The 52,544-nt window shown below is 40.2% G+C and overlaps 3 protein-coding genes and 2 non-coding genes across 11 annotated transcripts in view; 4 read left to right on the top strand and 1 right to left on the bottom strand.

The window, feature by feature from the left end:
* The window catches only part of ZFP69B (ZFP69 zinc finger protein B), a 12,136-nt gene extending 3,409 nt beyond the window's left edge, over window positions 1–8,727 (top strand). Inside the window, exons 2-5 of the mRNA XM_028484447.2 lie at window positions 1,296–1,381; window positions 3,363–3,489; window positions 3,756–3,851; window positions 7,432–8,727. Coding sequence (XP_028340248.1) covers window positions 1,296–1,381; window positions 3,363–3,489; window positions 3,756–3,851; window positions 7,432–8,600 — 1,478 coding nt within the window. The 3' untranslated portion in view covers window positions 8,601–8,727. The remainder of the gene's footprint in view (window positions 1–1,295; window positions 1,382–3,362; window positions 3,490–3,755; window positions 3,852–7,431) is intronic.
* LOC112065372 (small nucleolar RNA SNORA12) lies at window positions 3,019–3,114 on the top strand. Its single transcript, XR_002891999.1, has one exon. It is a non-coding gene; the product is annotated as a small nucleolar RNA SNORA12 (small nucleolar RNA).
* Window positions 8,728–18,733: 10,006 nt separating the features above from the next.
* Window positions 18,734–33,648, top strand: ZFP69 (ZFP69 zinc finger protein). 4 transcript variants are annotated; one of them, XM_055082773.1, is made up of 7 exons: window positions 18,734–19,375; window positions 20,517–20,999; window positions 22,585–22,670; window positions 28,355–28,481; window positions 28,816–28,911; window positions 30,838–30,945; window positions 32,294–33,648. In XM_055082773.1, the coding sequence occupies exons 2-7, from the start codon at window positions 20,873–20,875 to the stop codon at window positions 33,427–33,429; spliced, it is 1,680 nt and encodes a 559-aa protein (XP_054938748.1). In that variant the 5' UTR covers window positions 18,734–19,375; window positions 20,517–20,872; the 3' UTR covers window positions 33,430–33,648. The 4 variants fall into 4 exon arrangements, with proteins under 4 accessions (XP_054938748.1, XP_054938739.1, XP_028341616.1 ...); XM_055082764.1 differs by having other exon boundaries at window positions 28,813–28,911; XM_028485815.2 differs by lacking the exon at window positions 30,838–30,945 and having other exon boundaries at window positions 18,735–19,375.
* TRNAK-UUU (transfer RNA lysine (anticodon UUU)) lies at window positions 31,833–31,905 on the bottom strand. Its single transcript has one exon. It is a non-coding gene; the product is annotated as a tRNA-Lys (tRNA).
* Window positions 33,649–40,128: 6,480 nt separating the features above from the next.
* EXO5 (exonuclease 5) lies at window positions 40,129–47,037 on the top strand. 4 transcript variants are annotated; one of them, XM_028485794.2, is made up of 4 exons: window positions 40,129–40,266; window positions 40,818–40,987; window positions 41,092–41,148; window positions 45,468–47,037. In XM_028485794.2, the coding sequence occupies exon 4, from the start codon at window positions 45,482–45,484 to the stop codon at window positions 46,592–46,594; it is 1,113 nt and encodes a 370-aa protein (XP_028341595.1). In that variant the 5' UTR covers window positions 40,129–40,266; window positions 40,818–40,987; window positions 41,092–41,148; window positions 45,468–45,481; the 3' UTR covers window positions 46,595–47,037. The 4 variants fall into 4 exon arrangements, with proteins under 4 accessions (XP_028341595.1, XP_007119918.2, XP_007119917.2 ...); XM_007119855.4 differs by having other exon boundaries at window positions 40,133–40,266; window positions 45,473–47,036; XM_007119856.4 differs by lacking the exon at window positions 40,818–40,987 and having other exon boundaries at window positions 40,132–40,266; window positions 45,473–47,036.
* The last annotated feature ends 5,507 nt before the right edge of the window (window positions 47,038–52,544 follow it).

Genomic DNA, 52,544 nt, shown 5'->3' with positions numbered 1-52,544 from the left:
GTCCGGAGCCTGTGCTCCGCAACGGGAGAGGCCACAACAGTGAGAGGCCCGCGTACCGCCAAAAAAAAAAAAAAAAAAAAAAAAAAAAAAAGTTAAGGGAAAAATACAAGGACAATAATTCATGTGCCTTAATTGCTAGTTCATATTTTTAATATGTCAAATTACAGCCAATATTTCTTGAATTCTAGCAGCCTGGCATAATTTAGTTGTGCTTAAGTAGCAGATGGGAAAAAATGAACCAGATACAGTTTCTATGCATATACACATATTAATACTCAATTGACAGTGATAAGTATAAAAATAAATATAATAGGAGGCAGCCTGAGATAGATACCAGAGTAGAGATAAAAACCAAGCTTTGGGGCTTCCCTGGTGGCGCAGTGGTTAAGAATCCGCCTGCTAATGCAGGGAACACGGGTTCGAGCCCTGGTCAGGGAACATCCCACATGCCGCGGAGCAACTAAGCCCGTGCGCCGCAACTACTGAGCCTGCGCTCTAGAGCCCACGAGCCACCACTACTGAGCCCGCGTGCTACAGCTACTGAAGGCCGCGTGCCTAGAGCCCGTGCTCGGCAACAAGAGAAGCCATTGCAATGAGAAGCCCACGCACCACAAGGAAGAGTAGCCCCCACTCACCGCAACTGGGGAAAGCCCGCGCGCGGCAATGAAGACCCAATGCAGCCAAAAATAAATAAATAAAATAAATAAATTTAAAAAAATAAAGCGTTGGAGGAATACAGGGGAGAGGAAGCTTTCCTCTCATTAAGGGGCTCTGAGAAAACTTCACTCGAACTGGTCTAGAAGGATACCTCAGTTTTTCACTGAGTAGGACTTGGGGGAAAGTACTGAGGTGGGTGCTATCCAGGTATGTTCAAAGAATGGTGAATAGGATTATGTGGTGGGTGTGTCCAGATGATTAAGGATGGTGTTAGAGACAGGTAGTACTTGAAGAAGCAGTTTTGGACAGGTTGTGGAGGATCTTGAAGTCTATGGTAAAGTGTTTGGATTTTTCTTTCTTGAAAGTGGGGAACCTTTGAGGATTTTTGTACAAAGGAATGGCCTGGTATGTCTGTGCTTTTGGACCAACATTGGCCATTGGGAAACATTAATCCCCCAATCAACGCACTGCAGATCCTCCTCATTAAGGAGGCTCCAGCCTGCTCTTGAGTTGCTCTGAATGTCCCTCATTGTATTGAATGTATTGAGAGAGGGGCCATATTCAGCAGGTCTGCAGGCAGTTTTTCTATTTGGGGGATCTGGGAAGATGCAAACCTCATAGCTCTTTTCCTTTCCCAGTTCTGCTATCTCAGGATGCTGATGAGACCCGGGGAGAAAGTTTTGAGGATGAAGTGACATCTGGGTCCCTGACAGCAGAATCTCAGGTAGGTTGGAGTTTCCTGTCATTTTCTTGAAATTGTTTCTCAGATTTTAAGAGCCCTGGCTTCGATTTTCTTTGACTCAACTTCCTGGATTGGATTTTCTTAGCCTGTTAGAAACCAGGCTGCATGGATTGATTTCACAGGCATTTTCCGCACCTGTAGTAACCTTCCTCAGAAAGCCTCTTGTTTCTGGAAACCTCTAGCCATTTATACAACAAATTTAAAAATCATGTGTGTAAGTGTGTGTGTGTAAGAGAGAGAAAAAGTATATAATATAATTCTTGCCCTTAAGCATCTCAAGATACCATCCAGGGGAAAGACAAACTTTTTGACATATCTAAAGCAACACTTTAAAATGAACAGAGAGGTTCTGATATTCTTGGAGATGTATACACTTCATTAATGACCTTTAAGAAAGGATTTTTGGTCATGTCCTAGAGCAGAATTATAGATGATAGAGAAATGAGTAGAGAAGCTACTGACAGGTCCTAAAGGACACAATCTAAACAGGCTAAGAGGGAAAGGAAGGAGAACTTCCAAGAGCAGTTTAATAGTGTCTGTGTACCATACATGAGCTCATCAGAAAACCAGTGGCACTGGCAGGCAAAGCTCTGCACGGCCAAACCCCAGAAGCATAGGGAAACTCAAGAGAATTAGAGAGTAATCAGAGAAAACCAATATAGAAGGAGATATTATTAGAGAACAGAAGAGTTTTAAAGTGGAGTGATTTTAACTTCCAAAATCACATGGTACAGGGTTTAGTCCCATGTCTTTAACCTTCCTCAAATTCATCACTTAAATATGGAGGCTAGTGTCTAGTAGGCCTGAAATGCATTCCAGAATTATTTACAATACATAAAAAGCATTAAAATAGTCTTAATTACATACTTAAGGAATTTGTTATTATCTCAGCCTTCTGGCTTCTGGGTTCTCTTTGCATTTGGTAATATTTAAAAAAAATAACCCAAATGGTTATTTAACTTGTGTAGATCATTCATAACAGGCTCTTGTACCTCACAATGCAGTGTCTGCTTTGGTCAAGGAATCTTCCTTACTGGGCAGAATTCGTGCTCCCTCTAAAAATGTGCTGTTCTCACATACTTTTTTTACTAACAGAAATACCCAGCTAAGGGTCTTATCCATGCTGAAATGTTCTCATTTTTAAAAAAATATTTATTTATTTGGCTGCGTCGGATCTTAGTTGTGGCACGCGGGATCTTTCCTTGCAGAAAGGGGGCTCTTCATTGTGGCACGCGGGCTGTAGAGCGCGCGGGCTTAGTTGCCCCGCGGCACGTGGGATCTTAGTTCCCTGACCAGGGATCGAGCCTGCGTCCCCTGCATTGGAAGGCAGATTCTTAACCACTGGACCATCGGGGAAGTCCCAAAATGTTCTCATTTTAACCAATTCTTTCAGCCCAACCAGGGTCCCTGTTTTCTCTTGTGGCCTTAGCCCCTTTTGAACCCTTTCCTTTCTCAAAAATTCCTGATTTTTATTGTCCTTAACCTAAATTACTATATACTGTTCTGTGACCTTCTTTAATATAGTTCATGAGTATTTTGCCTTCAACCAAATTGTGAGTTGGAAAAGACAGCTTACACACTCCCTGCATTGTATTGTAACCTCCAGCAGGGACTCAGCCAGTTTTCAAGAGGGTATCCCTAGGAACTGGCAGAGGCTTGATGACAAAGAGATCTCTTTCTAGCCTTTCCTGCATCAGAGATGGGCTCCCACATGTGGCAGGCTACCTCATAAATTTAAGTCCTTACATGCAGACTGACATAGACTAGACCTGTCTAGCCTGAGGAGGATCTCTGCTGAGTGGTGTTTCTCCACCCCTGCGATGGATTTGCTTTAAAAAAAAAAAAAAAAAAAAAAAAAAAAAAGAGTGTATCCAGGAAAACTTGGCTAAAATCTCTTAGCATCTAGACAAGGTTAGAACAACTTCCTAACTCTGCCTGAAAAGGAACATATTTGATGTTCTAGGAACTGTTAACCTTCAAAGATATATCTGTGGACTTCACCCAGGAGGAGTGGGGGCAGCTGGCCCCAGCTCACCGGAATCTGTACCGGGAGGTGATGCTGGAGAACTATGGGAACCTGGTCTCAGTGGGTAAGGATGGGTCCCCCTTGTAACTAAAACCTGCCTATTGGAATAAAAATCTTTGTTTCTAAGATAAGTGATATGCTTGGTCTTTGGGTTCTGTGTTAGAGATTTCTAGTTTCTTCTGAACATCAAGTCAGGATTGCTGTGGTCTTTTCTGCCCTGGTCTTTCTACTCTACCCTTCAGAAGGCCTGAATAACAAAGAACTATCTTTAAATTCTTGGGATGCCTCTTTGACCTCAGCACATGTAGTTTTCTTCTTCTTCACGAGCAGGGTATCAGCTTTCCAAACCTGGTGTGATTTCCCAGTTGGAGAAGGGAGAAGAACCATGGCTGATGGAGAGAGAGATTTCAGGAGGTCCAAGTCCAGGTAAGAGCAAGGCAGATGGAGCCTTTGTCATGTTTGTCAGAGAGTTCGGCTTAAAGGCTTCTTCAGGCCATTGGGGAGGTTGCATCCACCTGGTTGAGACCCACAAGAAACCTGATTACCACTCTGTCCCCCCTTTCCTGCACTTGCCTCTTCTCATTAGTTTCTTTGGAGTCAGAGGAAAAGAGATGCCTTTCTCATCAGGATTAGCTGTCTTCACCATTTTTCCTGACCTGACATTTGTGGTTTTCTTGCTTTCTCCAGCATTCTAAACCTTACCCTGATCATAGTTTCTTTCTCCTGTACATTCAGTTATCCATGGATCTCGCCTCATAAAGACAGTATCCTTCACCAGATCCTTATGTTATTGTATCATGACTTTCACTTTCTCTGATGATTCCATTTAAAATATTTTCCTAAATCTTATTCTATGACCATATCTTGAATTCTGATTCTCTTTTTAACTTGTGTAATTTAACTTTTATTTCAGATAATTTATGACTCTTTGAGAAGTCACTACAGAATTCCTTCTTACCAAATCCAATGGCTTTTAATAGTCTTCTTCAACTTCTAAGAACAGTAATAATGACACTGTTTTCCAAGCTGGCTTCTGCGAGTCCTGTGCCTACTTTAACCCCATCTTACAAATGAGGAAAAGAAGGCTCTTAGGTTAAGAAATCTCTACATGATCGTTTAGCTGCTACTTGGTGGAATCAGTATTTGTTTAATCATTCTGACTCCACAGTTTGTGTTCTTTTTTTTTTTTAATTACAACCCATTTTTATTTTTTAAATTTTTTTTAAAATTTATTTATTTATTTTATTTTTGATTGCATTGGGTCTTCGTTGCTGCACACGGGCTTTCTCTAGTTGCAGCGAGCAGGGGCTACTCTTCGTTGTGGTGCGCGGGCTTCTTATTGCGGTGGCTTCTCTTGTGGAGCACGGGCTCTAGGTGTGTGGGCTTTAGTAGTTGTGACATGGGGGCTTCAGTAGTTGTGACTCATGGGCTCTAGAGCTCAGGCTCAGTAGTTGTGGTGCATGGGCTTAGTTGCTTCGTGGCATGTGGGATCTTCCTGGACCAGGGCTCGAACCCATGTCCCCCGCATGGCAGGCAGATTCTTAAACCGCTGCGCCACCAGGGAAGCTGCCACAGTTTGTGTTCTTATGGTGCTGTCCTGCAGGGCAGCATTAGGTTATATAGACCACACCACCTTCTTGGTAACTTTTCTTCCACCAGCTAATTTAATAATTTTTGTCTCCTCTATCTCTCTTATTGCTTCTTCAATGCTTCTCATCAGTCTCCTTTTTCAATGTAGGTATATAATTGACGCCTTTGTTAGGCTAAGCTAAACTACTATAGTATATAGACTCTAAACTTTGGCTCACACAGAATAGGATTTTCTTGCTCATGTATTGATCTGTTTAGTTCAGTGAACAGTTCTTTTCCCCCTGACAGTTCAGGGACAGAGATTCCTTCCACATGATGGTTTCATCATCCTCGAGGCCCTCCTCATCATCTAAGTTTGGCCAGCAGTAGAAGAAGAGCACAGAGGGGTTCATTTGGATGGTTTTTATGGGCCAGACTGGAATGGCTAACATGACTTTTCACTCTCATTCACTTAATGGGGGAGACCTTTGTCACTTCACTCAATCAAATTCAAGGAAGATTGAGAAATATAGTATAGTTGTGTGTCCAGAAGTAGGGAGAAGAGGTTTCAGAATGGCCAACAGTCTCTGCCACAATCCCTGAGGAGCCTCTGTCTTTTACACTGATGTTCTGTTTCTGCACAAACTCCCACAAATGCATTATGATGGTCTCAACTATCCCTTTGACATCTATATTCCCCATATTTTCATCTTTGTCATATATGTTCATATGAACTCTATTCTCACATATTCCTGGTGTTTGGGACATCTCTATATAGACATGTTGTTGTTACTTCAAGCCCAGCATATCCAAAAACAGAAGCTATCTTCTCTCCCAAACAAAGTTCTCATCCTGACTCCTCCTGTTCTTTTAGCCTCTGAGACTAGAAATCATGGTATCAGCAAGAATGTATCATGCTTTGTACTCTGTTTTTCCCTCATTCTCCGTGGTTTCTTCTTTGATATTACCTGCTAGGTCCACTACTACTCTTCATCTCTGTTGATACTTTGCTAAGCCAGGTTCCCATCATCCCATGCCAATTACTATAATTTCTAGTTGGATTTGTTGATGTCTTCCTTTTCTTTCTGAATCATTTTGAATGTTACTGCCAGATTTGACCACTTGAAATATCACATTTATCTTTTTTTTACCCTAAAAAGAAAAGTTAAATGCCTCCTTATTCCCTGTAGTAAGTAATCCAAACATCTCTACTTGCTTTTCGTGTCCACTCCAAAATTTATTCAGCTATTACCAAGTACTTTGTATGTGCTATTACTAAAATGAGGTTAGACATTCTGGGGACTAAGATTTTGCCGTGAACAGGAAATATTGGTGCTTTAGGATGACAGGGTCCAGAATGGTTGGATTGGAATAGAGAGTAAAAATCCAGGAAACTCCCTCATCCAAAAATGCTGCATCATGTATACTATGGATAAAATACATATTCTCTATCTTTTAAGATTTTACAGTGTAATTAATGTTTTGTCACAAATTAAGAAATCATTTTTCACCTCTTATATAGGCAGAAATTATGAAGATTGATAAAAATCCAGTGAGTTTGCAGGGAAGGGCACCCATATTCACTGTTAGCCTACATACTCATACCCAATACTTTCTTTTTAGTAAATCCTATGAAACATTGACAGGAGTGTACACAAACTTACATATAATGACCAAGTGAAAAATCAGAGACAACCTAAATATTTTTTAGTAAAGTCAAACAAATATGTCTGTAAGTAGAATGTAATACAATTGTTAAAAAGAATGAGATAAATCTAAATGTACAGACATATAATTGAGCTTAAAAAAAAACAGATGCAGAACTATATGTATTCCATAATCCCCTTTTTTGGGTAGAAATGTATATTTATGACCATATATACACAAATGCACACATTCACATGTGTATATTATTGAGAAATGTCTGAACAGATGCATTCCAAAATCCTATTAAAGGAAATGGGGATGAGATTGAGAGAGGCTATCCTTTTTCAGTGAATGCATTTCTATATTATTTGATGTTTTATTTTAACATGCATAGAGTATGAGGTACTTAAATTTTTCTAAGTAAATAAAATTTTGTCATAGAAATATGAGCTCGAGATGATATCGTGTTAGAATTCTTATCTCCTTGTCTTATCTCTTGATATTTGCCCTTCCAGTGATGCTTTCTTCTCAGTCCATTTCCTCTTGCAATTCTCATGGATGAACTCCTCCCAATTTTTAAAGTCACCTTACATACTTTTAACAGCTTCTTTGTGTTTACCACTTTGTTACTTTCACATCAGCTCTCTAGGTGGCAGGATCCTATTTGAAGACAGTCCAACCCTCCTGTACCTAGTATATATTATTTTTTTTCCCTCCTGTTCTCACTGTGGCCATTTATTTTTTAAAGTTCAGTGAATATGAGTTATTTATATTTTTGGATTTCTTTCAGACTTGGAGGATGAAACAGAAACCAAAGAGTCAGTCTTAAAGAGTGACATCTCATGGGAAGAATTACACCATGACCTGATGATGGAAAGGTCCACAAGAGGAAGCACCTTGGTTTCCACATTGGGAAGGGACTCCAAATATCATAAGTTAGAAAACCACCAGGAGAACCAAGGAATGGGTGCAGGGCAAATCGCCTTGATCCACAAGAAAACACTCACGCAGGAGAGAGGCCAAGAATCTAACAGATGTGTGAAAAATATTAATGTGTGCTCAAAGGTTATTCCAGAGCCAATAGATCCTCCAAGAAAAACACACCATAAATATGACATATCTAGAAAGAAAAGTAGATACAATTTAGGTTTGATTAATCACTCAAGGAATTATACAAGAATGAAAACCTTTGAATGTAATATTTGTGAAAAAATCTTCAAACAGCTCATTCATCTTACAGAACACATGAGAATTCATACTGGAGAGAAACCTTTCAGATGTAAAGAATGTGGAAAAGCCTTTAGCCAAAGTTCATCCCTTATTCCACATCAGAGAATCCATACTGGCGAGAAACCCTATGAGTGTAAAGAATGCGGGAAAACCTTCAGACATCCATCATCTCTTACTCAACATGTTAGAATTCATACTGGGGAGAAACCCTATGAATGTGGTGTATGTGAGAAAGCATTCAGCCAGAGCATTGGGCTGATCCAGCATCTGAGAACTCATGTCAGAGAGAAACCTTTTACATGCAAAGACTGTGGAAAAGCATTTTTCCAGATTAGACACCTCAGGCAACATGAGATTATTCATACTGGTGTGAAACCCTATATTTGTAATGTATGCAGTAAAACCTTCAGCCACAGCACATACCTAACTCAACACCAGAGAACTCATACTGGGGAAAGACCATATAAATGTAAGGAATGTGGAAAAGCCTTTAGCCAGAGAATACATCTTTCTATCCATCAAAGAGTCCATACTGGAGTGAAACCTTATGAATGCAGTCATTGTGGGAAAGCCTTCAGGCATGATTCATCCTTTGCTAAACATCAGAGAATTCATACTGGAGAAAAACCATATGATTGTAATGAATGTGGAAAAGCCTTCAGCTGTAGTTCATCACTTATTCGACATTGCAAAACACATTTAAGAAATACCTTCAGCAATGATATGTGAAATATGTTCAATATCAAAGAATCCCCAAATTGGAGCAAAAGCCTCTAAATCTGTGATTTTCTGACTTTTGGATTTCAAGAACCAATAATTTTTTTTAATGGTTTGACCCAATGTTACAATTATTAATTTTGCCATATTAAAAAAAAACTACCTATTTTCTGCATTGTTTCAGAGAAGAAAGGGCATTTTAATATTTTAAAATACAGGAAGGATATATTCATAGAGAACAACCCTTTACATTTGAATTAACTTAGCTTTATGAAAATCTCCCAAATTTGTCTTTATTTTTCTCATTTCACTGTGGGCCAGTGAAATCATCAAAACAGGCCAGTGATCTGTGATTGGCTTTGAGAGTCACTGTTTTAAATATCCCTTTAATGAATCAGAATAAAATATAATCTTTACTATAGCCCTTTATATGGCTAGAAGAGGTATAAATAAAAATGTCAGTTGTCTCATTTCTAGAAGAAATAATGTTAAAGGGAGTTTTCTAGACTTGATAATGTGCTATACATGAGATACTTATATTTTATGGTTTTCCATAGAGAGGAATTGGCAAACTTTTTCTATAAAGCGCCAGATAGTAAATATGTTAGGTGTTGTAGGCCATATGGCCTCTGTCAGAACTACTCAACTCTACCATTTTAGTGCAAAAGCATCCAGAGACAATATATAAATCAAGGTATCTCAATCTTGGCACTGCTGATATTTTGGGGCCAGATACTTTGTTATGGGCAGCCATCCTGTGCATCATAGGGTGTTTAGCAGCATCCCTGGCCACTGGATGCCAGTAGTCCCCTCATCCATTGTGATGACCAAAACTTTCCCCAGACATTGCTAGATGTCCCCTGGAGGGCAAGGTAGTTCCTACTTGAGAACCACTGACAAATGAATAGGTGTAGCTGTGTTCCAATAAACTTTATTTAAAAGACAAGTTTGGGGGCTTCCCTGGTGGAGCAGTGGTTAAGAGTCCACCTGCCTATGCAGGGGATACATGTTCGTGCCCCGGTCCGGGAAGATCCCACATGCCGCGGAGCGGCTAGGCTGGTGAGCCATGGCCGCTGAGCCTGCGCGTCCGGAGCCTGTGCTCTGCAATGGGAGAGACCACAACAGTGAGAGGCCTGCGTACCACAAAAAAATTAAAAAATAAAAAATAAAATGCAAGTTTGAGTTGCATTTAGCCCAAGGGTTGTAGTTTGCCACTCCTGCTATAGAGTATGTAAAATGATTAATACTGACAATGGACTGTCATTTAATGTCAAATTTGTATGTTTGTTTATATCTATGCCAAAAATCTTATTTCCTTACCAATTCCTTTGGTATTTTGTTGCAAAAAAAATTCTTTTAATCACAATTATAATGCTATTGTGGAAACCTAGGAATTGTTTATGGAGATATTTATGCAGACTTTAGTTCATAATGATGCTTTTTTGTTCATCCACAAGTGCTTTGAGATGTATCTCTAAAAGATAACCACCACTCTTTTAAGACTTAACTGCAATGCCATTATTACACGTAAGAAGATTAAGCCATAATTCCGTAATACATATTGATGTTTTTTTGAACATAGATATATTAAGATTGGTGGCTGCCATTTTAATTGTTTTTGACTTTCCATTTGCCAAATGTACAGTATTAGATTCAAAAATGTGCTTTCTGCTGAGTGGGAGGGTCTTTGAGATAGCCCCAGAAAAACACATCTAGAGGCCCACCAAAGAGGACCAGGGAGAAAGTGACCACGGGCCAAACTGAGGCAGGGAAGTATAAGAGAAGAAGTAGAGCAGTTGATTCATAGTACTTCACTGTATTTATAAATACTGCATCCTTCCAAACATAATTGAAGATTGGTCAAGTTCAACTTTTTACTCTTAAATGGAAGAACAAACAATTCAACTGCCTGAGCATTGTGTGAACTATCAAAAGTAAAGCTGTTAATCCAGAATATATACCATTATCTCTAGATATTTTCTATTAGTATATTTACTTAAAAAAAAAACAAGCAACTGGCTTCTAACTCTTAAGTCCTGTATGACTTTGATGGGCAGAGGACAGAGTGAGGATTCTCACTGTTCCTTATATATGTTTGTCCATGTTTCTATGGTCTTAGATTTCCCAAGAATTTGGGTTTCTCTGATGGCTTCTTTTAGTGAAAGGCATGACCATCACTTTTCTCTGCCTCAGTGAGTCCCTGCCTCAGTGATCTCATATAATGTCTTATAGCTTAAAATACTATCTCTGTTTAATTGCCAAATTCATGTCCCCAGCCCAGACCTTTCTTCTGAGCTCCAACCTCTTCCTGCCATTGAGCCTTTGCACTAGCTGTTCCTTCAGACATCCTACCCTTCCCTTCTCATCTTTGCTCATTGTTGCCTTTTCACTGAAGCCTGTTCTGACCATGCTACTTAATACTGCAACCTGTCCCTTACCCCCTAACTTCAACTTTCCCAACCCCCCCTTAATTTGTTCTATTCTTTCTTTGTCCATATCACATATCACCTAACATACTAGATAATTTACATATTTACTATGCTTATTATTTACTATTGTCTCCCCTTACTAGTATGTAAGCTCCATGAGAGCAGGGATCTGTTTTGTTTGCTGGTGTATCATAAGTGCCTAGAATAGTGTCTGGCACACAGTAGGGACTCAAGAAATATTTGTTGAATTGCTTTGATTTGAACTGAATTGAATTACGTATCTATGATGACAGTAGAGAAAGGCAGTTCCTATACTGTCTCACTTAGATTTTATAGGTGAGGAAACCTTTTCATTTCCTTTTTTTTCTTTGCAAATGGATCAGAATTTATAAGCCTCTAAGAACGGTGAATCATAACTGACATACTTTTAAGATAGAAGGGTATTTTTAAGTTAATTTGTTTAAAATGCAGTTAAGTAGGGCTGATTAACTACATGACTTTATCTTTGTTTTGTAAAAGAGTTACCACCTTCCTTCATCCCAAAGTAGACTCGAGTTTATTCTCTGGAAAAGGACAATTTGCTCTGGAATCAGAGACACCGGACACAGAAGAGACAGGGGTAAGAAACAGGGCTGAAATGGAGACTGAATGGTGGCATGCGCAGCCCCTCTCCCGGGGCAAGCCAGGCTCCACCCCTTCAACAGCCCCCCACCCCAGTTTAACTCATCCCTTCATATATAATTTATTTGTATGACTGTTGTTAGTCTTGGTATCACTGAAAAGGTTATTTCCTATATTTTGAGTTTGTGTTTTTACATCTGATGCAGTTGAGGATCTAAACATTTCTGCTTTCCAAATTTCTAGTCAATTATCCAAATACCCCTCATTGTTTTTTATCCCCTTTCAACTGATTGTTTGTGCCAATCACACTCTGTACATCTACAGAGATGACCTTATTTAAATGGCATCATTCCTATGAAATGGATACTATTATTTTCCCCCATTTTATAAATGAAGACACTGAAGATCTGAGGGGATAAATGATATGCCCAAGGTTGCACAGCTAAGCAGTTGAAATGCTGGATGGGTTAAACTGCTGGGACAGGAGCTGGGCTGTGTGTGACATTCACGTGTCTTTTAATTTCTCTGATGAGACATTTTTATGAAAATATATGTAGTTGATTTCAAAACACAGGTAAGTTTCCTCTATTTACCTTTATTTTTCTAAAAGTTTCTTTTCAAAATATGTATGTTGAAGCCCTAACACCCAATGTGATTGTATTTGGAGAAGGGCTTTTGGAAGGTAATTAGGGTAAGATGAGGTCATGAGAGTGACCTTCATGATGGAATTAGTGCCTTTATAAGAAGAGACGCCAGAGAACAAACTCCCTTTCCCTCTCCCTCCTATATGAATCAGCTATACATATACATATATCCCTCCTTACTAACGGTCTGTTACTAACAGACCCTTAGTCTGTTCCGGCTGTTGTAAGAAAAATATCACAGACTGGGTGGCTTATAAATAGCACAAATTTATTGCTCACAGTTTTGGAGGCTGAAAGTCCAAGATCAGGATAGCAGCATGGTCAGGTTCTGGTGAAAGCCCTCTTCTGGGTTGCAGACTGCCGACTTCTCCCTGTGTTCTCACATGGTGGAAGGAGCTAGAGAGCCCAGTGGGCTCTTTTTTAAGGTCACTAATCTCATGAGGGTTCCACCCCCATGACCTAAGTGCCTCCCAATGCCCCACCTCTTAACTACTGTCAATTGGGTATTTTGGATTTCAATGTATGAATTTGGAGGGGACACAAACATTCAGATCTTTGCTCACCCAAATTTATGTTTCTGACCCCAAACAGCACTTCATACTCTTAATTCCAAGTGCATAATTGACTCTTGGATGTGTACTAAGCATCTCAAATTTAACAAGTCCGTTTCCGAACCTGCTCTGTTTCCGGTATTTCCTGTCTCAGTAAATGGGAGCATCCAATTGCCCAGTCAGAATCATCTTGACTCCTCAATCCCTCAGAAGATTCTGTTGGCTTTATCTTCAAAATATATCTTTTCTCATCACCTCCACTGCTGCCACCTAATCCAGTTCACTATTTTCTTTCACAATGGATTATTGCACACTTGCATCACCTACAGTTTATTCTCCAGATAGCACCCATATGGGGAACCCATATGACTTATGTTCTCACTATGATTTGCCTCAAGCAATACAGCATTCCTTGCTGGTCCATGCATATGCCCATCCCTGCTCCCACCTCAGGGCCTTCACCTTCTTTAAGATGCTCTTTCTCCAGATATAAATGTGGCTCATTTCCTGACTTCTTTCAGGTCTCTGGTCAGATAGCATCTCATCAGAGGGATCTCCCTGAATTACCCTTTATAAAATAGCTCCCCACTTATAGCTGTTCTCTTTTGGGTTGATTATATATTATCACTTCTTCTCCCCTCTTTACTAAGTTTGAAGTTAGATATTCTACTTCTGTTCTTTTAGTGGTTACCCTGAATGTTACAACATGCTTTTTTTTAATTTTTAAATTAAGTTTTATTGGAGCATAGTTGCTTTACAATGTTGTGTTAGCTTCTACTGCACAGCAAAATGAATCAGCCATTCATATACATATATCCCCTCCCTTTTGGATTTCTCTCCCATTTAGGACACCACAGTGCATTAAGTAGAGTTCCCTGTGCTATACAGTAGGTTCCCCTCAGTTGTCTATTTTATACATAGTGTCAATAGTGTATATGTGTCAATCCCAATCTCCCAATTCCTCCCACCCCACCCCTTTTCCCCTTGGTATCCATACATTTGTTCTTTACGTCTGTGTCTCTATTTCTGCTTTGCAACATGCATTTTTTAGAAACTTTATTAAATTATGATACTCATACAGAAAAGTGCATATATAGAGATAAATATCTTAATGAGTTTTCAAAATTAAACACATCTGTGTAACTAGCTCATAGGTTAAGAACAGAAATTATAGCCGTCCAGAAGCAATGCTCCCTTCCAGTCACTATCCTCTAAAAGGTAACTTCTAACACCATAGGTTAATTTCACCTGTTTTTGTACTTTATTTAAATAGAATTACATGTATTCTTTTGTATCTGGCTTCTTTTGCTCAATACTATATTTGTGAGATTCATCAATATTTTTGTGTGTAGTTCTAGTCTTTATTTTCATTGCTGTGTGTACTCTATTGTATGATATAGCAATATTTATTTGCTCAGTCCACTGCTGATGGGCATTGGGTGGTTTTCAGTTTGGGATTAATATAAAGAATGTTCGATGAACATTCTAGTATATGTCTTTTGGTAAATATATGTATCCATTTCTGTTGGTTATATAGCAAAGGATAGGGTTGCTGGATCATAATGTTCAGCTTCAGTAAATGCTACTACCAAATGCTTTTCTGAAATAGTTGTACCAATTTATACCCTCACCAAAAATACCTGAAATCTCTGGTCCTTAATTTTAATCTGGGTTAATTTATCAATTTTGTTCTTTATGTTTAGCACTTTTTATTCCATGTAATAAATCTATGCCCATTTCAAGGTTGTAAAAATACTCTCCTACTTTCTTCTAAAAAATTTTGTTTTATCTATCACATTTAGATTTGCAGTCCATCAGGACTGATTTTTGTTTATGTTGTAAAGTAGAGGTCAATATAAAGGTCCAACTGACCCATCACCAACTTATTTAAAAGACCTTCTTTTCCTCTACCCTTGTCCTAAATCAGGTGATGGTCTATATGTAGGTCTGAATTTGGACTCTTGTTCCATTGTCAGTTTATCTATTGCACCAATGCCTACCTCATTGTCTTAATTGCTGATACTATAACTTTATAATAGGTTTTCATATTCAGTAATATAAGTCTACTGGCTAAAAATATACATTTTCTACTTATCAGAATGTAATGTTAATGATTACCTCTACTCTCGTCTACAGTAGTCCTTAGAGCACTTTAACTATGACACTTTAACTTAGAATACTTTAACTCAATTCACCCTCTTCCCAACCTCTATGCCGTTGTTTTTGGATATTAAATCTTTTACTTTTAACATCTTTATTGGAGTATAATTGCTTTACAATGGTGTGTTAGTTTCTGCTTTATAACAAAGTGAATCAGCTATACATATACATATATCCCTGTATCTCCAAATCTATTTTTTTAACCTCACAAATTATTAAGATTTTTACTCTACATCATTAATGCTCCTTTATAGTCACATATTTTTTTTCTTTGTTCTTTGTTCCTTTTTGCATTTTTGTCCTTTTGTCTGGAATCATTTTCTTTCTGCCTAAAGTTCAGCCTTGAAAATTTTCTTTAGTCTGTTGGTGGCAAGCTCTCTCATTTTTTTTGGTCTGAAAATGTCTTTATTTCTCCTTTATTCTTGAAAGATTTTTTTAAAATTCTGAATTGAATTCTGTGTTGTCAATTATTTCCTCACAACACATTGAAGATTTCATTCCACTGTCTTCTGGCTTCCATTATCGCTGATGATAAGTTAGCTGTCACAATGCTGCTTGTGCTAGTTATCAAAATTTGCCACTGTATTAATTAGGAATGTCTGCATAATAAGTAACTCCAAAACTTAATGGCTTAAAAAAATGAACATTTTTTAATCTCACATTTTTTAATGAGTCAGTAATTCAGAGGCTACTTAGTTGCAAGGTTCTGGCTCAGAATTCAGTCAATATGAAGTTGCAGTAAGATGTCAGATGAGATTGGAGTCATCCAAAGGCTTGGTTGGGGCTAAAGGATACACTTCCAAGATGGCTAACTCAAATGGCTGGCAAGTTCCTCAGAGCAAGCAATCAAAGAGTGTGCAAAGCAGAATTGGCAATCTTTTGTGACTTAACTTCTGAAATCACATACTGTCACTTCCACCACATTCCACTCTATTTTTTTTTTTTTTTGCCACTCTGCATGGCATGTGGGATCTTAGTTCTAAGACCAGGGATCTAACCCACGCCCCCTGCAGTGGAAGCATGGAGTCTTAATCACTGGACTGCCAGGGAATCCCACATTTTATTCTTTAGAAGTTAGTCTGACTCACATTCAAGGGGAGAGGGAGGAAGGAATGGGCATATTTTAAAACTACCACAGACACTTTTAAGATTTTCTCTTTGTCTTTAGTTTTTTTCAGTTTCACTATGATGTGTCTAGGTGTAGATTTCTTTTTATTTAACTCATTAGAGAGTTATTTGGCTTCTTAAATCTGTGATCTGTTTGCTTTCACAGGTATTGAAAAATAGCCATTATCTCTTCAAATACTGTCTCTGTCTCTCCTCTTAAACTTACGCTAGATCTTTTCACTGTAACACCTATGTCTCTTATTCTCTCTTCTATATATTTCATTCTTTTGTTTCTTAATGCTTCATTCTAGATAATCTCTCCTGACCTACCTTCCATTTCATTTATTCTCTATTCATCTGTGTCTAATCTGCCATTATATGCATTCAATGAATTATTAATTTTGTTACTGTATTTCTTTGTCATAGAGTTCCTATTTAGTTTTTTAAAAATATATGTTATATCACTTTTTATAGTTTCCAGGTATCTGCCAAAACTGTCTGAGTTATCTTTTATTTCTTTAAACAAAGAAAACATAAATTTTTTATACTTTGCATCTGGTAATTCCAAAAGCAGTTGTCTTTGTAGATCTATTTCTGTTGTTTGTGTTTCTGCTGAAACACTCACTAGGAGTCTAGTTTCCCTGCCTACCGGCTTATCTTTAACTCTGTACTCACCATTTCTATGAAAACTTACACGTAGGAACAATCTAAGGCCTATAATTATAATGCTTTCCTCCAGAGAGGATTTGTATTTGTTTTTGCCAGGCATCTGATAGCATCTCAGTCAGAGCCCACCTTAAACCAAAATCAAGACTTGGACAGGCAATTTGACCCTAGCCTGTAAATTCCCCTGAAGCTGTTCCACTTCCAATTCATTCTTCTCCTGAGTGTATAGCCCTTTTATTATACAGAGGGTCCCAGTTATTATACAGAGGGTCTTCTGTTTCACTCCCCACACACTGTATTTTATTTTTTCTTCTCTGAAGTGAAAAATTATAATTTTCCAGTTAGGTAAATACCCTCAGCAAAGGCATCTTCCAAGTCATATCATGTCACTGGATCTTGGCTTTCCAGCTTTTGGCCTGGCAATTTCCTAATATCATGCCATCTCTTAGCTTGCTATGGGCTGAATAGCATCCCCCTAAAATTCAGATGTTGGAATCCTAACCCCCAGTACTTCAGAATGTGACTGTATTTAATCACATATTCAAGTGATTAAGCTTGGTCACTTTAAAGAGGTGATTAATTTAGAATGAGGCATTGGGGTATACGCTAATCCAATCCAATCTTCGTATGAGAAGATTTTAAGAAGTGTCCTTACAAGAAGAAGAAGAAAATTGGACACATAGAGAGACACTAGGGGCATGAAAGCACACAGAGGAAAGACCATGTGAGGTCATAGGGAGAAGGGAGCCATTTGTAAGCCAAGGAGAACGGCCTCAGGAGAAACCAATCCGGCTGAGACCTGGATCCTGGGCTTTTAGCCTCCAAAACTGTGAGAAAATAAATTTCTGTTATTTAAGCCACCTAGTCTGTGGTATTTTGTTGTAGCAGCCCTAGCAAATTAATACATTCCTTTAAGAACTTCACATACTCTGCATGTATTCCAGAGTTTTATTTTTTAATTTGATGGTCGTTTCCTGAGGTGGGTTGAAATAAAGATGCTAGACCACTGTTACCAGAAAGAGGAACTCCAGTCATTGCCTACCCCCTCTTCACACGCTACCTCCTTTTTCTTCATAGCCCTTATCATCACTTGGGGGATTATCTCTTTATTTTTCTGTTTATCGTGGGCTGAAGAAAAGTGCACAACCTAAAAGTTTCATGTTAAGTTTCATTTGGGGAACTTGCTGAGGACTATAGCCTGGGAGACAGCCTCTCAGATAGCTCTGAGGAACTGCTTTGAAGAGGTAAGGGAGGAGCCAGGATACATAGTATTTTTTGCTGAAGAAAGACATGTAGTCAAACATAAAAAGATTACTGTTAATCTACGGACATCTCAAAAAATCTTAATGATTTTAGTGCTTTCCTATCTATGGGAAAATGCAAGAGTCTGGGCTCATTGAAATTATTCCTTAGATAGGCATCTTAACTATCTAGGGCCAGTATCCAGAGTGCAGAGTGTTTCCTGTTTGTCTCCATCCTGAATTCCCCTCTCAGTGAGGGCTGCAGTGGCTGATGGCTTGATGGCAGGCAATTTGTTGTTTACTGGAATGGCAGGCAATATTCCCTTTCTACATTATTATTATCTATTTAATTTTGCCAGAATTAAGATCCAGGAAAGCAGGGACTGCGTTTTGATAACTGGTATCTCCCCAGAGCCTGTAACAATGTGTGGCAGATCTAGGCACTCAGAAGATAGTTGAATAAATGAATGAATGAACGACAGAGAAAGGGCTTCCCCACCGGAAGAGCTGGGCGGGCCACCTAGTCTCTTGGGACCACAGTCAGGAAATGCAGGCGGTCCGCCTGGCTGGCCGCTGACCAGGGTCTGGCAGCCCTGGGGGCACGCGTGCCGTGGGCGAGTCCGGCACAGTCCGGGTTCCGGGTTTTTGGGAGCGCCTGCCTCCCTGGAGAGGGCGGGGCCCTCACGGCTCCCCGTGGGCGGAGCAGGCGGCCAGGCGTGCAGAGCCGCCGGAAGAAGGGCGGGCACCGGGGTTTGTGGCTGCACCGCAGCATCGGGGGCCGCGCCCCGAACCCGCCAGGGCCCGGGCGAGAGCGACCCGGGGCACGGGCAAAGGCGACGGCGCGCTGGGAGGGTGGAGGCGCCGGGACACCCGGGCTGCGGCCCAGGAGGCTGGGCGCCGGTGGGCCTGGCTGCTGCCACCGGGCCGGCATCAAAGCAGCGGCCGGCGAGCTGTATCCTCGCCCGGGTCTGCGGGAAGCCGGTTCTGGGCACCCCTCGCATTGCGGCCCCCAAAGCCCCGCTCCCGGGGGTGCGGCCGGGAAAGGATACCTTGGAGGGGCGGTGGGTTCATCTGGTGCCACAGCACCCGCCCTAGGCCGCCTCTCGGGAATTTGGAAAAGATTCCCCGGTCCCGTCCGGAGGCCGATAGTCCTCTGAGCTTACGAAGGAAGCCTGCGTGAACGTTGGGCGTTTTTAAAAGAATCATTGTGTTGGGTGGGGATGTGGTCTGTCTATAAAAGGCCGGGAAAGAACAAAATCCGTCACCCACGGCCCTTCTCTAAAGAGACACCCTCTGGAGCTGAAAGCCTCAAGAACGGGCTCTCTCACGCCCCCATCTCTCGTCCTGCCAGCGTCCAAGGCCGGTCTGGTGAGTAGGAAGCTAAGCTGCCTGTGTCTGCAAGTCTCTAAGTCCGAGGGAGGCACGTCTGGGAGCAGTGAGAAGGGGCATCTCGAAATGAAGCTTCTCTGTTTTTAACCATTTCATAAGATTCGAAAGTTTCCTCACTTTGGTAACAAGCCATTTTACTTTTTATTTATTCAGGGTTAGGATATTTTCCACATGCTCCTATCCATAGGATGCAGCTCCTTTCTCTGCATCAGTCACAGCTGAAAACAAGAAGAAGCCAAACACCCTGCCCCACAAACTCCAAAAAGTTAGGCCGGCTCCCTTTTCAGGGAGCTAGGACTAGGACTGTTCTTGGGGCCGGGATACACTGGACCTGGTCGCTGTAGAGGCACATGTTCAGATGCCAGGGGTTTCGATGAGATGATGAATTTGGGCTGTTTCCAAATTTTCCTGCTACAAACAGTTATGCAATAGTCCTCATTATATTCAAAGTACTATATTTCCTCCGTTTGAGGACATACCCCTCTCCCCCAATTGAACGTTTCTGAAAGCAGGATGTATCTTAACCCAGAGGTTAAAAGGACTTGCCAGCTGCTGGGCATCCACATGGGTAGTGATGTGTCTGTCACTACTTGTCCGTGTGAAAACACAGCTATGTGATTATTCCATCAGTTGAGATACTTGAACTTTAAATTCAGATCTGTAATTGTTTTTAAAAAATAATTTTAAAAGGTAATGCTATGATTGCAACATTAAAGCAAAAGGTTTCTAGTAATGTCTATGAAGGTACTGTATTCCCAACATTGTTACAGCCCTATGAAGTACATTTATTATCTGCATTTTCTAGAGGATGAGACCGAAGCTCAGAGAATTGAAGTGTCTTAGAGCTTTGAAGTGCAAGTGTCAGGATTCTAACCCAGGCTGTCTGGTTTCTAAGCTTGCCCTCTTAACTCCCAAGTCTGTATCCAGGCAGAAGATGTATGTAGCTTACAAGGAAGGAAGTCAAGGCAGGGACTGTGTATGTTTGTGTATCCTTGGTGTTTGTGTGTCATTGGCTGTTTATGAAAGTGTGTATAGAACTGGAAATTAAAGCCACATCCAAAGCACCAATTATACTTATTTCCACATTGATGCCACATCTTTGTTTTTGGATCTTTTGCAGTTTTAAATATATTTCTGCAAGTTCTGGAGTTCTAGCTGTATGATCAGTTTTCTGGATCCCTCCTCTCCTGCCTTTTGCTCCTCTAGAAGAATATGAAGAGGCATGTATTCAGACCTACTCAACCGGCCGCCTCCCAAGCAGGCAGTACTTAATTTCAGAAAGGAGTCACTTTTTCAGAGCTGTTAAAGCCACATTAGCCTCTAGGAGCCCCCAGGTTCTGGTGCCGCAGGGAAACGCCAAAGTCCTGAGGGCAGGAGATTGTGATCAAGGAGGACCATACAACTGTGAGGCATCTCAGCAGAGGCTCTGGCAGTGTCCTCCTCAGAAGTGGACAAGGCCAGCCGGGTGGCATCATCATGCTACAGCAGCTCCTGATTACCCTGCCCACTGAGGCCAGCACCTGGGTGAAGTTGCACCATCCACAGAAGGCCAAGGAAGGGGCGCCCCTGTGGGAGGACGTGACCAAGATGTTTGAAGGAGAAGGTGAGAGAGGCTGATGGAGGGAGGGGATGGAGGTAGAGGAAGCGGTCTCAGTTTGCTTGCAGAAAGATAGGTACACACATCATTGAGGTGTCTCTAGGGGAGAAAATTAGAGGAAAGGAGGTCCTTGGGGCTCACGCTTATGGCTTTGGGGAAGGGGATAGCTGTGAGAGAAGATGTTGGGCTCTGAGCACTGGATCTTTGCGACATGTGTGTCATGCTGCTCCCATCTCGTGTCCTCGAATAAACACAGGACAGGAAGACAGAATTCAGGGTGTTCCCCACCAGAGGCTCGCAAGTGTGTAAGTGTGACTCACAGACATTGGGGTCAAAGGCTTCTACTTTCTTAAGCCCTCCAGTGGTTTTCCTTCACAAGTTTCAGTCATTTCAACCCCAAACCAATATTTTTTTCTTTCTTTTCATCTCCTGCCAGGAAGAAGGAATGACATGCTTAGTTACTCTCATTTTACCTTGAAATATATGAGTTCAGTGGGAAACATAACCAAGATTACACAGTGTTTGGTGGCTGGGTCAGAATAGATGGGTGGACAGAGGAATTTGTATGTCTCATGTGGTCTCTTAGTTCATACCTATAACACTTCAAATCCAGCTTGTATTTGTTGTATTCTAACTCTGTCAGGCAGGGGACTTTGCTAAGCATCTTGATGGATGGAAAAATGAATAATGATCTCTAATGCTAATTTTTTTTTTTTTTTTTTTTTTTTTTTTTCGGGCCTCTCACTGCTGTGGCCTCTCCCGCTGCGGAGCACAGGCTCCGGACGCGCAGGCTCAGCGGCCATGGCTCACGGGCCCAGCCGCTCCGCGGCACGTGGGATCTTCCCGGACCGGGGCACGAACCCGTGTCCCCTACATCGGCAGGCGGATTCTCAACCACTGCGCCACCAGGGAAGCCCTAATGCTAATTATTAATTGATGGAGATAGACACATACTCAGATCAAAAGAATAGAAAGTAGCCTAAATACATTCTATGGTAAAATTCTTTCGGAAGACAAGGCAGGAAACATTCTTCTGATTGTACTTATCAGAGAAAATTTCACAAAGCAGATAGCATTGAATTGGGCCTTAAAAGATGTCTAAGTTTTTTTTTTACGGAAGAATTGAGGAAAAGATACAAAAGTGGGTACCTTGAAGAGTTGTTCAGAGAATGGAGACTGTTCTAGTCTAACTAAGGGTTAAGAATGTGGTCAGTGTATGTGTCCCACAGATAAAGGATGGTGGTTAGAGGAAACTAATGCTGGGAAAATGTGCTTCAGGCAGATTATAGAGTGCCTTGAAGTCCATGGGAGGTGTTTGTATTTTTCTTTCTTGTCGGGAACCTTTGAACAAAGGAGTGGCCTGGTAGGTCTGTGCTTTTGGACCAGCACTGGCCATTGGGAAACGGTAATGCCCAAAGCAATGCCCTGCAGATCCTCCTCATTAAGGAGGCTCCAGTCTGCTCTTGAGTTGCTCTGAATGTCCCTCTGTGAATGTTTTGAGAGGGGGGCCATATTCAGCAGATCTACAGGCAGTTTTTCTATTTGTGGGGTTTGGGGAGATGCAAACTTTCTGGCTCTTTTCCTTCCTCAGCTCTGCTATCTCAGGATGCTGATGAGACCCAGGGAGAAAGTTTAAAGGATGAAGTGACTCCCGGGGCCCCGACAACAGACTCCCAGGTGGGTTGAAGTTTCCTGTCACTTTCTTGACATGCTTTTTGGTTTTTAAGATTATAACTTGCCCTTTTCTGGGGAGTTGGGGTATATTGAGGCTAATGAATTTCACCCAGGGAACTCAGCGCAAGTTAGTCTTTTACAGAAAACTGGGCCGCAGTGGCAGCAGTTTCCTTACTCATAGAAAACGCTTGTTTCTAACCAACATCTAGATCTAACGTTGTGCGAATTTTTGTAGAGAAAGCAAAATGAGTGACATGATTCTAGCCCCTAAAAACTTGGGACCTAAGATAAACCTCAATTTTAAAGAAATAATAAATTTATTTATTTTTGGCTGCATTGGGTCTTTGTTGCTGCGTGTGGGCTTTCTCTAGTTGGAGCGAGCGGGGGCTACTCTTCGTTGCAGAGTGCGGGCTTCTCATTGCGGTGGCTTCTCTTGTTGCGGAGCACGGGCTTTAGGCGTGTGGGCTTCAGTAGTTGTGGCTTGTGGGCTCAGTAGTTGTGGCTCATGGGCTCTAGAGTGCAGGCTCAGTAGTTGTGGTGCACAGGCTTAGTCGCTCCGCGGCATGTGGGGTCTTCCTGGACCAGGGATAGAACCCATGTCCCCTGCATTGGCAGGCGGATTCTTAACCACTGCACCACCAGGGAAGTCCAATAAACCTCAATTTTTATGAGTATTTCATACTCAAAAACAAACTTAGTGAGAATAACGTTTTGACATTTTTAGTGAGGTACATCTATCACTTCATGAGGTGGCCCTTAGAATAGTGTCTGGAGCAGAGGACAAACTGCAGCCAAAGATGTGAGTGGAGAAGAAATGGTCAGGCCACAGAGCATACACATTAGACAGGCTGGGTGGTTACAACAGGGTGTGGAAACGGTGTCCTTACCACCTGGTAGAAGGATAGGTGAAACAGAAGGAAAACTGTAGAATAAACGAGAAAGGAAGGCTGTTAAAGAGGAGATGTTATTCGAGGACAGAAGAGTTTTAGGTGAGAACTTGGGTTCTGAAATTAGATGGTACAGGATTTGAACTCATCTCCTGTATTTACTTGCTCGGTGGTTTTTTTAGCTGTTTACAATCCCAGTTTCCTCTGTTAATTCAGATGCTAACACCTTTTAGGATTGAAATGTATTCCAGGGTTATTTCTGGTAATATGGAAGAAGTAATAATATTCTAATTATTTGAAGAGGTATCTTATATCTACATTCCACTTATCTGGAATTCTTACCACCTGACATTTGTCAAAAACTGGTGGGATTCTTAGCACTGGGATAAGATTAAATTTCTTAAAATTGAGTTGTAATTTACATATAGGAAAATACACTTAAGAGAGTACATAGTTCTATTTTGACGTATGTATATACCATGTAACCAAATCAAGATATAGAGCATTTCCACCATCTCAGAATGTTCCCTTGTGCCCCTTTCCAATTAAAACTCTGTTTTACCCCCAGTAGAGAGTACATGGGATCTCTGCATTATTTCTTACAACTGCATGTAAATCTGCAATTAAAATTATATAATAAATCTGTAATCCCAAAATAAAAAGTTTACTTTAAAAAAGAATCTAAAAAAAAGAAAAAGAATTTATACGCTGCAGTGGTTAGGTATAGTGCTCTACAAATGTCAGTTAGGTTAAGTTGGTTGATAGGTTGTTCAAATCTATATCCTTGATGAATTTTTGTCTACTTGTTCCATCATTTACTGAGAGGAGTGTTAAAATCTCTAATTATTATTGTTTCATCTATATCTCCCTTTAGTTCTGTCAACTCTGCTTTATTTATTTTGAATTCTGTTATCAGGTGCATAAACACATAGGACTGTTGTCTTCTTGATGGACTGACTGTTTATCATTACAAAATGTCTCTTCTTTATGCCTCATAATATTCTTTTTCCTAAGCCCACTTTGTCTGATTTAACATAGCTCCTCCAGTGTTTTTAGTTATTGTTGGTATAGGATAGCTTTTTCTCATTCTTTTATTTTCCTTTTAAAAATTTATTTATTTTTGGCTCCGTTGGGTCTTTGTTGCTGTGCCCGGGCTTTCTCTAGTTGTGGCGAGTGGGGGCTACTCTTCATTGCAGTGCGTGGGCTTCTCATTGTGGTGGCTTCTCTTGTTGTGGAGCACAGGCTCTAGGGTGTGTGGGCTTCAGTAGTTGTGGCATGCGGGCTCAATAGTTGTGGTTCGTGGGCTCTAGAGTGCAGGTTCAGTAGTTGTGGCGCACGGGCTTAGTTGCTCCACAGCATGTGGCATCTTCCCGGACCAGGCATCAAACCCGTGTCCCCTGCATTGGCAGGCAGAGTCTTAACCACTGTGCCACCAGGGAAGTCCCTCATTCTTTTACTTTTAACTTATTTGTGGCTTTATATTTAAAGTGTGACCTTCTTAAATATAGCTGGGTTGTGCTTGCTTAGTACATTTACAGTTACATAATCATTGATGTGGTGGGATTTAAGTGTATATTCTTGTTCTTTGTTTGCTGTTTGTTAAATCTATTCTTTTGTTTCTTTGTTCCTCTCCTGCCTTCTTTTGGATTGTGCAGTTTTTTTACTATTCTATTTTATGTCCTCTAATGACTTTTTTAGCTGTACTTCTTTCATTTGTTTTTAGTGGTTGCTCTAGCTATTACAATATGCATTTTTCACATGTCACAGTTGAATTACTACTATACTGTTTCACATATAATATGAAAGCCTTATTTTCCCATTTACTCTTACCATTCTTTGTGTATTGTCATCATGCTTTTCACTTTACACCTTATACACCCATAATACATTGTTCTTATTTTTGCTTTTAACAGTAAATTGTCTTATAAGTAATTAAGAAAAGGAAAAAAACCGAGCCTTTCATCTTTGCACACATTTACCAATTCAAGCACTTTTCATTCCTTCCTTTAGTTCCAAGGTGGTTTTTTTTTGAACTTTTGAATTTTATTTTATTTATTTTTTATACAGCAGGTTCTTATTAGTTGTCTATTTTATACATATTAGTGTATATATGTCAATCAGTATCTCTCAATTCATCCCACCACCAAGTTCCAAGTTTCTAATTGACATTATTTCCCTTCAGCCTAAAGAATGTCATTTAGCATTTCCTGTAGTGGGGGTGTTCTGATGATGAATTCTCACAGCTTTGATGATCTAAAAATGTCTTTATATGGTCTTCCTATTTGAGAATCTTTTACTGAATATCGAATTCTAGGGTGACTGTTTTTTCTTTTAAGCACTTTAAAGATGTTCCATGATTTTGTGGCTTGTATTGTTTCAGATGAGAAGTCAGCTATTATTCTTATTCTTTCCCCAGATGTGACATGTCTTTCTGTTTGTTCCTTTGTTTTATACCAACTTTTCTTGTTTTTTTTGTTCCTCCTTTCCTACCTTTTTTTCACTACTTTTATGTTCTTCCCTTTTATCTTTGCTCTTCATCAGTTTTAATGATGTGCATAGACGTGATATTCTCTGAATTTCCCCCCCCCCCATGGAGGGTTTGCTGGCTTTTGGATTTGTGGGTTGATTTTTTTACTCAAATTTGGAAATTTTTAAGCCTTTATTTCTTCAAACATTTTTTTCTGCTCATTCTCTCTTCTCCTTCTTAGATTCTAATTACAGGTATATTAGACTACTTGATATTATCCCAGGTTTTTTTGTTTTTCTTTTTCTCTCTTGGTGCTTCCATTTGAATACTATCTGTTGACCTGTGTTAAGTTTCACTGATTTTGTCTTCATCAGGGTCCATCTGTTGTTAAGCCCATCCAGTGGATTTTTCAGATATTGTATTTTTCACTTGTAGAATTGTCTTTTAGTTCTTTTTTAGTATTTCTATCTCTCTCCTCAATTAACCCCACGTTTTCACCTCATTTTATTGTAAATTCTGCAACATATATTTTATTTTTTAAATAAATTTATTTATTTATTTTTGGCTGCGTTGGGTCTTCATTGCTGTGTGCAGGCTTTCTCTAGTTGCGGGGAGTGGGGGCTACTCTTCCTTGCGGTGCGCAGGCTTCTTGTTGTGATGGCTTCTCTTGTTGTGGAGCACGGGCTCTAGGGCGCATGGACTTCAGTAGTCGTGGTGCTTGGGCTTAGTTGCTCTGCAGCATGTGGGATCTTCCTGGACCAGGGCTCAAACCCGTGTCCCCTGAATTGGCAGGCAAGTTCTTAACCACTGCGCCACCAGGGAAGCCCTCTTCAACATATATTTTAATAATTTCTTTAAACTTCTTTTCTGCTAATTCCAATGACTTGGTTACCTACGTGTTTACTTCTTATGTTTTTATTTTCTTGATTACAGGTCAGATATTCCTCCTTCTTTGTATGTCTAATAATTTTTTACTGTAGTTCAGATATTGTGTATAAAAGAACGGTGGAGGATGAAATATGCATAGATACGTCCATTTCTCCATCAGCCTAGAAGGACGTTGGTGTTGAGGTGAATAACTACCATGGTTTCCAGTTCTTTGATGAAACCTCAGATGCATGGCCTCCTGGCCAAGCATCTGCTATTTCATACTGTTAGAGCATTCACTGTATCCCTGGGGGTTCCAGCTTTCTACAGGATTGCTTTGGCTGAACCAAGAAAGAAGGCATATGCAGATTTCTACAGAAATTGTGGTTCCATGAAAAATTTTGAGGTGATGAGGAAGGCTGGTATCTTTCAGAGTGCAAAGTGATTTTAGAATGTAAAGAATTTCTTCGGGTTGAGTTGCATGAAGTTTGTCACTGACCTGTGTTCCTGAACTATGAAACATGAATATCTGAGCTAAGGAATAGTTTCTCTTGTTAAATAGACAATTAACAAATAAAGATATATATGGATAGATAGATACATAGATGTAGTCTGTTTATTTCTTTTGTCTGTTCCATTTATTTACAGAAGACTCTAAGCCTTTTCCTCTGACTGGTGGTTAAGGTGAGGGACTGATTATTCATATTTTTCCTAGAGCTGTGGCTGAGCTCTGGCTGAGATACACTTTAATTTGATTGAGTTCACTTCTGATTAATCCAACTACCAGTGCCCCATGCCATCACTGCTGAGGGGCCGATCCTTTTTACCTCTTCCGTATTTGAGCTAGGGAGGGGTTAGACCACAGTTCCACACAGTTTTGTTCATCTTGCATTAAACTCCAGCAGGGCCCCAGAATTTCAACTCAGCAGGGATGCACTGATCTTTGTGACAATAAGTGCTAAAAGCCTCTCTCTTCCCTCCCACAGCCCCTCTGATCTCATCTCCTTGCATTCCCCTTCACTAGCCCACCTCCAGCAATGCTGGCTACTCTCCTGTTCCTCACACAAGCCAAGGACACTCTCACCTCAGGTCCTTTGTTCTCATCTGGAAGGCCCTCCCATCAGATTTCCACGTGGCTCTTCCTCACTGAGTTCATGTCTCTGTTCAAATATCACCCTTTTAGGAAGGCCTTCCCCAGCCACCCTACGTGAAAGATCCTCCCCATCCTCACTGTGGCTCTCCCTGTTCCCCTTATCCTGCTTAATTTTTTTCTAAGACATATATGACCATCTGTCCTTCTGTATGTTTAATTATTTATGGTAGTCTCCGAGAATCACCAAACAGATCCAGAGGAGGCTCCCAGTAAAACTAGTTTAGAATCTCTCAGAATTTAGAATACTGTAAGAACATCTTGGATCTTGATGGAGGTGGTCTCAGACTGAAAAGGAATATATTTGATATTCTAGGAACTGTTGACCTTCAAGGACATATCTGTGGACTTCACCCAGGAGGAGTGGGGGCAGCTGGCCCCTGCTCACCGGAATCTGTACCGGGAGGTGATGCTGGAGAACTATGGGAACCTGGTCTCAGTGGGTAAGCATGGGTTACACATATGTCCAGAAACCTGCCCATTTCAGGACAGTCACTATTCCTAAATTATTAAATGCTTTAGATTCCCTGGAGCCTGGCCTTGGGTTCTGTGTTGGAGATAGATGTCTCATTCCTTTGAAAATCAAGCCAGAGCATACCTGAATCTCCTCCCTTGGGGGAACAGTTTTACTTTGTAGAGTGAGAACAGAAAAACATGCTGTGGTGCCCCTTTCTGTTTTCAGAGACCCTAAATACCAGAGGATTGGAACTACATTCCAGGGATGGTTCTTAGACCTCAGCATAAATATTCATACCCTTTTTTTCACTCCATAAGTAGGATGTCAACTTTCCAAACCTAGTGTGATTTCCCAGTTGGAGAAAGGAGAAGCGCCATGGATGACAGAGAAAGAAGGCCCAGGAGATCCCAGTTCAGGTGAGAACAAGGCAGATGGTGCCTTTCAATATGTAGGCCAGAGTGCCCAGCATCTTCCCAGGCTGCGGGAAGGCTGAGAGGGTGGACAGGCATGCACTGAACCCGATTTTACCCCTCCCTTTGCACCCCTTTCCTTCACCTAACCTTGCAAAAGTCTCTGAAGTTGGAGGGAAAAGAAGTCTTCTCTTCATTAAGGTTAAACTTGATTTTCCTTCTTTCTTCAGTATCCTAAAGTCTGCCAATCGAAAGCTCCTTTCCCTAAGCAGTCAGATGTACATGGTCTCTCCTCAAAGAAAACAGATCTTTTTTCAGGACTCTCACTGCATTCTACAAATCTTTAATCTTCTCTCTTGCATTCTATTTCTACTTTTCACCAACTTTTCAGTTTACAATCCTAGCTTTGATTCTCACTCTCCCTTTAACTCAAGTATCTTTATTTATTGTAATAACTATTTTATGGAAAGTCCTGCAAGAGAAATTACCACAGGATTCCTTCTCATCAAATCCAATGGTTTTTAACAATCTCCTTAAACTTTGCTTTTATTATGAAATATGTTAGATATTCAGAAAGGCATAGAGAACATTATAATAAATTTCTATGTAGCTTCCACCTAGATTAAGAAATGAAACAGAGTTTAAGCCCCGCTATTCCCCTCCTACCTCTTGAAACAACCAACTCTTCTGAGTTTAAATATTTTCATTTGTATATGTATCTTCATACTTGTATTGCATGTGTATATCCCCAAGCAATATATAATGCTGTTTTGCATGTTCTTATTCTTTAAATAAATGGTATATATACTTTTCCACTTGGTTTTCTCATTCAACACCGTTGATATTTATCCATATTGTTCTGGTTCGTTCATTTATGTTGAATTAATAAAGCACAATTTATCCATTTTCCTGTTGATAGACATTTGTACTGTTTCTAAATTTGGGGATTACAAAGATACTGGAGTAAAACTTTGTGTAAAACTTCTCATGTTTCTCTGAGATATTTGATAGAAGCAGACTTGTTCGGTCACCTTCATTTTGCTAGGTTTTACAAAATTTTTCTTCAAACTAGTTGCACCAATTAGTACTCCTATCAGCAGGTTTTGAGAGGTTCCAGAACTCAGCATCTTTGTCAACACTTGGCATTGTCAAAGTTTCACATTTTTATAAATTCAGTGGGTGAATATCTTGGTTTTTTTTCATTTTCCTGTTTACTAATAAGAGGGAGCATATTTTTCATGTTTATTGGCCATTTATCCAGGATTCCTTTTCTGTAAATTATTTGTTTATAACCTTTGTGAATTTTTATATTATCTTTTTTTCTTATTGATTTATAGAAAAAATATATATATTATTTTATATCTTTAAGATTTTGATTTTCATACTTAGGTTAAATCTGAATTTATTTTATATGTAGTATGAGGTGAGGCTCTAGTTTAACTTTTAACATGTGGATAATCAGTCCAAGAACCAATTATTGAATAGTTAATGCCACTCTGTCACCTGCCAAGTTTCTAATGCCAGGCTGTCTTAATTACTATATTTCACAGTGAGACTTAATATCTTGTTCTTCAAAATTGTCCTGGCTATTGTTAGCCCCTTGCTTTTCCATATGAATTATATAATGAGTGCATCAATTACACACACAGACACACACACACACACACACACACACAAATACTCTGGTGGTATTTTGATTGGAATAGAATTGAATTTATAGATCAATTTGGGAGGGAATTGATATTATGATATTGAGTCCTACTGTCCAGGAACATGGTATATGGCTCCACTTACTGATATTTCCTAATTTTTTAAAATAAAGGATTTTCCCCCATAAAAGTCTTGTACACATTGCACATCTTTTGTCAGATTCATCCTGAAGAACTTATATTTTATTGCTATTTTATTTTATTTTTTGGCCACCCTGCACAGCTGGTGGGATCTTAGTTCCCCAACCAGGGATCGAACCTGGGCCCTTGGCAATGAGACAACGGAGTCCTAACCACTGGACCGCCAGGGAATTCCCTGCTATTTTAAATGGTATAAATTTTTTCAATTATGTTTTCTCTTTTTTGCTAGTGTGTAATAACATAACCGGTTTTGATCTTCTAGCCAGCTACCTTGTTTCACTCTGTTATTAATTCCAATAATTTGTACATTCTCCTGAGTTTTCTCTTTTTCAACTTATAATAATGAAAATAATAATAATAGCTACCATGAATGTTCTTTCCCTGCCTCTGGATGAAATCTCAGAGAGGTCCCATAGGTGGTCCAGTCCCTTTAAATAAGAACAGTCTGATTTTAGTGAAATGTGTAATTCAGTATAATAATAAAAACTCCCAACTTCAAAGTTATATCTTCTCTCCTCCCCTAGCTTGGGACTGCTTTAGCTTGGATACCGAATTGGGAAGGGGTCATAGATGGCCTGTTCTCTCTTCCCCTATCTTCTTCTCCTCTTCCTTCTCCCTGAGCCAGGACCAGAATCAGGGGCCTGCAGAACATAGACTTTATTTTTGCATCTATTCATTTAGAATTTGGAATTTGGAAGTACCAATGATCCTTCTGTGTTAACCAAAAATCCTACAAGAAGTTATACTTTTCAGGAATATGGAACTGTCCGTTGAAATATTAGTAATGGTGCAATAAATTATTTTAAAAAACAGTCAGAATTTTAAATATCCTTTAAAGAAAGGATATTTTTATAGAACATAGCAATAGTAGCAACATAGCAGTCTGGGTTTCTTACAAGTCTCCTCTGTATAATTAACACTTCCCGGGACAGATTAATAACTACAGGAAGCAGAACAATATGTAAATATTAATATAAGCTTCAGTAAAAGACAGCTTGACATTCTTGTGAATGTTCTTAGTTCACATTTTTTTGTTTGTTTTTTTTTGGCCACACCGTGCAGCTTGCAGGATCTTAGCTCCCTGACCAGGTATTGAACCCGAGCCCTCGGCAGTAAAAGCGCAGAGTCCTAACCACTGGACCACCAGGGAATTCCCTCAAACCTTATTTTTTGAACGAGCTAGAGTGGGAAGAGGGAAATCTTTTTATCTTTCTGAGAATGTTTTCCAAAAGTAGTTATCAGTTAAAAAGACACTGTTAAGACATAGCCCTGAAATTTCATTATTTAGTATTAATAGAAAGAAGAAGACTAAAATGTTCAAATTTTTACCCTATATATAAAATCACACTTTTACCTGGTTCATTGTTTCTTAATTTCCCATTACCTCTCCAGACTGCCTAACCATATTTAAATATACTCAAAACTTCATATACTTTATATGTATTGTTATCTAAATCTCTAGTCCATACCAAGTATAATAATTGATTTTTCGAAGCATAATGAATATGAGTTATTTGCATTTTTTCCATTTCTTGCAGACTTGAAGAGTAAAACAGAAACAGCTGCGTCAACTGCAAAGAACGACATTTTACAGGAACAATTCTATCATGGCATGATGATGGAAAGGTTCATGAGGGATGATGTCATTTATTCCACATTGAGAAAAGTCTCAAAATATGATGATGAGTTAGAAAGCCACCAGGATAGCCATGGAAGAGACGTGAGACAAACCATCTTGACCCATAAGAAGAGAGGCCAAGAAACTTACAAATTTGGCAAAAATCTTGTGAGTTCAAATGTTGTTATAGAACAGAGGCACCATAAATATGACACACCTAGAAAGAGAAACAAATACAAATCAGATTTGATTAATCATCCAACAAGTTACATAAGAACAAAAACCTATGAATGTAATATATGTGAAAAAGTCTTCAAACAACCCATTCACCTTACCGAACACATGAGAATTCATACTGGTGAGAAACCTTTCAGATGTAAGGAATGCGGAAGGGCCTTTAGTCAAAGTGCATCCCTTACCACACACCAAAGAATCCATACTGGTGAGAAACCCTTTGAATGTGAAGAATGTGGCAAAGCCTTCAGACATCGCTCATCTCTTAATCAACATCATAGAACTCACACTGGTGAGAAACCCTATGTATGTGATAAATGTCAGAAAGCTTTCAGCCAGAACATTAGCTTGATCCAACATTTGAGAACTCATTCTGGAGAGAAACCCTTTACATGCAATGAATGTGGGAAAACCTTTAGACAGATTAGACACCTTAGTGAACATATAAGAATTCATACTGGGGAGAAGCCCTATGCATGCACCACATGTTGTAAAACCTTTAGTCATAGAGCTTATCTAACGCATCACCAGAGAATCCATACTGGGGAGAGACCCTACAAATGTAAGGAATGTGGGAAAGCCTTTCGGCAAAGGATACACCTTAGCAACCATAAAACTGTTCATACAGGAGTGAAAGCATATGAATGCAACCGCTGTGGAAAAGCCTACAGGCATGATTCATCCTTTAAGAAACATCAGAGGCATCACACAGGAGAAAAACCTTATGAATGTAATGAATGTGGAAAAGCCTTCAGCTATAATTCATCACTTACTCGACACCATGAAATACACAGGAGAAATGCCTTCCAGAATAATGCCTAAAAACATTATTCAACATGAACAAAAGCCAGGTCTAAATCAGTGATTCTGTGCTTTGAATTTCAGTACTCTAAATTGGAGAAATTGACTTCATGATGCCAACTTCTAATTTTGCCCATTGTGTAAATAAACATTACATTGGTAACTACTGTCTACTAATATCTCCACACAAAGTACTTAATCAAGAATAAAAGATGGCCCTTCAAATTAAATTCAACAATATAGAAAATTCACACATTATTACTTTTATGATTTCATGGTAGATTAATAAATTATTCATCATGGGCATTCACTGATTTACAGACCAGCATTTGGGAACTACTGTTTAAAACATCACCAACCCTATTTTTTTTTAATTAAAAAAAAATTTTTTTAATGGGGAAAACTTTCACATGGTATAAACTTCAAAAGGTACAGTCAGTTCTGTAAGTGAAAAGACTTCTTCCTCCATCCCCCATCACAAAATTCTACCAGAGGCAACCATTTTTTATAACTAAGTTTTTTGTACACCCTTCCAGAGATCTTTCTGTTTAAATCCAAGAGACTACATATATACATTTTTTACTTTTTAAGCATAAATGGAAGTCCCCCATACAAACACATATTACTTTTATTACTGCACTGTATATCATGGAGGTCACTCCATATCAGTAAACAAAGTGCCTCCTCATTCTTTTTTTTATAGCTGATAGTATTCCATGGTTTGAATGTACTTCAGCCACTTCACTATACATGGATTTTTGAATTTCCAATCTTTTGTTTATATGATGTTGCAATGAATAGTCTTATACATTTTTATTTCTCACAAAGTAAGTACATGCATAGGGTAAATTCCTAGAACAGAAATTTCTGTGCTAAAGAGTATGCACATTTGTATGATGGATACTGCCAAATTGACCTTCACAGAGGTTGGACCAATCTATTTTCCCACAAGCAAGATACAAAACTGTGGGAACCATATCTGGTGCTGAAGCATCTCCTGAGCCAACAGCCCCATCATCCATTAAAGAAGTATCAGCTTCTCTCAATAACATAGCCTAGAAGTACCAGCCGAGCTGCATCCCCATAAAGAGCAGCACTTGCCATCCCTGGAGCCAGAGAGAAATCTGCATCTTATCAAATAGCAGCCAGACCCACCAAAGTCTCAGTTGGAGAAGGAGAAGACATCTCTCCACCAACTGTTACAGTCCCTGACTTCTGAGTCTGGAACTGTCTGATGAATTAGAGTTCCTTTAAAGAGACTGATCCACCTGCCTTAGCAAGTATAATCTTGGCTGCAACCCCTTTGTTTGGAATGGAGGAAAACTGACAATGGAGTCAGGGTACTTAATATAGCAGGATATACCACAGCTGATCAACTGACCATACGTAGCATTTTACAGGATGGCTATGTTAGCGAGTTACAGTTCACATGTGGAAGGAGACAGAAACGAGGTAGGACACGACTTTCTAATAAACATTAATTAATGAAGAGAGCATTAATTAATTAGTTGACATTGCTTATTATGTGTGAAAGCTGAGTGCCAAGGTCAGGACCACAGTGATTTTGTACATGTTCATTTTTCATTCTGGTAAAGTTTTATTAAAGTTTTAGTGATTCTGTGAAATGTTGATGGATTTCCCCTCATCTTCATCCCCATAGCCACTACTCAGTTATAAACCAAAGCCTGGCACTTAAGATCCTTCATTACATCTAGTCCTACCTTACAGCTTCCTCTTCCATTTACTTATCTCCTTCCCATATGGGCTCTGACTACACTCAAATATATTAGTTGAGAATCTTTAAGTTACAAGTAACAGAAATCAACTGAGGTTAGTTAAGTCTCAAAGAGAGGTGTTAATAGAGGGATTTTGGGGTATCTCATGGAATTCAGGGCAGTGATACATTATAACAGTGGACTGAGACCAGGATCTGAAACGCTTTGGAAAACCCAGGCAGTTTTCTCTCCATCTCCGACCTCTGCTTCTTGTGTTTTCTTCATTCTGGCTTTTCTTTTTTGTTTTCAACACCTCATTGCAAATCACGGTTACCATCAGCTTTAGATTTTACATATATTCAGTTTCCATCGCTCAGAGAAAAACTGTCTTCTCTTTCTCACTTCTTATCTCAAAATCATGGGGAAGCTCTTACTGGCCCAACTAGGTCAGGTGCCCACCGCTAAACAAGTCAACTGTAGGCAGAGATCTCAGCTTCTGTGGGAACCATGTGGATGGTGTGGTGGTGAATGGGGCGGGGCGGGGGTCGGCTGGAGGGGCAGGAGAGCAGAAGAAAGGGTTACTGTTAATAGCATTCCAGATCCTACTCACTCTTCAATGCTGACTCATCAGATCAGAACTTTAGAACTGGAAATGATCTAGGAACTCACCTAATTGAAACTTCTCTCTTTATAGATGAAGAAATGGAGACTCCCCTTCTTTAATTACTCACATCTTTTCACCTGAGTCATATTTTTGAGCATTTTTTCCTCTAAGTTTGTTAGCCTGGCTTTCCAAACACTTGCCCTTAATGGCTGAACATAGCTGCTTTTTGCCATTGTAAGTGTTTTACTTCTCAGATCTATTGCCCCAAGGAGGTCTTTCATAAATTATGCTTCAGAGCCTACCCACTGGCTTTGCCTTTTATCAGTGCTTATTCATTCATTCGATTTATCCCACAGGCACTTCTCCTTCTGTTGGTTATGTGAATGTTCTTCCCCCAGAACTGTGTCCTTAGGCATAATTCTCTTCTCAAGCTAGACATTTTGTCTGATCTTGTTAACATCCCAATGCCTCTTACATCTACATCTATATCTTACAAATCTCTCCTGAGCTCTAGGAGAAAACATTATGTTCAATATCCCACTGGATATCTCCACTCGGGTAACTCATAGTCACCTCAAAGTCAGTGTGTCCAAAACTCAACTCAATTTTTTCAATAAAATCTGTATTCCTTAATCCTGGAAGTGGTATCACCCCTTATCCAATTCTCCAGTTTAAACTTCTCCCTCTCATCCATCACCTTTCCCAATCAGTCACCAGGTCCTATACATTCTGTTTAGGATCTCTTCAGTTTATATCCTCTGCTCTATTCCCATTGTCAGTACTTTAATCAGGCTCTTAGCATTTCCTAACTGCTTAAATAGATTCCCAAATATTTTTTCTATATCTAATCTGGACTCATCTCTCTATCATCCCCACTGCTGCTAGAGTGGTCACACTAAAACATATAACTAATCAAATTATTGCTTGAAATCCCTCAATGGTTTCTTATGACTTGAAGCTAAATGTCAGATTCCTTAATAGAATACTTGGTATAGAGCACTGCCTATTTTTCTAATAGTGGCTCCCAAATTTCCCCCCAAGCGTACTTCTCTCCAGCCATAAACATCTTATGGTCCTCCAAATATTCCATGCTATTTCATGGTTTCTGGTCAGCAGCTATGCTATTTTTTCCTCCTTCTGCCTAACTTCTTTGTTAGCTCCTACTCATCCTCCCAGATTTAGTTTGTGTCACATCTTCAGGGAATACTACACAAAATTTATGAAGTTTTGGATGAACACTTGAAGTCTTGGCTGAATTTACTAAATAAATATCTAGGCCTTATCCTACAGAATTTTTGACTAGAGAGTGTTAGCAGGGGATTTTAATTTTATAAAATTACTCTGGAATCACTATGGAGGACCATGGCTCAACATGAAGCAATAGCCAGGGCTATTCAACTTCAATTTGTTTCACACTGTTGCTTGCTACACTTCCTTCTTTTCTTACCCTTGCTACCATGGGTTTGCACCTAAAAAAATAAAAAAAATCATCTAATCCTTGCCTCGGGCTCTGTTTTCTTGAAGACGCTGGTTAAGACAAGCACACAGCCCCAGTTTGAGTAATCAGGGCCAATCGGACAATTTTTGGACTTATCTTTGAGGTATTAGGAAATGGACTTCCTTTTTTTCCACTGGACACAAATCTGAAAGACTGTGGTCCTGGAAGCTACTGGCAGTGGAAGAGGAGGAAGACTGCCTATAAATGCAAAAACACAGAGGAATTAGATCCAAGAAATGGAGAGAGAAAACTCAGTTCTGGTCTCACTGTTTGACATCTGGATCAAGCCTCACCTGAAGCTAGAGCTCCTGGGTTTTCAAACTGATAAATGAATAAACCCTAATTGATTCAAGAGTTCAAATGTCCTACATCTGAGGCTGCCTGTTTTAGCAGAAGCATGGCCCAGTCTTACATCCTTAACTCATTCCCAGCTCCCCCAACTTCCTAGCTTAGGGCTACCTTTTCTGGCTTTCTGCAACTAAGCAACGCCCTTTTCAATTACCAGAAACTGGTGTTTGGCTACAGAGAGGCTGACCTTAATACTGGGAAGAGAAGATTCTCAAATACAGAATATTGTCAGTGGGTTTCTCTTAAGCATACAAAAATTATGTCAATAATTGTTCTAGCACCTGTAAGGAACACAAACTTGAGCAAGATAAATTCCCTGACCTTAGGTCTGATGCTCAAGAGCAGCACTGTCCAAGAGAAATATAATGTAAGCCACAACACAAATGCAAACCACATAAATAATTTAAAAATTTCTACCAGCCACATTAATACAACAAAAAGCATTAAGTAAAATTAATTTTAAAAATATATTCCATTTGATACAATATATCCAAATATTACTATTTCAACATGTAATCAATATAAAAGTTATTAGTGAGTTAACTTTTTTTTTTTACTAAATCTTCAAAATACAGTATTTTATACTTACAGCAGATGTCATTTTGGACTAGCCACATTTCAAATGCTTAAGAGCCACACGTACCTAGTGGCTACTGTGTTGGACAGTGAAGCTCTCGAGAGCATTCATATAGATAAACACTTACTTTTATCATATAAACACTTCAATGGAAGACTGTAATCAGTGTGATTTAGAGGTACAAATTCTACCCTCTGGAAGAGTAAGGAAAGTAAGATGGAAAGAGGAAAACACAATTTGTGTCTAACAGTATTTCCCATATTACAGATATCCCTGGAGGTGGAGGAACTAAATCAAAGGCTTTTGTATACAGATGGACCTTAAATGCCCCGACTTCTTATGATAGCCTTTTGGGGAAAGGGTAACATTTTCTGAAATTTGAGAACGAAAGCTTTGGGGAACATCGTCCTGCTATCTTGGAAATTTCTTTTCCCATGATCATTTCTGAATCGCTTCTGCTTCACTCCACCAATCAGCATTGCCCCCTCAAACTCCGTTTGAAGATAACAGGTCCATGTGTGAAAGGGTTGAGGAGGGGCTTTCGTGCATTGGGAATTGCATCCTGGTGAAGGAAAGTCATACTTGGGAGGAGGCAGAAACCTCCAGCCTCAATACAGCAGTGCCCACCCATATTTCACATGATGTGTAAGATTTCCCTCAACTTTCATATTTCCAAGAACAAGGACGTTTCCCTACACAACCACAAAATCATTTTCACACTCAGGATATTTTTAATTGATTGATACTATTATCTAATATCGCATTTAAGTTCCCCCAACTGACCCCAAATCTCCTTTGTAGTTTTCTTTTTTATTTAACTTTTTTTTTTTTGGCCGTGCTGCGCTGCTTGCGGAATCTTAGTTCACTGACCAGCGATTGAACCCAGGCGAGGGCAGTGAAAGCACTGGACCACCAGGGAACTCCCAACATTTTTATATTTTTTTAAAAGAAATCGGGGAATTCCCTGGCAGTCCGGTAGTTAGGACTTGCTTTCACTGCTGGTGCTGGGGTTCAATCCCTGGTGGGGGAACTAAGATCCTCAAGCTGCAAGGCCCCAAAATAAGTAAGTAAATAGATAAATAAATAAAATCCCTATTCTGAAGTCCAAAATGTATTTAGGTTTTTAATCCTCCTGGAATTGATATTTGTGATTAAGTGAGACAAGGGGTCTCATTTTATATTCTTTTTCATAAGGATACCCTATTGTCTCAGAACCTTCATTGAAAAGACCAACTTTTTTTCTCCACTGCTATGCGATGCCACCTTTGTCACAAATCGTTTCCAAATATGTGATGACTGTTAAAAAAAAAAAAGCAATGATTGTCATAAAAGTCAGACTAGTGGTTTCCTCAGGAAGGAGGCATGGGAGTGTATCTGGGAAGGGCACGACACTATCTATTTTTGCTCTACATGATGACATGTCTGTTCAATAATTATTATACTTACCTTTCTATTTCAGAATATAATTGTGTTATATTTCCCAATAAAAGGGTTAATTAAAAAGTAAGCAAATAAAAAAAAGAAATACATTGATGAGACGAGCGTCAGCATCTTTGAAAAGTGAGTTCGTGGTTGTTCTCTCAGCTGGGAAAGTTGGTGCGAGGTGCAAAGAAAGGCGTACAGAACCCAAGATGGCAAAGCGCAGACGCAGCGCTAACGGGCAGAGGCCAAGTGCACCGCGGAAAGGGACATGCCCAGACCTTTCTCCTACACTGGCTTGGCAGTAGCCGGAAGCCGCCAGGGTGCGAGCTTCTTGGTCAAGTGACGGCGCAGCTCCGTCCCGAACGAACCCACACGCGCAGCCAGCAGCCCACAAGGACGACCTCCGCAGAGGCGGACCCGCATCAGAACCCTCCTCCGCCCTGCAGCGAGTAGGATTCGCGTCTGAGCCGCAGACGCGTGAAGACTAAGCGGCGCAGCTGAGGCCTCAGGGAGGGGGCGGACCTTGGGCAGCCGCTGGGCATTCTGGTCCTGGTGTCCAGGAGGCTTCTGTGCGAAGCGCGAAACCAGAGGTTCTCTGCCTGACTTGCACTTGCGCGCCCGGGGAAAGGGTCCGGGAGCGGTTCCGAGGCCGCGGCGGAGCCGGTGGAGTCCGGGGTTCCGAGGCATATCCCAGGTTAGGGGAAGGCCGGCGAATGCGGGTGGCGGGCTGAGAGGCTGAGTTTTGGAACTCAGGGATCTGTCCCCGCGGGTGCCGCGTCCCCCCAACCCCCTTTCTGTGTGGGAAGGGCTCCGGGGCAGCGGCTTATCTCGTCTGCTCCTGTGGGTTCAGGCCTTTCGATCTTGGAAGACCTTGCTGTCGGCTGGGACCCCTTCCCAAGTCCAGAAATCCTTTGCTCGCTCCTCCAGTACACTGTAGGGAGGTGCTCAGTAAACTTTCGGGCATGCATGGAACTCCCGGGGAGACAGTGGTTTTGGGGCCGGTGGGAAGGTCCCCGCTGAAGGCAGACTTTCTTGGAGCCCTCAAGTCCGGGCTGCACCGAGCAAGTCAGGATGTTGAGTGTGAAGGCAGGGGCAGTTCCGCGGGCAGCAGGAACCCATCAGAGGGGAAAAACATCTGATCTGAGGTCTCTGCCCGAGTTTCTGGGCCGAAGTTGGGGCTGGAAGAGGAAACTGCGCTCGGAGCTCCTGGGGGACCTTCGTTATTGCTGACCCTTTTACTTGCAGGGAGCAGGGATTGGATCAAGTAACGGCATCCAGGGTATGGGCAAAACGAAGAAGTCACGGAGAGTTTGCCCTCGGAGCGAGGCAAGCGTTACGTAGGATCTGGGGTGGGCAACAGTCTGTGCAGTGTGGATCAGAGAGGAGGAAACGCCGCAATGTGAGGGACTGGTCAGGTGAGAAAGGACCAAAAGTCTCTGTTCTAGCAAGGCCCGGAGTTGCTAATCTGGATTCTCCGATTGCAGACCTGGTCTTTCAGAGCTCTTTCCTCCTCCCCCAGCCTTGTCATTTCAGCATTCTGCCTTTCCTGTGAGGAGGAAGATCAGCCAAGTCCCAGGTGAGTAGAAGTTTCTTCCCTCCTAAAATTTAATTTGTCAGAGGGAATAGGTGTACTATCTCATCTCTCCCTTGAGAGGGAGAAGGAGATCCACATTTGTTGAGTGCCAGTGTGTGTACTTTGTCATCACTCAGTTGTTTGGGTAGCTGAGTATGGTTGGAAGGAGTACTCTAATTTTAAAGATGTGTCAGTAGCCTCAGGAAAACTGAAAACTTGCCCAAGAATACTCATAAGGCAAGTAGCATACTAAATAATATTGACCTACTCAGGTTCAGAATCCAGATCTGTAGGACCCCCAGACTCTTGACAGCATGCTGGTGTTTCCCAAACATCTCATTCACTTACCACCTATTTCTACCAAACCTATGTACCACATGTATTGTTAGTCTCATATTTTTAACTTTTTACTTACATTTATTTAAAAAATCAAACTTGTGCTTAGAAACACTACATATGAAATTATGCATTTAAAGAACACTCTAAGCTTTATATTTATTCTAAGATGTTGATCCATGTATTATGTAAAATCATCTCCTGTCAAAAAGATACAAACTGAATTTTGGGACAAAGTGCACTGCATCATGCCCTTGCCTTGATTTTTTCTGCATAGGAAAGTCCAAGCAACACACTGAGTCTAAATTGTCCATCCTCAGTGTATTGTTTTTTCCTTTTAGGTAAATAATTCCACAAAGAATGCTCTCCTTTTGTGTCTTCTTTTTTTTTTTTAAATATAAATTAATTTATTTATTTATTTATTTTTGGCTGTGTTGGGTTTTGTTGCTGCGCACAGGCTTTCTCTAATTGCAGTGAGCGGGGCTACTCTTCGTTGTGGTGCGTGAGCTTCTCATTGCGGTGGCTTCTCTTGTTGTGGAGCACGGGCTCTAGGTGCGCGGGCTTCAGTAGATGCAGCCTGTGAGCTCAGTAGTTGTGGCTCGCGGGCTCTAGAGCACAGGCTCAGTAGTTGTGGCGCACGGCTTAGTTGCTCCGCGGCATGTGGGATCTTCCTGGACCAGGGCTCGAACCCATGTCCCTTGCATTGGCAGGGGGATTCTTCACCACTGCGCCACCAGGGAAGTCCCTTGTGTCTTCTTTACAAACATTTCACTTACCTGTTAAGAGCTACCCTGTTTTGAGTGTTGTATGTAAAACGAGTAGGAAGTCCGTACATTTCAGGAGCTTAGGCTCTCTTTGGGGAGTTAATAGATACATATGAAATAATTGAAACCAGTACTGTCCAATAGAACTCTGTGTGACAGGGAAGTGTTCTATATCTGTGCCTTACAATGTGGTACCCACCAACCACATGTAGCTACTGAGCACTTGAAATGTGCCTAATTTTATTTAATTTTAATTAAATTTAAATAGCTGCATGTGACTGGTGGCTACATATTGGATAGCCCAGGACTGGATATTTGAAGTAAACTATTTTCAAGGTCAGTTGATTTGGATTTAGTGCCCTCCGCTGCAGAGGGGTGGGGATAGGGGGCAACCCGTAGTATACATGTTAATTGCCATTTAACTTTTGTTTCTTGGTGGAGGATAAAGATTCTCTCCCAGTTTTCGGGACTTCATAGTCCAAATAACATTACTCATTTTGAAACTATCATCATCTAAGGCACATTTATAGTTTAAGACACTTGTGCAAACGTGCAGCTTCTGTGTTTTTTTACTGTTGAAATATCCTATAAAGCAATAACTTTATAGGATATACCCAGAAGTCTTAGCATTATATTACTTTGGTTCATTGCAAATAACTTGTTTTCCAGCTATCTGTGTTTTCCTTCATTAGGGACGTTTAGGCTATTTAAAAATTAGTTAAGGGCCTCCCTGGTGGCGCAGTGGTTGTGCGTCCGCCTGCCGATGCAGGGGAACTGGGTTCGCGCCCCGGTATGGGAGGATCCCACATGCCGCGGAGCGGCTGGGCCCGTGGGCCATGGCTGCTGAGCCTGCGCGTCCGGAGCCTGTGCTCCGCAACGAGAGAGGCCACAACAGAGGAAGGCCCGCATACCACAAAAAAAAAAAAAAAAAAAAAAATTAGTTAAGTACAATGATAACTAATATTAATACCATTTTCAAGGTATCAGTTGTTAAGGTTTTAACATGGGAGTTGGTACATATGGCTCTTTCATTGCTCCTTAGAGTAGCAAGGAGGAAGCTTCGCTCATAGTTTTTACCTCAATCAGCTTAAATTCTGTGTCAAGTTATTTTCCTGTCACCCAAAGTCAAAATACTAGTGGGCTGCTCATACCTTGTTTTGTTTTTTGGTTTTTTTTTTTGTATGCAGGGTTAGATGTGTGAAGTAAGAAGGAAGGCTTAAAAAGAGCATCTTCACAAGATAATTTGCCTAGTTTCTTTTTTTTTTTAATATTTTAATTTTATTGGAGTGTAGGGTGTGTTTTTTTACATTTATTTATTTGGTTGCGCTGGGTCTTAGTTGCAGCAGGTGGGCTCCTTAGTTGTGGCTCGCCAGCTTCTTAGTTGTGGCATACAAACTCTTAGTTGCAGCATGCATATGGGATCTAGTTTCCTGACCAGGGATTGAACCCGGGCCCCCTGCATTGGGAGCGCAGAGTCTTAACCACTGCACCATCAGGGAAGTCACTTTATTGGAGTATAGCTGATTTACAATGTTGTGTTAGTTTCAGGTGTACGGTAAAGTGATTCATATACATATATTCATTCTTTTTTAGATTCTTTTTTCATATAGGTTATCACAGAATATTGGGTAGAGTTCCCTGTGCTATACAGTAGGTCCTTGTTGGTTATCTAAATATCTTATATATAGTAGTGTACATGCGCTCACCCCAAGCTCATGATTTATCCTGCCCCCCTACCAGTTTCTTTTTTTCTGACCAGGGAGTGAACCTGGCCCACGGTAGTGAAAGCCCGGAGTCCTAACCGCTAGACCACCAGGGAACTCCCCTAGTTTCTTAAGATTAAAAATACTTGAGAGACAAAACAATCAAACATAATGTATGGTCTTTGTTTCCTGGTTTAATGAAAAGCTATCCAAATGTTTTTTAGGGCAGCTGAGGAAATTTGAATATGGACTGGAGTATTAGGGAATTATTAATTTTGGTAGATATGATAATATTGTAGTTAATGTAGGAGGCTTCTTTGGAAATGTATGTGAAGCATTTGTATTTGAAGCATGATGATTTCTGTAATTTATTTTAAAATAGTTAGGCTAAAAAAAAAAAAAAGCACCTGAAAGAAGCAAACACAGCAACATGTCAACAGTTATTTATCTAGATTGTGTTCATTGTTCTATTCTGTCTCCTGTGCTTGTGAAATGGTTTGCTGTAAAAAGGGAGAGTATTTGTCCCTCAGTAGAGTAGTGAGATATTGGATGTGAAGCACTTGGCTCAGTGTCTAGCACGCAATAACTGTGCAATAAATATTCACTATTATTTATAGCAAAATACAGTAATATTTTAAGAGTTTTCACTTACATATTTTCCATCATAAGCTAATTTCTTGTGGAGGGAGAAAATAAACTTAGTGGGAAACACCAATTTCTATAGTGTTAGGAGGAATTTATACAGTCAGTAAAGGTAAAGTAAAACCCACCAAGAGCTTTTTCTTCTTGTCATTTTCTTAATATATCTCAAACACAAAAAACAACTGATTTCCACATGTTGCTGTGAATATCCTCTCTCGTTACTTCGTGCTGTTACTTCATGAGTAGATCTATTTGTATTTATCTGTAGTTTGTCTGAATTTTGCCGCACTACGTTTCTGAGAGCTACATTTAAAAGCAGTCATTGTAGAGCTGATTTTCTCAAGGAACAGTTTGTTATTGAGTTTTATTTTCCTAGTCAAGGACTTTGTATCAAAAGAATTGTAGAAGTGGTCCATGGTAAACTGGCAAACATTGCTCCAACATTTACAATGATCTACATTCACTTAAAAAATGAAATAATGTCCCAAGTCAGTAGAATTTTGAAGGAAAAAAGGCAAACCTCAAATTTCCTTTTAAATGAAGAAACTGAGGACAAAGTAGGTGATTTGCTTAAAGTCACACATGGTATGTTAGTACCAGATTCAGTAATAAAACTTAAGTTTTATTTTGCACTTAAAAATTTTTGCCAAGTATTCATATATGGATGATACAATGAGTCTTATTGTTGTAAATTGTACCCGTAGTACAACTCTATAGCGTTACTAATTGGTCATAAATAAATAAGCATCTTTAAAGACTGTATATAAATAATTAGTCGTGATTCTTTTTTACCTCATTGGAATTTGAAAGTGCTTTTGAGAAATTTTTCATTTGGGTAATGCATTTCTTTAACATGATGTACATGGCCTTTGCCCAGTCCAGAGCTGTGCCATGGCAGAGACTAGGGAAGAGGAGATGGTGTCAGCAGAGGCCTCAGGGTTTTCAGACTTCAGTGACTCAGAGTTTCTGGACCTGGAGGATACCCAAGAGTCAAGTACTTCACCTAACAAGCCTGGTCCTTCTTCTGAACTCCCTGGGAAGGATGGCAAGCTCATAAGCTTACCAAAATGGAAAAGAGGATTGGATGTCTCGTCACCTATGGAACAATTCCATCTTAAATATTTGTATGTCACTGACCTGTCTACTCAGAACTGGTGTGAACAGCAAATGGTATATGGGAAGGAGCTTCCTGGTTTCTTGACACCTGAGAAGTCAGCTGTTTTGGACACTGGTGCCAGCATCCACCTAGCTAGAGAACTAGAAGTTCATGATCTTGTGACTGTCCCCATCACCTCTAAAGAAGATGCTTGGGCAATTAAGTTTCTGAACATATTATCAATGATTCCTACCCTGCAGTCAGAAGGGCGCATCAGAGAGTTTCCAGTGTTTGGAGAAGTGGAGGGTGTGCTCCTTGTTGGAGTGATTGATGAGCTGCACTATACAGCCAGGGGGGAACTGGAACTGGCTGAACTCAAGACACGCAGGCACCCTGTGCTCCCTCCGGACGCTCAGAAAAAAAAAGACGGTTTTCAGGTTAGCCTGTACAAATATATCTTTGATGCCATGGTACAAGGGAAAGTGACCACTGCTAGCCTAATCCACCACACAAAATTGCATCCAGAAAAGCCACTGGGACCTTCAGTGCTGGGGCATGCCCGGCAGGGAGGCTTCTCTGTGAAGTCCTTCGGTGACCTCATGGAGCTGGTCTTCTTGTCTCTAACGCTGTCTGACCTCCCAGTTATTGATATCCTGAAGATTGAGTATATCCACCAAGAGACTGCCACTGTGCTGGGTACAGAGATAGTGGCCTTTGAAGAGACAGAGGTGAGAAACAAAGTGCAGCACTATATGGCCTACTGGATGGGCCACCGAGAGCCTCAAGGGGTTGATGTGGAGGAGGCTTGGAAATGCCGGACATGCAACTATGCAGATATCTGTGAGTGGAGGAAGAGCAGTGGGTTGCCCAACTCCATGCCAGAGCCGCAAGCCAAAAAAGCCAAATGAACGGAAGATAGACTGTCAGGAACGTTGATCTTTCCTGCTCGTAATGTACTCAGCAGAGTGAAAGAAGACCAGTCTCTGAGCTTGACTTCCATGGAGAGTGTTCTTATTTTGGTTCTTTTCATATTTCCTCAGCCTCTTACCACACAAATCCAGGACCAAGGCTCAGGGGTGAGTGGGAGAGATCTGGGATTATACTGTCCCTGGAGCTTCGCCGTAGATTGCCAAGAAGACAGATGCTTATCATGGCTGGAGCAAGGTATCCTTCATCAATCATTGCTTTCCTGAGAAGATTCTTCGGTTTCTTTTAAGTCTCTTCCCTATTTTTTTCTCAATCAGGGTTTCTACATTTTATATAATGAAATAAAATGAAACACTGTCCAGGTTGGTTGAACTGGTTTTTTTCATAATCTCAACCCTTCAAAGAGGACCACCAGAATAGTTGTGTGTGCATGTTATTCCAAGCCTTTAAGTACATACATAAACATATTTCTGAAGTAGTGGAATGAGCAGAGCAGGAATTTAAAAGAAGCCTAATAAATATGCTCAAAGAAATAAGGAAAAATGAAGCAGGAGGAAGCCATAAAAGATGAAAATAGTAAATATGATATTAATAGTTACAAAAGAATGAATACGTGAGTGGAAGCTTGTATTAACCTTCAACCCCACAGGTACCCATCATCTCCCACTCTAAGACCAGAGCATAAGTGATGCCCTGGAATTAGACAGACCTGGACTCTATTCTTTACTAGCTTGGGACCTTGGGAAAGTTTCTAAGCCTTTTCTGAGCCTCAGTTTTCCAATATGGAAAATGGAGTGATGGTAATTATACTCACCTCATAGAGCTATTATGAGGATTAAATGAGATCATGCATGCAAAGCGCTTAGGACAGTACTCGACACAGCAGAATCATTCGATGATTCAGTATATGGATGGCGCTGCTGCTGCTGCTGATAATAATGAAGATAATGTTGATGATAGTGTAAGTTGTTTCTAGTCCTTTGCTTCATTCATCTCTGTTTTAACATTGAGCAACATTCTCAAATATTTTGGTCTCAGATCCTTTGCATGCTTAAAAATTATTGACGATACCAAAGACATATTGTTTATGTTGGTTTTATCAATGATATTTACTATAGGTCAAGACTGAGAATCTAAATATACGTTTATTAATTCATTTAAAAATAACAATAAACCTATATGTTCGCATAAATAAAATATTTTTTCATTAAAAAATAACTTACAAAAATTAAAAAGAGGGCTTCCCTGGTGGCGCAGTGGTTGAGAGTCCGCCTGCCGATGCAGGGGACAGGGGTTCGTCCGGTCTGGGAAGATCCCACATGCCGCGGAGCGGCTGGGCCCGTGAGCCGTGGCCGCTGAGCCTGCGCGTCGGGAGCCTGTGCTCCGCAACGAGAGAGGCGACAACAGTGAGAGGCCCGCATACCGAAAAAAAAAAAAAAAATTAAAAAGAATAGAAGAACATAATACATTAAGTAACGTGACATTCGCACACTGTACAATCCAGCAATACCATTCCTGAGTATACGCTAAGAGAAACCCGTATACATGTACAACAGGGAATATTAACAAGAGCTTTGTAACACTTTCACAATAGCAAAACCTAAACCTAGAAGCTGCCTAGGTTCATGTCATTGGAAGAGTAGGGTGATGTGGAACGGCAGCCAAAACACCTGAGCTACAATGACATGCAACCATGTGGATGAAAATTAGCACACAATATTAAGTGAAAAAGTAAGTCCCAAAAGGTTACATATGGCATGATATTCTGTTTATAAAGTGAAAAACAACAAAGTAAAAACATTTTAAGATATTTAAAGATAATGAAGAGGAATCTCAGTGCATCTTAGAGGAATCTCAGTGGAGCCCTTAACTGCAGGCATCTCCAACAAGACCAGAGGAAAGAATGATATGGACATCACCTGGAAGGAGTAGGCTTATTTACGGACACACTCCTGGAGAATTTGCAAAAGTAGATGGAAGGAGAAGAGTTGGCAAGGGTGGGGTTTCTATATTAACTAGAAGGCCAAGAGCCAGCAGAACACGGTGAATGTTGTTAGCATAGCTGCATGTTATACATGAACTGGTAAAACCTGGACATTTATAGGAGTTACAGTAGGCTACCTCTGGAGGCCTGAGCTACACATACTCTTTTCTTATGGACAGTGGGAATCTTGTAATAACTCTTCCCATTTACTGAGGGAGTATTCTGTCCCAGGCACTGTGCTAAGCACTTTTTACGATTAAATCTATGTATCCATTATTATCCCTGATGAGGGAACCGAAGTTTAGAAGAGTTATAAAACTTGCGCAAGGTCACACAGTTTGAAAGTGGTTGACTCCAGCCTAGATTGTCTGACTGCAGTGCTTATGCTCTTAACTATTACACCGTAAATTTTTCTTGCTGTGTTAAGCTGCCTACACTGTACGTCATTATAGGCCCTAAGAAGTTTGGACTCAAATTTGGGGCATGGTAAACTGAACCTTATGAGATAAATAGTATTAAGCTAATAGTCTTCAAAAAAAGAACTTGCTCAGGTCTCTGTAGCATCATCTTAGTTATATTAGAATCTTTAAGAAGAGGAAAAAGAGAAAATCAGTTGGTTTTAGACAGTGACTAATTTAATAGAATTTAGTCAAAATTCTGTAATTCAGTAATTCCCTGAGCTCTCAAATCACTATTTTATTTTTTAATTTGGCCATGACACAGCCCATTTATTTATTTATTATTTTAAAAAATTTTATTTATTTTTGGCTGCATTGGGTCTTTGTTGCTAAGTGCTGGCTTTTTCCTAGTTGTGGCGAGCGGGGGCTACTCTTCGTTGCGGAGCGTGGGCTTCTCATTGCCGTGGCTTCTCTCATTGCAGAGCACGGGCTCTAGGCGTGCGGGCTTCAGTAGTTGCAGCATGCGGGCTTAGTAGTTGCAGCGTGCGGGCTCTAGGGTTCACGGGCTTCAGTAGTTGTGGCACGCTGGCTCTAGAGTGCAGGCTCAGTAGACGTGGCACACGGGCTTAGTTGCTCCTTGGTATGTGGGATCTTCCCAGACCAGGGATCGAACCCGTGTCTCCTGCATTGGCAGGCGGATTCTTAACCATTGCACCACGAGGGAAGTCCACAAATCCTTATTTTAAATTAACACCTTTCGGTCATCACTTTATGGTTTCTCACAGAGTAGTTGAGGCATCTGTAGTTGGGATCACCCCAGGATCTCTGATGCTGTTCTCTACAAGAGATACTTCCCTGGTTTGCAGCTGCCTCATATCTAATAATGTCATCTCTCCCATGTATGTATCATACAGTATGATGTGATATGAAGTTGATAAGGTTCTTCAAGATGTTTTTATGGATGTATCAACATATATTTATATGAACTCTGCCTCAGGTGTCTGACTCCAAATTATGAACCTCTTGGATGTTTGTTCAGTGAGTGGGTAAATGAAAAGAGATGTCACAACGAAGCTATTTCTTGATTTTAAAAAAAGCAAAAAAACTTGCTTCTTGGGCCAGAGAATGGGTTAAGTACCTAAATTAGGATTAGGTCCAACTGTTCATAATAGAAATTGCCAAAACAATAGTGGTTAAACAAAATAGAAATGGATTTCTTTCATGAAAATAACCCTAGATATAGTTAGTCTAGGTCATGATGTCTGGAGCCCAAGTTCCTTCTCTCTTGTTTCTCTAAAATCAATAAGTGTCTTCCTACTTCATAGTCCAAAATGGCTGCCCAAACTCTAGTCCCCTATACACATTCAGCATAAAGCTGAAATAGGAAAAGGATATTATTTTAAGAACACTTCATAAATTTTCAGCACTGACATCCCACTGGCCGAAATTTGGTCACCACAAGGGAGGTTGGGATATGTAATTTTTATTCTGGGAAAGCATATGTGCAGACAAAAATTGGAGAGTCTATGAACTGCAAAAACCAGAGAATGGATATTGACTTGCCATCTCTGCCACATTGAGATTTTTCAGTAACAGAGCTTGCACTTTTTGCCTTGCTAAGAACCCGACACTCTTGGAGGAAAAGAGGAAGATATGAACATGACACCTCCACCATCCATCTTCAGAAATTTTCATCTACCCCAGCTGAAATTACTCCCTATCCATTAAACATGAGCTCCCCCTTCCTCCCTCCCTTCAGCTCCTGGCAGTCACTATACTACTTTCTGTCTCTATGAGTCTGACCACTCTAGGTACCTCATATAAGTGGAATCATACAGTATTTGTCCTTTTGTGACTGGCGTATTTCACTTAGCTTAACATCTTCAAGTTGCATCCATGTTATAGCCTGTGTCAGAATTTCCTTCCTTTTTAAGACTGAATAATATTCTATTGTGTCAATATCTTTTAAAAGTAGGTGGGAGCAAAGTAGTATTCCAGAGGAGGAGCTGACTTGGTAAAAGTTAATGTGCTGCAGAATGATTTATCTCGGGTGGATATGAAATTGGAACTATTGTAGTGGTGTCACGATCCACCAGGTTGCATCAGATCCTCAAATGTGGAAGCAAAAATTGCAGACTGGTCCTGTTGGCATTGGAGAAAGAAGAGGCTCCAAGCCCTGGAGGTCTGGATGAAGTGAAAAATGAGCTGTATTGAATTCCAGGTCAGTATCCTAGGAATATTGATTAGGCCCCATAAGCAGAATCTGTGCCTGCGGACCACAAGTAAGCTAAGAATCGTTATCCTAGCCTCGGTTTCTCCAGTTCCACTGAACTTCACTTCTGCTGTCCTTCAGTAATGTCTCCAGTAACCACAACATTCATTGGATATCTTTATTGAGAGCATCTTCCAGTCTGTGGCTTACCTTTTTATTCTGTCATGGTGACTTTTGATGAGCAAAATTTTACTGAAGACCAGTTTCAGTGTTTCATTAGTGCTTTTTGTATCTCATTTAAGATATATTTTCCTACTTCACACCTTGTTTCCTTTACTTATCAATTTATTTTGGAGTTGTTTCATATTAGTATTTATAGTTTATCTCCTTCTTTTCAGCAGCCACAAAGGATTCCATTGTAAAGATATAATACTACTGTTTATCTAATCAGTCCTCTATTTACATCCACTTAGGCTATTTCATATCTTTTCCTACTACAAACACTATAATAATATATAAAGTAGAAAGTAAACGTTGCTCTCACATATACACCTATTAATCCTGAATCCCAAAATAACCATCAATAGGAAGTTGATAAGGTTCTTCAAGATATTTTTATGGATGTATCAACATATATTTAAATATAAAACAAATATGTGTGTATTGGGGTATATGTGATTAGACACAAAAAATCCTCTGTAACATGCTTGTTTCAGTCAAGTTTTATCATGGATAGTGTCATATCTGGATAATTCATGGATAGTGTCGTATCTGGATAATACAGTATTTCACTGGATAGGTGTAATATAATTCATCACTTAATTATCCCTTCCCAGTGGGCACACACAGGGATAGATATAGACACATAAATGCACAGTCTATATATAAACATTGATATTGTAAATATTTTTCTGATTTTCCTCATTGCAAGGCCTAGAAATTTTGGGATATAAGGCTGCACAATTAAAACACATCTGGACAACATTGTAAATCAACTATACTTCAATTTAAAATAAATAAATAAATAAATAAATAATATCCACATTGCCCTACAGAAATATTATACCGTTTAAACTCCAGGATTCCCCAAAGGAAGGCTCTTTTGTATGTATGATTATATTATCATCATATGACATAATATAATAACTCAAATTATTTGTGAGAAAGAAGTACATAAAAGTGTATATTCTTCCACACCCTAACACTAGTATTATAATTCCTTTTTTTTTTTTTTTTTTTGTGGTACGCGGGCCTCTCACTCTTGTGGCCTCTCCCGTTGCGGAGCACAGGCTCCGGACGCGCAGGCACAGCGGCCATGGCTCACGGGCCCAGCCGCT

This window comes from Physeter macrocephalus, chromosome 3, assembly GCF_002837175.3.
Source record: "Physeter macrocephalus isolate SW-GA chromosome 3, ASM283717v5, whole genome shotgun sequence".
Classification (NCBI taxonomy): domain Eukaryota; kingdom Metazoa; phylum Chordata; class Mammalia; order Artiodactyla; family Physeteridae; genus Physeter; species Physeter macrocephalus.
This window is presented reverse-complemented; position numbering and strand designations above follow the sequence as displayed.

Coding starts and splice junctions, on each gene's coding strand:
- ZFP69 (XM_055082764.1), top strand. CDS start 20,873: ATGCTACAGCAGCTCCTGATTACCCTGCCCACTGAGGCCAGCACCTGG. Junction 28,912..30,837: donor CCCAGGAGATCCCAGTTCAG/GTGAGAACAAGG, acceptor CACCCTGCACAG/CTGGTGGGATCTTAGTTCCC. Junction 30,946..32,293: donor ATTCCCTGCTATTTTAAATG/GTATAAATTTTT, acceptor CATTTCTTGCAG/ACTTGAAGAGTAAAACAGAA.
- EXO5 (XM_028485794.2), top strand. CDS start 45,482: ATGGCAGAGACTAGGGAAGAGGAGATGGTGTCAGCAGAGGCCTCAGGG.